At 46.8% G+C, this 64,538-nt stretch overlaps 12 protein-coding genes across 12 annotated transcripts; 6 read left to right on the top strand and 6 right to left on the bottom strand.

The window, feature by feature from the left end:
* Nucleotides 1-359: 359 nt before the first annotated feature.
* prz1_0 (Transcriptional regulator) lies at nucleotides 360-1,725 on the top strand (the record flags this gene model as incomplete). Its single annotated transcript, XM_031153070.1, has 2 exons — nucleotides 360-1,490; nucleotides 1,579-1,725. 2 exons carry the CDS (start codon nucleotides 360-362, stop codon nucleotides 1,723-1,725), a joined length of 1,278 nt encoding a protein of 425 aa, XP_031002385.1.
* A 2,057-nt stretch (nucleotides 1,726-3,782) lies between these two features.
* Nucleotides 3,783-7,762, bottom strand: HSL1 (Serine/threonine-protein kinase; the record flags this gene model as incomplete). Its single annotated transcript, XM_031153069.1, has 6 exons — nucleotides 3,783-4,006; nucleotides 4,056-4,364; nucleotides 4,417-6,085; nucleotides 6,163-6,241; nucleotides 6,326-7,063; nucleotides 7,116-7,762. The coding sequence occupies 6 exons, from the start codon at nucleotides 7,760-7,762 to the stop codon at nucleotides 3,783-3,785; spliced, it is 3,666 nt and encodes a 1,221-aa protein (XP_031002381.1).
* Nucleotides 7,763-9,084: 1,322 nt separating this feature from the next.
* Nucleotides 9,085-12,684, top strand: smc5 (Structural maintenance of chromosomes protein; the record flags this gene model as incomplete). Its single annotated transcript, XM_031153068.1, has 5 exons — nucleotides 9,085-10,410; nucleotides 10,462-11,343; nucleotides 11,398-11,470; nucleotides 11,521-12,262; nucleotides 12,315-12,684. 5 exons carry the CDS (start codon nucleotides 9,085-9,087, stop codon nucleotides 12,682-12,684), a joined length of 3,393 nt encoding a protein of 1,130 aa, XP_031002382.1.
* Nucleotides 12,685-21,440: 8,756 nt separating this feature from the next.
* nadA_1 (NADH-dependent flavin oxidoreductase nadA) lies at nucleotides 21,441-23,004 on the bottom strand (the record flags this gene model as incomplete). Its single annotated transcript, XM_031153067.1, has 3 exons — nucleotides 21,441-22,158; nucleotides 22,310-22,568; nucleotides 22,674-23,004. The coding sequence occupies 3 exons, from the start codon at nucleotides 23,002-23,004 to the stop codon at nucleotides 21,441-21,443; spliced, it is 1,308 nt and encodes a 435-aa protein (XP_031002387.1).
* Nucleotides 23,005-25,288: 2,284 nt separating this feature from the next.
* caf5_2 (Caffeine resistance protein) lies at nucleotides 25,289-27,198 on the bottom strand (the record flags this gene model as incomplete). The annotated part of the gene is made up of 5 exons (XM_031153066.1): nucleotides 25,289-25,339; nucleotides 25,392-25,490; nucleotides 25,543-26,584; nucleotides 26,651-26,823; nucleotides 26,878-27,198. The coding sequence occupies 5 exons, from the start codon at nucleotides 27,196-27,198 to the stop codon at nucleotides 25,289-25,291; spliced, it is 1,686 nt and encodes a 561-aa protein (XP_031002388.1).
* Nucleotides 27,199-28,244: 1,046 nt separating this feature from the next.
* On the bottom strand, nucleotides 28,245-29,651 carry apdF_3 (Aspyridones efflux protein; the record flags this gene model as incomplete). Its single annotated transcript, XM_031153065.1, has 2 exons — nucleotides 28,245-29,412; nucleotides 29,461-29,651. 2 exons carry the CDS (start codon nucleotides 29,649-29,651, stop codon nucleotides 28,245-28,247), a joined length of 1,359 nt encoding a protein of 452 aa, XP_031002383.1.
* A 1,060-nt stretch (nucleotides 29,652-30,711) lies between these two features.
* apf7_3 (Cytochrome P450 monooxygenase) lies at nucleotides 30,712-32,701 on the top strand (the record flags this gene model as incomplete). Its single annotated transcript, XM_031153064.1, has 6 exons — nucleotides 30,712-30,813; nucleotides 30,861-31,011; nucleotides 31,140-31,199; nucleotides 31,249-31,643; nucleotides 31,696-31,969; nucleotides 32,037-32,701. The coding sequence occupies 6 exons, from the start codon at nucleotides 30,712-30,714 to the stop codon at nucleotides 32,699-32,701; spliced, it is 1,647 nt and encodes a 548-aa protein (XP_031002384.1).
* A 3,850-nt stretch (nucleotides 32,702-36,551) lies between these two features.
* Nucleotides 36,552-38,397, bottom strand: azaG (FAD-linked oxidoreductase; the record flags this gene model as incomplete). The annotated part of the gene is made up of 5 exons (XM_031153063.1): nucleotides 36,552-36,828; nucleotides 36,885-37,279; nucleotides 37,334-37,722; nucleotides 37,793-38,009; nucleotides 38,062-38,397. 5 exons carry the CDS (start codon nucleotides 38,395-38,397, stop codon nucleotides 36,552-36,554), a joined length of 1,614 nt encoding a protein of 537 aa, XP_031002391.1.
* A 1,311-nt stretch (nucleotides 38,398-39,708) lies between these two features.
* Nucleotides 39,709-48,151, top strand: sol1_0 (Prosolanapyrone synthase; the record flags this gene model as incomplete). The annotated part of the gene is made up of 10 exons (XM_031153062.1): nucleotides 39,709-39,778; nucleotides 39,832-40,497; nucleotides 40,546-40,801; nucleotides 40,971-41,286; nucleotides 41,333-42,693; nucleotides 42,812-43,226; nucleotides 43,276-43,603; nucleotides 43,649-46,727; nucleotides 46,786-46,954; nucleotides 47,006-48,151. The coding sequence occupies 10 exons, from the start codon at nucleotides 39,709-39,711 to the stop codon at nucleotides 48,149-48,151; spliced, it is 7,806 nt and encodes a 2,601-aa protein (XP_031002392.1).
* Nucleotides 48,152-51,727: 3,576 nt separating this feature from the next.
* Nucleotides 51,728-52,681, bottom strand: DCI1 (Delta(3,5)-Delta(2,4)-dienoyl-CoA isomerase, peroxisomal; the record flags this gene model as incomplete). The annotated part of the gene is made up of 1 exon (XM_031153061.1): nucleotides 51,728-52,681. One exon carries the CDS (start codon nucleotides 52,679-52,681, stop codon nucleotides 51,728-51,730), a length of 954 nt encoding a protein of 317 aa, XP_031002389.1.
* Nucleotides 52,682-59,881: 7,200 nt separating this feature from the next.
* Nucleotides 59,882-61,881, top strand: LHYA1_G008140 (uncharacterized protein; the record flags this gene model as incomplete). Its single annotated transcript, XM_031153060.1, has 3 exons — nucleotides 59,882-60,314; nucleotides 60,443-60,497; nucleotides 60,552-61,881. 3 exons carry the CDS (start codon nucleotides 59,882-59,884, stop codon nucleotides 61,879-61,881), a joined length of 1,818 nt encoding a protein of 605 aa, XP_031002390.1.
* A 1,473-nt stretch (nucleotides 61,882-63,354) lies between these two features.
* Nucleotides 63,355-64,245, top strand: LHYA1_G008139 (uncharacterized protein; the record flags this gene model as incomplete). The annotated part of the gene is made up of 1 exon (XM_031153059.1): nucleotides 63,355-64,245. A coding segment is annotated over one exon (891 nt), but the record flags the coding sequence as incomplete, so codon positions are not given.
* Between the last annotated feature and the right edge of the window lie 293 nt (nucleotides 64,246-64,538).

Raw genomic sequence — 64,538 nt, 5'->3', positions numbered from 1 at the left:
CAACTTCCCGCTTGGTAGCCAACACGATCCAGCCAAAGGTCCCCCCGAACGCACAGGCCATACCCAGACCCATAAGCTACATATATCGACAGGCGCCTCCCCGGCCGCCATCCAGGTGATCGACGCTCCACATTCTTTGCCTAGGTTTGACCTCGACGCCGACTAATAATCGAACTCTTTCGACAGTGCAGAAACATCGTCGACTTTTGCTGTTACGGGGTCTGCCCAACACATATTTCCTTGAAGCTGTCACATATCCAGCTTCGTCCCATCAACCGCGTTTGCCCGACCACTATTCTACCTATTCACACTCGACGCCCTTGTAACAGCCATCGTGGACTTCTTACTCATATCCTATAATGGAGAGCTTGACAGCTCGAAGGTCCGCAGCTTCAAATCTTCCCACGTTCCAACTGCCACCCCCGGACCATCTCGGAATGCACAAATACCCAGCAGCGTATGCGTCGACAAGTTCAAATCAGTCAGCAGCTCCCGTGAGCAATGTTCTAACACCTCCGGCCTCGCTACCGAACGAAAACAGTCCGTTGTCAAGTCTGAATGGCGGGAGTTCAGGTAGTTCAGCTGCTAGTGTTCCTCCATATCAACAGCCCATGGGATACTGGCCAACTCCACAGAACCCTTCATACACCTATAGTTCAGCACCTCCAATGCCAGGATCATATGCGCAGCAGCAGCAACAGCAGCAACAGCAACACAGTTATATGGGAGCGCGCCCTCTGTACTCACCATCCTTGAACTATCCAAATCGGGGTAACAATTCGCCATCAACTGGAGAGGGACTTCCTCCCCCACCCTACGATATCAGTCTTCCCCCGTTTCCTACATCCATGAGTTCCTCGGGTGGACAACAGCAAAATCTCCCTACGCTTGCACCCCAGCACCAACAGTCACAGCACCATCAAATAAGTCATAATACGCTTGTCAGCTCTCAACAGCCATCTTCACAAGCTCCTCACCAAGGGCCTCTTCACGCACCTGAAAACTATGGCGGAAGGCCTCCACCAACGCCAACTTACTACACCCCCTCTTCAACACCACAGCAATCCACGTTCCCTGCCTTTACCCAGCAATCTCCCACACAGCACTCTCCTAATTCATCATCCGCGCCTCCGAATAGAATATCACCAGTGTCCGCGCCACAGGGCTATCACTCCCGGCCATATAGTGGCTATAGTCTCCCTGCGATGGCCGGCCCAATAATGTCTAATGTCCACAGTCCTGGAAATCAGATGGCGCTCGTGGGGGGTATGAACATGCAATACCCACAGCACCAACTCTCTGGGCCGATGTACGGGCACCATCCAGGAGCGCAACAGCAGCAGAACGACCGCCCCTTCAAATGTGATCAATGCCCCCAATCGTTCAACAGGAATCATGATCTGAAGCGCCACAAGCGAATTCACTTGGCAGTCAAGCCATTCCCCTGCGGACACTGTGAGAAGAGTTTTTCACGGAAGGATGCTTTGAAGGTTCGTTCTTTATCCGATTCTAATTTGCAGTAATTGGAGGCAGTTTTTTGTCTTTTTTTTTGAAGCAGGAAGCTGACTGAACGAACAGAGACATATTCTCGTGAAAGGTTGCGGGAAATCAAGCGATGAGACATCGAACGCCAATGGCGGAAGCCAATCACCTATCGACAAATCAGAGATGATGAGCGATACAACTGAGGACAGTAGTCCGAAGATGCCAAAGAAAGAACTCTGATTCTCATTCTCATTTTCATCGAATTAGGTCAGCCCGTCACAGTACACGTAACAGTTAACGTGGAAGGGGCTTTGTTGCATACACTAGGGTTCGGCAACGGCGGCGTGCATTACGGGCTGTAAAAATTCACCCCAGAGTCGGATGTGCTCTACAATAGGCGTTGTGTGTGTTTGTGTTTTCATATATGGGGTGCGGGGGATGGGTCATGCGAAACGAATGGTTTTGATACGCAGTCGTTGGAATTGTTGGAGTTGTATGGCATGGGATGAATGGGATGAGTGAAAAGCCGACTACGATCGTTTGTTAATCTTTGTTTTTTCCGGCAGCATGGATGGGTTTAGTGGTGCGTTACGGTGGTTGGAAGGAGATACCCCTCCGCAGTGGTGTATCTTCTGCGGTTTTGCTGCTGGCTGCTGAGCTTGTTCTCTTGCATTTGCCAGGTTTTCTTGTCTGAGATATCCGATGGTCCAAGTCTGGAGAGAAAGACGGATCGATCTATTGTTGTACTAGTACTATTTAAACTCGATATGAATGATGAGCAAAGACTGGAAGATCAAGAGCCTATAATTGCAAGGGAGTCGCCTCTAGTAAACTTACTACTACCACCTTGACAGTACATTCTTGCCTTCCAATACCTTTCCAACCGTGTCTGAAGGAAACAAAGATGTTGGGATAGGAAATAGTGAGAAAGAGATTTAGAATCTAGAAGTGAAAATAAGCATCAGGAACGAAAAATCCCTGACGCCATCCAGCATAAACCTTCTCCACCAGTTCCGCCGATCTTCCTCTCTTCCACGACCACACAGTACCATGCAACATGAAGCCCCTGACCTGACCTCGTAAGTAGATCAGCATCGTGAAATACTGAACTGGGTACCTACCCTGTCCTGTCCTGCCCTACTATACTGTACCTTGGGAAGATCTAATCTGATCTACTGTACGTGCAGCAAGATCATTATCTACTTACCGTACAGTAACGCAACGCAACATGGCATGGGTATAAAGGCATTTATTTAATCCACGTACTCTACAGTAATATAATATACTATACTATACACAGCCTATAAACACCAAACAAACGCATCTCATAGTATAAGCAACAGCAGTTCATGATACATCCAGTACTCACATGCACAACTCGACTCACTCGCAACCAGATAACCGGGGGTCGTCTAGTCCGTACCGAGAAAAACACCACACGCAAACCTAGCCGAGGCACGCACGGCCACTACAGTACAGTACAGTACAGTACAACAGAAACACACTTATGCACTTATCCTAGAGCTGGGCTGGCTGGGCTGGCTGGGCTGGTGTTTTGTGTTGTGTTGTGTTGTGTTGTGTTCGGGTACGGGCCTCGTGGCGTCCAGGGTTGTGGCACTGGACTATCACTGTATTGGGAGATCTACTGTAGAAGAGGGATAACCGGACCGACTAGGTTTACGAGGGATAATTTAAGTACAGCACCGTACTGTACCGGCCCGTCGGGTGCTGTACGTACAGGTGTTCGGTACCTGATTACTGGGACGGACGTGGCGTGAGTGATGTGGTATTTATAAACCTGGCGAACGGTGCGATGTGATGTGGTTGATGCGATATGGAGTAAGGTGAATGGACTGGGATGTTGATGTGATGATGCCTTGTGGTTTTATTTGTCTGTATTTTCATCGGGATGGATTTGACAAGCCTTACTATACATTACAACCCAATATCATGCCATACCTAAATACGGACGACCTGTTGGAACTCAACAGCTTTAATTCCATTATTTATTGTTCTATAAGCTTAGTAGACTGTGCGCACAGGGCAACACCACCCACCCTATTAATTCCTTTCCCACCCCTAAAACCATATCCTAATCTACAAAATAATCCATCAGGGGTGAGTTTTGTTCCTTTCGCTTCCCGCCCAACCCAAGTGAAGGCCTGTCTATACAGAAACGCTATAGAATGCTGCAAACTCAACTGCTCCGTAGACCAGCCGCACGCCTTGGAGCAAGGGACATCGCAGACACCCTGCAGCTCGGTCTTGTATTATAAATTACTGTACTGAGATCATACTCAAATCGTGCTCAGCGTCTTAATCATCATCCTCTTCTTTCGCTCATCAGTGATGAGCATTCCACGAAGCTTCAACACGTTCTCTAGGGTTTCAACAACCTTGTGGAAACTGCTGGCGGCACCTTGTTCTTGAGTAAAGCGCGCGATGCTGAGGTGTGATCGCTTTCCATGCTCGATGACCGTCATGACCTCTCCGGCAAAAGCAACTTCTTTCATATTGAGATCTGGACATCATTAGTTGCTTGCCCATTGATGGCATCTGGTGTTACTCACGATTCGTAGCTCCCACCTTTCCAAACACAATATTCCTCTCCTTATCAACTTGGACATCTTTGATACCATACCGCCTCCAGTCCCGAAGAACAGTAGCGATTTCACGTCGTGCTCTACGCTTGGAAACGGAAAAGCAGATGAACTTAGACGCTGGCTTCACATGGAAAAGCTTGGCAAGCCAATTCTGCTGTGGTTCAATTTGTCGTGCTCGTGGGTCATCAAAATTTGCATAACGGCTTGGGTATGACTGGCGTGAAGCGTCTACTGTCGAATCCTGGAGACTTGAATCTTCTTCAAAGACATCGTAATCTAAGAATTTAGTTAACTTAATGGCGCGGAGCAAGACACGTCCCAGACTTACTGCCAACTGTCATGTGCGGCTTCGAATTTCGCTTCTTGAAAAGTCTGCGCAAATTGAAACCTTTAGTCTTTGAAGATACCGGAAGGTTCGTGTCGAGATGCGGCGGGTTGGTACTAATGCTAGAATATTGCGACTGCGATGTTTCAGCCCTGGCTGACGTCTTGTAGTCTTCCTCTGAGCCCTTCGAGCTGCGCTTGAACCAATTCGATGTCTTCCTGATAACGGTGCCAGAGCTAGTATCGTAGGTATACTGATCATCAATGTTTGTATCCTGAACAGCTTGTCCAAGGTCTTCTGGGGCATTAAGCTTGAAGTCGGCACGATACTTATGACCTGATTCTAAGTGTCCATTCCTCAAAGCTGACGGACCTGCACTTCCCTTCTTCCGAATTTTGAGGGGTGCAGGGGCTTTGACAGGGCTTCTTTGGGATGGTGAATTGACGACACGGATAGTCTCTCTCTCATAAGAGTATGGTCTAGAGAATCGATCTTCGAGATATGTCTTGCATGCCGCTCTAGGTTCCGGGGCGGATGCTATGCGGCTGTTTTTAACCTGTACCTGTCGATAGTAACCAGGATTAGTCGAAGCAGAGGAGTCCCGTGACGATCCATCTTCGCCACCGATTTCGTGTATTGAAGGCAACAGACGACCCAATGGAAGAAGTTTTTTCTCCACAGGAGGAGCCGATGACGTGCGACGATCGGGGTGATGGTCTTTTAATTCGGATGGCTGTATGAGACGGTCGATATGTGACACCAGTCGGTTCAAATATCCCGTCGAATCCTCTCCAGATGCTTTCCTAAGCTCAGCTTGCTTGCGTGCCTCCAGAAGCTCGGAATTGACAGAATCGGTTCTCGAAGGGGGGGCCGGAAGTGGCCGCGTATCAAGAGAAGAACGCCTTAACTTTCGATTGGCACCTGCTAACGACAATGAATTGGCTTTGACCCTTTGGGGCTTATCTGAAGTTGATACCACAGTGGACCAATTGAAAGCTTCATCGCAGTCTTTGGCTAAGCTGGTACTTAGTTGCCGCATATCCTCGGTCCAGATCTGACTCGAAGGAGCCGATTTTGCTGGGGGGTGATGAACCACTGTCTCAGAAGCTGTGGATTCAGATTTCCGGGATCGAACGTAACGCGAAGAGGCCGAGTTCTCGGCGATCGGACGCAGAGTATCACCCCCGTCATCAGTCACTTCAGTATGATTACTGTGCCTTTCGACTGTTGAAGTTTGCTTCGTGGGCGTAGATGCAATACTCTGACTGGTAACAGATGGTGACGCCTTTCGAAGGCGTGAGAAGCTTACACCACGTCTATTCCCAATAGTCGCTCGTACGCGAGGAGCACTGCTTCGACTTTTAGTAGAACTAGCTAAAGAACTTCGCGATGCATATGGTTTCGGCGGGAATATATTTCGCGGCCTTCCACGTTCCGGTCCACTGGTCACGGAGGTTCGAGGACCAACATGCTGCCGAGGGGTGAATCTCTCCTCATCGTCGGCTTGGTCTGGGTTGCGGTGGATAGTTATAGTTGCACGATCTGCAGGTCGAATTGAGTCAACATGCTGAGGACGAGAAGCTTTGAAAGGATCATAACTTCTCTCGGTATCTGCAGTGTTACTGATAACCGTAAACCGAGAGGACTGGCGCGCATGGATTTTCGATTTTGGCTGATGGAAGTGACACGTAGAGTAGGTCTTCGTTAAGGCCAGGGGCCACCATGGTGGTAGTCACTTGCGGAAGATACCAGATCTGGTGTATAGTTCTCCAACTGAGCATCTCTATATCTCAAAAGAAGACTGTAAAAGAGCTTCTGGGGATTTGGTCTATTAAGAAGTTAGCTTGGACTGTGCAGGAAAAGAGACCCGGCCATAGCTTCTTGGGTGATGTAAGGTGCAAGAAATGCTCACTCTTCACACATAAGTGCATTCATTAGCTGCTGTTCGGATAGTGTGTGCCACAAAGACTTTAGATGGCGGAGTAGCTCCTTGTTTATATCGCTTCTCCGAAGTACGGGGCGCCCGCAGTCCTCTACGTTAGGCGACTGTGGATGGCGACCCCCACCTAGTGTGTCTAGGTAATCGTATTTCCGGAGAAGAGGATGTCTCCATATTTGGCTTAGATTAATCCTGTCTCTGGGGTTGACTTGCAGCATTCTCCATATGAGACTAGCGGCGTCGTCAGTACACTCGGGAGCCCTCTCATATGAACCCTTTCTGATTTTGGAATACAATGGAGTTTTCCAATCTTTGCCAATTGCTTCGACATCGAAAGGCAATCTCCCAGAGAGTGAGGCGTAGAGAATGACCCCCATACTCCATATATCAACCTTCTCGCCACGGTACGTGGAACCGCGAATTAATTCCGGAGCAGCATAATGGGGACTTCCACATGAGGTTAGGAGCTTATGATCAGGACTTTGATGTAATGCAGCCATCCCAAAATCAGCAATCTTGATTTCTCCACCCTTCGTGAGTAAAATGTTCTCTGGTTTAAGATCTCGGTGGCAGATATTGAAAGAGTGGCAATAGCCAACAGCACTGAGGATCTGCCGGAAGTACCTGATCGCTTCCTCTTCCCCAAGCCTACCACTGGAAGTGATGCGTTCGAAGAGCTCTCCATTATCGACGTACTCTAAGACCAAGTAGCTGTTTTCCATTAGCAATAATGCAATTACAGAAGTGTAACATTAAGACTTACATTTCTGTGCGATTTTCCCAAATGTCGTAAAGTCTCATGATGTTCGGATGTTGAATCAGCTTCATGATTGCCACTTCTCTTTCGATTCCAGCCGGCATCCGTCGAAGCCCATCTACAGTATCAGACATGTTTGCCTCTGTTTTGTCCAAATCCTTCAGACTTCCAGCCTGTGACATTTGCGCATTTCTTTTGTGCACAATCTTGATGGCTGCTTCTTGCCCCGTGTACGCATTCCTGGCGTGTCGTACTCGAGCAGTTGCCCCTTTTCCCAAAGTTTTCCCTAGCTTCCAAGGGCCAATGTAAGTCTTGATTCTCTTCCCGTCGGATGCATTCGTTGAAACCGTCGATATTTGGGAATTTCTATTGGAGTCTGTGCCGGGATTATGCTTTGAAATAGCAGACAGGCGTGGGTTCACCGCGTTTAAGGCTGGTGGTCCATCTGGATTTAGGTTTCGTAGGGGATAATAGTCGCCCTGGGATATCGGTGCACCTGGGACTGCGTTGTGTGGGTGTAGAAGCCCATCAACTCTCAGGCTTTCATGGTGCGGCATCGGGGTTGTTTTTGAAGAAGGATTGAATTGTGCCTGTTGAGCATTGTTGACTCTCTGGGTTGCCTCTCCCAAGGGTGCGCGACGGTGATTGCTCATTATGTCAATGTGTGAACGATCGCCCTAGAGTTTAGGGGGACATTTCCGCAGCAGTACGCTTATGAAGCCCTATATTGTAAGAACAGTGCCAGATAGTGTGGTCGTTTGACGCACGCGGTTTGTGTTGGGGCCGCGGAGAGATGAGAAACGCGCTCTAGTAAACTGCTAGGGGCTGGGGGGGTTCTGCGATTCTTAGTTTTCATGGTGGCTTCAGTGGTTTGATATTGAATGAGCGTTACATACCGCGTTGCTCTTCTCCCAATGCGTGAAGATCTGGAATAGCTTTTGGAGATAGAAAAAAAGAGAGAGATTTCCGTAGCCAGAACCTTAAGCTGGGTTGTTTCCACGTAGGAAAGAGCAGCAAGTAGAGAAAGCACCAAGGTAGGCAAGAGAAGAAAACGACAGTATAAAATTAGCACTGCAAGCTGATGTGGAATGCAGGATTATGTGGAGATGACTTGTTGACATTCATTGACTGCAGAGGAATGCACCAAGAGACACCGCCCACGCCAAACAGATATTAAAGTTCATCCCAACTTCTCACTTCTATTTTGACCAACCAACTATTTTGGGATCTCAAAGCCAAAAATCGCAAGCATTGCGACATTCCGTCTATTCTGCTGATCAGATGGGCAAAGAGGCAATAGAGAAGTACAGTGGCCATTTCAATAATTGATAGACCGGTTTCCTGGACAAAGCTCTATGTCAATAGTACTACCAAAGTTCGCAGTCTGCTTTCCATCCAGCGATTATGTGAGAAACTAAGCACTTCCAGGCTGCAGGACGCAAATACGTCTATTCCACGCCCCGAATTCAGTTAAGAGGAAGGCCTTGACGCGTATTTTAGACAAGCTGACGATTGCGAAGAGAAGCACTAGAACTATTCTAGGCGAATTTCAACTAGTGAGATAATGGCTCGAAGTTGTGTGGGTGATTTTGCGATTAAATCACAAATTGGTTAGCATTCTGTACTTGTTCTTGTTCTTACAGTACTTGCGCGTTTGAGGGGTCAATTTTGATTCGGTTTGCCCGGTGTCCAGAATGGGAACATGGGAATCTGAGCAGCGGCGAATACTTGACGATATATGAGATGAGGATGAGTACCACTTTGACCAGACATGAGTGAGTTGCTATAGCCACACATAGAAACAGTGAAGTCGACCTCGTCATCTCAGCCGATGTTTCAGTATCGCAGCAGGTCACGTGATGTAAAGACTAAAGTATGTCCTAGGCTAGGCCTAGGCCCAGCCCAAGGAACGCGTCGAAAGGGACGCGACTTTATTCAACTCACAGGCACCAAATCCGAATTTCGACAAACCGCCATGTCTCTGCCGGCCGACTCTCGTCGACGGCCGAGATCTGCAATAGAAGGCGATGATGATGCCGACATCATCAGAAGATTACAAAGCTCTACGCCATCTTCCTCGGATTCTCCCAAACGCGCCCGCGTCAATGGATATCAAACCGAATCTCAGCCGGATTCGAGCATCCCTCGACAGCGTGGAAGCAACATGTACGACGATGACGATCTTGAAGAGGATAACAATACGAGTGAGGCTGGTGCGAGCGAGTTTCAATCCGGTGCCATCGTCCGGGTCAAACTCACCAACTTTGTCACCTACGAGAGTGCCGAATTCTTTCCCGGACCAAGCCTCAATATGGTCATTGGGCCAAACGGTACTGGAAAGAGTTCTCTAGTCTGCGCCATCTGTTTGGGACTCGGATGGGGACCAATTCATTTGGGCAGGGCGCAACAAATCGGAGAATTCGTCAAGCACAATACCAGCACTGCTCAGGTAGAAATCGAGCTGCAGCGTCGACCAGAGGAGCCCAAGAACCACGTTGTGCGATTGAAAATCATAAAAGACGGAAATATCCGCGAATTTTGGCTGAATGATCGCAAGACGTCAGTGAAAGCTGTACAGACCCTGACAAGAGGCTTCAACATTCAAGTTGACAACTTGTGCCAATTCCTCCCGCAAGACAAAGTATCAGAATTTGCAGCGCTATCGCCTGTTGAGCTCCTGCAGCAGACTCAACGCGCGGCAGCCCCAGAAGAGATGTTGGAACAACATGAATCTCTCAAGCAACTCCGCAAGGAGCAGAAATCGCTCGACAACCAGTTGGAGAGAGACAAAGAGAACCTGAGAACTCGAGAGAGCCGTCAAGAAGGTCTTCGTGTGGAGGTACAACAACTCGAGGAGCGGAACCAAATCCTGGAGAACGTCATGGTGTTGAAAAAGACAATCCCATTCGTGGAATACAGATTTGCTCGTAATCAGCATGTAATCTTCAAGAGGAAGAAGAAAGAAGCACAGAAATGCTTGAGGAGTTTGGAAGCGGAATTGGCACCTACTTTGCAATCGATCGCGCAAAAGGAGAACTATGTAGGCAAGATCACTGCTGCGGTACGGGACCGGAGAAACGCTGTCGATGTTGCTGAAAAGGACGCCTACACCCTCACCAGGACTATCGAGTCCATAGAAGAGGAGATACTAGAGAAGAATTCCAAGATTGATTCCGAGAAGAAGGAAGACAGCAATCGGAGGTCTGATCTCAATAAAGTTCAGAGGAACATCACCGCTTTGAAAGCTCGCCTGAACGATGAACCAGTTGTATTCAACAGTTCAGAATGGAACGAGCTAATTGTGAGTGAAACCCAAACCTGGACCATTTTTGTTGACTAAAGGTTTGGGCAGAGAGCGAAAGAGCACCAGGTAAAAGATATCAAAACCGAGATTGCTGCTATGGATCCAGAAAAGGTGGAAATTCAACAGCAAGGTAGGCTGTTGAGGAAGAATATCGACGATGCTAAGAAAGAATTGGCCGATTTTGATACGCACGAGGGCCAGCAATCCGTACGGCTGAAAAATGCATCCAATGAAACAGCAGCAGCCTGGCAATGGGTTCAAGAAAATCGAGACAAATTCGAGAAAGAGGTTTATGGTCCACCTTTAATTTCGTGCTCCATAAAAGACCCCAAATACACCGATGCTGTCGAGTCAATGCTTAGCAAGGGCGATTACCTATCAATAACAGCACAAACAGTCGCCGACTTCCAAACCTTGAACGAATATCTTTATGGACAAATGGGGTACGCACAATTCCCTATCAAGAGAAGCGATGGCTTGAAAGAGAACACAAGCCTCTCGGCGGAAGAGTTGCAGCGTCTCGGCTTTGATGGCTGGGCATTAGACTTCGTGGATGGGCCACCGGCTGTGCTATCCATGCTCAGTCAAAAATTAAACAAGGCCGCGATAATGGCTCGAGAAATAAGTGACCGAGAACTGGATCTAATTACTGAGGGCAAAAGACTGAACAGTTTCGTTGCTGGATCGCATACCTATAATATTACGAGGAGGGCAGAATTTGGCCCAAGTGCAGTCTCTACGCGAACCAGCACCGTCTTCCCAGCGAGCCATTGGACCGATCAGCCTATTGATACTTCTGGAAAGCTCGAAATTCAATCAAGGATTGATTCTGCTAACGTCGAATTTGAAGCCTTGAAAGTCCGAATGAATGCCATCAAGACTAAACAACGGGACTTCGAGTCGAGGATTTCAGAACTTCTTCCGGGAATTGTGAGTCAATTTTACACCGATTGAAATGATCAATTCACTCTAACTTTCGCATAGAATCAAGTCAAGAAGGAGAAAAATGAACTTCAAAAAGCTCACGGCGAGCAGGCAGCCCTTCCAGCTAAGATTGGTAAAAAATCTAATTCCCATTTCACCTAAACTTTACTAAAATTTCCACAGAACGCGAGGAGGAGGCCTTAAAAGAAAAAGTGGAAGCGTCTACCGAGCGTCGTCGTCGAATCAAAGCTCTGAAAGTCCAGATTGATGCTGATATTATGAAAAAGGCTCAGAAGGCCCTCGACTACAAGGAATGTGTCGCCGCAATCCGAGCTCGACATGGAGAGCTTCTCGAGGCCGAAATAATGCTCATCGAGGCCAAGTCAGATGTTGCTAGTCTTAAAACTCGCAACCAAGATATTGATCAGCGTCTCGCAGAAGAACGTCAAAATGCAGAAGATGCCGAAGCAGAGTCGGCAAGGGTTAAAGCGGTAGCCGAGAGAGCGGTTGCAATCTGCCAGACGCTCTCATCTGATCCTGAAAACGCGCCATATATCGATCGTTTCCGTAACGTATCTGAAAATACAACTGTCGAAGCACTGGAGCATCAAATTGAAGCAGAGGAGTCAAAGCTGGAGTTTACAAATGCTAATAATCCCAATGCAATCAGAGACTTCGAAAAATTTAGCGCTGAGGTTGACAGACTAAAAGCAAAAGTCAGCGACGCGGAGGAAAAGCTTGAAACTATCAGCGAGAAAATCACTGAAGTTAGAGGTGTCTGGGAGCCTGCACTTGATAGCCTCATTGAGCGGATTAGCGAAGCATTCTCATACAACTTTGAGCAAATCGGTTGTGCTGGCGAAGTCGGTGTCCACAAGGACGAAGATTTCGACCTTTGGGCGATTCAGATTATGGTCAAGTTCAGGTAAGACCAAGCATCCAATAAAAGAGCAAGATAACTAATACCTGGTTAACAGAGAAGGCGAAGACCTACAACTCCTTGATCAACACCGACAATCTGGAGGTGAACGATCAGTATCTACCATCTTCTACCTTATGTCCCTCCAAAGGATGGCTCGAGCACCGTTCCGTGTAGTCGACGAGATCAATCAAGGCATGGATCCTCGCAACGAGCGCATGGTTCACGAACGTATGGTTGATATTGCTTGTAAAGAAAATACCAGTCAGTACTTCTTGATCACGCCGAAGCTGCTCACGGGACTTCGGTATGATAAGAGGATGAAGGTGCTTTGCATTTATTCCGGAGAGCATATGCCTGATAATCACAACAAGTTGGACATGTCGAAGATTCTTGGCATGCGGAGAGCGATCGTGGCTGCGGGCTGAGCCGGAGATGAAGTAAATAGGCGGGCAATGGAGTTAGGGGTTTCAATGATATACCGGAATATTGTACAATAATGCGAATTATGACATGGGGTGGCTGGGTTGGTGGGGCGGCATCTGGCTTGGAGTTTCAACCTCCGTATATATCAAGAGCGTGGCTGCGGACTAGATGATCCTGCAGCTTTCTCCGGGACTTTCTTAGCAAATATCTTGTTGTTTGTCCCATCAATCATGCCCATTAAGGTCTCTGATCTGTTTCTTTCAGATACCCCTGCTTGTTGCTACCGGGCAGCATATCTTGGAAATTTGGGTTTTACTATTTGCACATTAGATACTATGGGATGAGAAGAAGATGGTATTGTAAAATAATGTATACTTTTAGCAGTGTCTAAGAATATGGGATGGGGTATATATGCTACTGTAATACAAGAATTCAAATCAGAACCCTTGGTTGACTAAACCCCGTAGACTCCACGCTTGGAAATTACCTAACTCCTCGCTACCGATTCCTTTTATAGACCAGAACCCACATAACTATACTCTTTGGACGCCATGCTGGAGTGCGTTTAAAACATATGAGACTTGAAGCACGAACAGACCCAGACCAATAACCACGGATAGCTATTCGCCGGACTGGGCATCGACATCCTGGGAGTTCTAAACTGTACCAGGAGCCACTAGAGACTGTCGCAGATGTTCATCTTCGGCCACTTGCGGAGGCGTGCATTGCTGGTATGGATTTTGATCCTCCGGTTCAGTGATGTGGAATTGCTCACCGGGCGAACTGAAATCCTCTTGAGACGACGGGACTCGAGACATATTGGTGGCGTCAGAGAAACATGACTCTCGACGCTGGCTTTGCATGCCACTTGCCAATGTCATTATTCCCGCAGCCTCAGCGCCCTGCAATTTTGCTCGTTCCTCGGCTTCCTTCCGAGCAGCTTGGCTGGGCGCTCGGGTTCTCAACTCGCCCGTGACGCACTTCAGGTAATAAGGAACCTCAATGTTGCTTTTTAAGAAGAACAATTTGAGATTCCTTGCCTTGTCCTTTAACTGGACCTGATTCCTGTCCTTGAGAATCTTGTTGATAGTACCATCAGCACCAAAGAGAGCCAGGATTTGACTCCAATGAGGGCCCTTGACTTGATCAAGGCCAGTCATCAGTGTGTTCTCTTCTTCGCTACTCCAAGGTCGCCTTTGGCTTGGGATTCCTGGTCGACGAGTTGTTCCAGGATGTGATTTTGCAACAGCAGCTTGACGCGCTCGCTCATAAAGAACTTGTGTTGGTGCGCTCTGTGTGTGATATGGTATACTATCTTTGTTGTATTGTGTCGGTGCATGATACGGTTGCCGGGAACCTGTGGATACAGTTTAGTAAGTTAGAACAGTAAGGGGCGTAGGGTCAAACGAACCTCCATTCTGCTGTGGCTGGTCGGAAGGAATCTTGCTTCCTTGGGTTGCAAGATTCGATTGGACGGCTTTCCCACTAGAGATCCCTTGCGTAGAACCTATTTGCATGCCAAACTGATCTTGGGTGCTACTCTGGCTTGGTCCACGGATAGGAGAAGCTGGTGCCGTGAGGGAATGCCGCCTCATGTATGGATCGACGATTGGCCCATAAGCGACGTTGAGATGGGTGCTCAGATCCCGCAAGAATTCATCCCATGAGAACCTTTCGGACAAAACCTCTTTGATGTCATTAGTATATTGTCTATCGTACAGTGCCTCAAAATAAGCTTACGTATTGATTCAACGTTACTTGGCTCATTCATAAAATAATCTCTCCGAGTTTTGCACATATTGAGGAAATTCAACTCGCTCTCGGTCAACTGCGTAGAAGACCGTCGGCTAGCTATAGTCTCACGAAGAGCCGGTGGGAAGAGATCTTCGAGGATGTCCTCCTTTGTTCGATCTTGTTCCTCTTGCATTAAAGACGACACATACATCTGGGTCTTGAGATTTAGGTAGAGATCGCATGCCTGTGCACCTAAAGCCTCACCCTCGGGAGTAAATATGTTAATAAAGTGATCGTTCATTTCGTAGAATCCGATATCGTTACTTCCAAAGACGCTTGCAGCGAAAGTTGCAACATTGGTATTTCGAATGGTAGCTCGATGCTTAGGTTCATCGATACCAAGATCATCTGCAGAAAGAAATGGCCCCTGGCCACGTTGGGAGTATATCTTCTTCGTGTCGTCGAACAGAGATCTCAATGCCGCATAGGCTTGTCCAAGCTCTGACTCTGGATCAGTGACTATGCGTATAGTTTCGCGGTAAGGGCCTCGCGCTAATGTCGACAAGATTTGGGTTGACTTTAGACCATCAGTATGACGTTTGTAGAGAATTCGCGGATATATGTGGCCAGGAAATGCTTCTTATGATAAAAGGTCGCTCTTACCAGGCTGTCTAAAACGGGCAGACTCAATATCCTCATAGACAGATAGGGATCAGACGTGAATCCAAGAGTATGTATTGCATCTTCTCTGCATACGGTCTGGATACCAGGCTGGCTTGGCGCGCGCTGCTGGTATCGTTGTGTGATGGAAGCACTGACTCCCCTGAGGATATTATCCAGATCATCATCATGTGCAATCGAATTGCGCATAAGTCCCGGCGACGCTTCGGTTTCGACTCTTTGTCGCTTCTCGATAGAATCATGCGTATCGGATCTTGCACGTTTGTGCGATGCTGGTGTTAAAGGGTGGTACAAGGGCGAATCGAGGTTTGCGGTCGAGGGGATCTCGTACTTGATCGCGACGTCTAGTTGAACATTCAAGTTAGCGCCCATGCGCATATCACCAATTGAAGGGCAATCTGCCTATTCGGCTGAGACGCCCATCATTGTCAAGGTTTCTAACTCACCAGTATTCCCGCTCGCATTTGCGTGTCCATTTGAAGTTCCGTATCCAGCAAAAGACTCCATGATTCGACTGTCTACCGCCTTCAGGCGGATACCGAATAATCTGGGTCCTCAAGACGGTAGGGGCGAGTCCTTGTCAGGGCGATAATACCGGTACTTGGGTTGTAATACAATTGTCGTGGGCGATGGTGAGGCGCTGGTGGGATTGTAACATTTTTGGGATGACAACGTTCTTAAACAGGGAAAGCGTGATAAACCGGGCCCTAGAAAAAAGACCCTATCATGCTTGCTGATACACAGCAGGAAAATCGCACAAATATAAGACGAGAATAAGAGAATATTGATATTGCAACTACATCATACTATAGCACTCTGCGGCAAATGAATCATTGCAACGCGCGAGAACCCATCATCCCATCAGATATTTTTTTCTCAAGACGACGATAGACCATCCACCATGTCACAGAAGTTCTATTGTGAATTTTTCAATGCAACTTCTTCCATTATTTATTGGCATTAGTTCCTGCTGATTGCGGCTTTAAACTACCGAGTAGGTTTATACAAATGGTAGCATATTTTTTTTACCATTCAATGAACTGCTCTGCGGTTCGCCGCATGTAGGAATTTTTCGTACGAAGGAAGTATTTACTAATTTTTAGAGAGCTTGGAATAGGACTAGGAAGATCTGCATCGTTTTTGGTTGAATGACATCTGATCACACTCCTCACATAGATAGGTCGGAATGTTTCTACTGTAGGACTCGAGAGGGGATTTTTGTCTTTGAGCTCCAGCAACATTTAGTGTTTCTAAGAGATACCATGCGAGCCACTTTTCGACCATCGGATTTCCCAGTTCAGTAACATTAGATAAGGTATTGAAAACACACTGTCAGCCCATGATTTTCGAAGGCTCGCAATGCAACGCATGGAGCGGGGAAACACATATGGGAATATATTATCTAAAGGAATACATCACATGACCATAAAAAAACATCCCGCTCATGTTCCTCTCATGTGGAGATTGTCTCTTAAAGTCTAATAGGATAAGGGGGCGAAGAAGGATAAGCGATTATCAATAAATGTATGATAAGACTTACACTGATGTTAAGAATTCGATGATCATGTTCCTAATACCTCAAAACCCGCCCCCGCCCCCCTTTATAGGTAATCTATAAGCGAACGAGAGAGAGCTACTGTGTAGTATAGTACTCCTACCTCTAAACGTATCGCCGCTTTTCCATCACCTTACTTGCAAGCCAATTATTCCCCAGCTTTATCACGTGAAACGCAAACTTCTGCGTAAGGTGTAAAGGTTTTACCTCAAGATACCTAGTAGGGCCAAGACTCTTGGTTCGCCATTCCCCCTTCGGCTTTTGCACCAGACTAGGACTTAACTACAGAGTACTGACCATGTTCTCACTCATCCATCGAAGCTTCTCGCACGGATACTTATTTCTGATGTTGCTGCTATCGAGGCCTCCCTTTTATTTGGCGTACAGTACGCTTTCAAAGACAATCTATCGACTTTACTCCTAAAACTTACGAAGAGGTATGGGAGAAGGGAAGGGAGCCAGGCATTCGCTCGATTAGACTTGTACACCATTCCTCTCATCTCCAGTGGCATGTCGAGGTTACTTTTTAGGGAACACTTCAATCGACTCGGACGAGCACCTTTGCTAAAAAATCCGAACGGCGAAACCATCTAATGAACCTCTGCTCTTGCATTACTTTCGACCTCATAGAGCTATTGAACGACACCGTTACCGAGCTTGTCCTTACGCACCAGCAAGATGCGACAACCACTACTCCGCAAAGCCAAATGCTATATTTCAAGACAACGCCAGATATCAAAAGCGAATATAATCCTGTTATCAATCGACTACGTGTTTGTATACGAGAAGACCCAAACTGTCACTAAACTCTCGCATACCCCTTGACACAAACCTCCACAGACCCACACCATCACCCCAAACTCCCACATATCTCTGACGAATCCCTATCGAACACTCTTAATGAGAATGTCTCGGTGTGCTGCAATCTAGAGCGAAAGGTTCCTTCAGTCAAATGGGCAAGACAAATGTATTGATGGGCTTGTCCAAAGAATCGTACAGCAACCCCACCGCAAGTGCCAGATGCTACTCTAAATTAATAAATGCCTACCGAGACACCCTCGAATTCTATACTCTCCATTCAGCAAGGGAACACAAGATTGGTCGCATAGAATTTTGGAGGGTGGTGTGGAAAAAAGGATTTGTGAGACTAACGTTTCCTCCGGTCCAATGCTTCAATCAACTCTGCCCAGTGCACCAACTGCCATCAGATCCTGTGCTTGCGCTTAAGCAATATTGTTCATAAGATGGGAAGTTGTCCCTAAGATAGAGCTGAGTTGGAGAGACTGCCCCTTGAAGGACCCTGTCTGTAGACAGGTCTATAAGCGCATCTGATCCACTGACGGTCCAGCACCCAAGCTCGACAAGAGGTAGATCCATCCATTTCATAGTTGAGGCTAGATAACGCATCCATTGATTGATCATGGGTACTTTAATGAAGGTCAGTAGTGTCGAGATCTGTGATCTCACTTGAGCTGTCAATGGTGTAAGCAAGGTTACTTGTTGTTAGAGGATCTCTGAATTCGTTTGGACTGTTGAACCTGTAATCAAGGATACTTGCTGTTGCGGGATCTATGAATGCCTCAAGGTCATTGAAGACATGATCATGGTTGCCGCTTGTTGCAAGGTCTATGAGATTCCTTGTCTCATTTCTCGCACCGAGAGAGATGAGATGTGAGGAATTCGAACTCGGCATTGACTCCACGGTGTTGCTAGTTTCACTTAAAGTTGCTTGACCAAATTTGCTGTTGCCCGGTGAGAATTGATGTATCGAGTTTGCTGGGAAGTCGTCATCAGTGCGTGAAACAGACGCTCCTAATCGATCGACGCACGTTCTCTTATTTGCAGGCTCAGAGTTCCCGGGCCGAACACTAGTATGCGGTCTTTTGAGTTGAAGGTAGGGCCTTAATATCTCCATCACCTTGGTGTTGGAAGAGTGTAGAAGTTCCCCGAGGGACCATCCGTACGCTAAAAAGCAGTCCCTAATTGCGTATGAGACCTTGACTTCGTGCGACCTGGTCTGTTCATCCAAATGGGGAAGCCTGCTTCTTTTATATGCAAAGACAGAAGTGATATCACCCAGCGTATCTGCTCAGCCCAAGACCAACCCAACCTTCAACTCAATCGCTCTTCTACATAATGATTTTCACTTGTATCTCATGCGGTAAAGCTAATATGCTTTACATCCAATTTTCATCTCATGAAAAATTTGAACAACATCTTACCGACATGACCCATGAAATAAGTCTAAGAAGACTTATAAAGCGAAAAGGTTGTAAGACGGTAGAGAAGAGCAACACTCAAGGAGAAAGTCCATACGGGCCCGGAGGAAAAGGTCGCGATGCGATAGGCCGTCCGCTTGGCATTCGTAGTCGGTTTAAGACCATCGGATTTAGTCCGTAAGTTTCTCCTTGGATGGAATAAACTTTACAAATATAACTGACAGACCATCAAACATCCAATTTGACACTGTAGGATTCCGGTGGAACAGTGGACCAGAGTCAATGAGGCAAGGGAAGGGGGTCTGGCGTGAGCCATAGCAAAGAAGAGGGAGAACTGATAGATAGTGGAGGAAAACATATTAAAGCGGTATAACGTGATGAATGTAAGACCAAAATCCATGAGTCTAAGCTGATGTTCCTTTGCCACAAAACATACATTCCATTTCTTGTCCCTCCTAACCCACCAAGCGCAACCAAGCACCACCTACCATCATGTGCTACTTCGTCAAACACATATCCATTTGCTCCTACACATGTTACATCATGGGGAACTGGTGCCAAGAAGATGAAGACACCCACAAGCGTTGTTACTTTCCAGGGGCTTTTGAGACCGTGAATAGGTATGCAAAGCAACTGCGGGAACTGAAACTGACCATACAGATTGGAGAAGTGCGGGGATTGTCAAGCATCGCAAGCTCCAAGTTAAATGAGGGATTTATTGGCGGCAAGGCGACCAGGTACTAGGGAGGACGGACGGCTACTTGGCAAAAGGGGTGCATGAATCAGGGTTCACGCAGTAAAGATAAGGGAAAGAATAAAGGAAAACGAGCATTTAGAGGAGGCTCACCTGTTTATATACTATTGTAGTTCGCAATCAAATGAATAAAGGCAAATTCTTCGGGCGTAGGTTTCCTACTAGTGACGCTTAAGAAGATCGACTAATATTATACGTGAACAAAAATAGATGGCGTTTGGGCACTGCAATGACTGCATTATAGAAGCTCGAGACCCCCGCGATACTGACCACATATTGCCCATGTGCGTCCAGAAATTTGATCCAGGTTATAGAAACCCCGAAGCGGATGTAACCTTAAAAGCCGGACCATATTCAACCCGGCAAAGAACCCTCAGGGGATCTTTAGAACTTGCCTGTGGATCTTCTGACGCCATTTAAAAGCATACTTGATTGAGACAAGTCTCGACTAGCCGGACAGCTTGGTAAATTGGTTCCATGTCGCTGGGCCAGGCTTTATTCGACGCCCCCGCTTCACTACCCCGCCCCTGCTGCACTTAATTTATTTTCATTCAAAAATGGATAAATGGTAAGGATAGAGAGCGCGTTCCACGTCTAGTGATATTGGAAATACTTCCACTTTATAGTTCTTACTAATCATCTTCTTAAGCGAGAAGAAAGGGGGATAAGAGCGCAAGTTAAGCGAGAGAACAATTTAACGAATGGTTCTAGTGGCAATGGCTCTATTACTTGCTAAAGTTCTTCCTATAGAACCGCCCGCCCCAGACCCTTTCCACGAATTTTCGAATTCAATACTGGATATGCAGAATGAGGGATGGTTTGGATCATAAAGATGCGTTCACAAGAACGGGATGCGGGGACCTGACGGAGAAGGAGACTAGGGCTGGGCACGAATAATAGAGATTTTTTATTGTAGCTTGGCAGTGGCAATTCATAGCCTCCTTATGGCGATAGGGAAGCCTAGAAGTGGCGCTGTAGCATGGAGGCTACAGCGGCTGCCTAAGGCATGCTAGGGCCTGAAGGCCCTATATATACAGTGTACTTCCCACTATAGAACAGCAGTCAATTTAAGATCTCTCCCCTCTAGAAACAACACTATGTTTAAGTCACCGAGGCTGTGGTCTTCACTTCGTACCTGTATATGGTGATAATACTCAGACATAATAGCTAAATTGACTATAGCAACAGTCCTTCAACGAGACTAATTATCAGGTGGAGACCATGATGTTCCGTGGACGAGTCTGGAGGTCCATGCCCTATACCAAAAAGTCAGGCCTTCGTCCGACAGTTAGGTAATTTCTTAGTCGTGAGAAAATCGACCCCGCTTCCCTCCTACCTTCTCTATAAAATTTGCAGACTTGAAATGTCCAGAAAAGAATAGTGCATAATACTAATATCTGTAGACCGTAGGGCAAAGGCAAGCTAGCGAAATTAACCCCTGAATTAAGCGAAAATGAAAGATTGTACCCACAAAAGCCTTGGACCAGAAGTTCTAGTCGTGGAAGGAGGTTCACTGAAAGCGGACCACGATTAGCCAAGGATACTATTGGACGGCGTGAAAGATTAAGTGAAGTTACCTACGAGGTGTATAGGCTAAGAGAGCGCCTGAACTCACCCCGTGATTAGCCCCGACATGGTCGCAGAATATCAAGAGCTGCTTACATTCTGGGATGTGCTTGAAATGTTGCGGATTTCCGTACGCAGACTTTGAGTATATAAGTACATTAAGCGCAACAATCGAACGAGAAGTTGCGCAAGCCGAGTGACGATGTAAGAATATATAATAAATTAGCAATAACCTAGGACTGAAATTACTTATTGCGCAATGGTTAGGTTCTTCCAACTGCCTCTATTCGACGCCCAAGCTTCATACCATAACTTCAATTCCTCAACCGCTTCTGCAGTCCAATACAGTTTTGGCTCTTGATCTTCCCCGACGAGCCGCATATTTCTGTTACCCGCCATGAGTCCCTGCCAGAAGTCCCCCTGATTCAGCGCAGATCGAATCGCTCCATCCACTTCACCATCCAGCAGGCGTTTGCACAGCTCCCAATCATCACACAGCGCTCTCGCGAGGCCCACCCCATCGACCGTGTCTAGCGCATTGACCATCCCTGCGGCCGTTACAAAGCCCCCTGTAACATACACCTTCGTCTTGCTCAGCTTCGGCGCGATCTTCTCCGCGAACTCGAGGAAGAAGGCCTCGCGCTTCCGCGTCGTCTCGCGCACGTGCGAGAACATGTTGCCCTTCTCGATCGAACCGCCGCTCAGCTCGACGAAGTCAAAGCTGTTTTTTTCGAGCTCGCGACAGAGAACGGCAGCCTCGTCGGTTACTAGGCCGGTGTCTTGGAACTCGGTGCTGTTGATCTTGATACCCAGGATAAAGTCGGGAGGCGTGACGCGGCGGATCTCCCGTCCTATTTCGAGGATGAAGCGCATGCGGTTTTCTAGACTGCCACCGTACACATCGGTTCTGATATTGGTACTTGCATCCAGAAATGATGCCATGAGGAAGCCGTGCGCAGCATGTAATCTAGGTAGCAGAAGTCAGTTATAATTTTCTTGCAAGTACAATAAGCTTCATGGCCATGTTCTAAAACCTAAAAAAGTACTACGAGTGCATAGAAACGGCCCTGTATAATGAAATACACAATATGAGGAGAACTTAGACCGAGACTGCTCACTGTACGCCATCAAAGCCCGCCGCGCTCAGATACGCTGCTGCATGACTAAAAGCGGCAATAATATTGCGAATCTCCTCTTGGGTGGCTGCGTGTGTGACTGTAAGTTCCCAGGGGCCATTTTTAACCTTTGGTTTCGTGATGGCTGATGCCGAGACGGGCGAATCCACAAACATGCTGTATCGACCCGGATGATTGACTTGGGCAACGAAAAGCGCGCCTTTGGCTTTTCCTACGGCTGCCACGGCCTTGAAAGCATCGACTAGGATTTTCCGAGTCAGTATGGTTCGAGTTGGAAAGGATGCCTGTTAGAAAACTTTCCAGCTCCCTTGGGGATACAGAGAGAATTGTCGACGTATTCACTTACAGCGTTCGCCAGAGAAGGGAGCATCATGGGGGATGATAGGATCACCCTTAAACATCAGCTCATTTGTATAGAGAACAATATTGCCCGTAACCATCATGCCCATCCCTCCGCGGCCCCATTTATCGTAGCACCGCTGGTATAGTTGCGTTGGGATCCCGTTATCTGCCATGTTGTTTTCATCAAAGGTGCACAATTGCTCAGTCATGGGTGCTTTCATGAACCGGTTTGATGTAGTGCGCCCTGAGAACTCAAACGTGAGTGGCTCCGCGAGCCGCAGACGATCAGCATGCTCGGATGGCCAGCGGGGCGCTTGAGACGTGAGTTCACCCATAGTTCAGTTTGCAGTATAAGATAATGGAGTAGAAGCACGTTGTAAGGTCAATGATGATCCAAAAAAAGATGTGTTGGGCGCTTTATAGCTCTTCCAGCGTAAGGTTGATTTTGTTTAGCTACCTTAGTGTGTGCTTTATAGCTCTTTTATAGCTCTTCATCCACTAAGAAATCTAAAACGTGAGACCAACTGACATGAACCAATAATATTGTGATATCAAAATGGTCTGATTAGATTCTAGGCTATACAGACAGATATATACAAAAATAGTAAGACAAAAATAGTAAGACAGCGCGGGTTGGGTAAGATGCGCTTCGAGTTGGTACTTTTAAGACCGAGTACGGTTTATAAGTCATAAGTGCATCTCATCCAAAGTTACAGTAAATTACCACAGCTGAAATCATTACATTGATGAATATACAAAAAGCTAGTTCCGTAGAATGTGTAATTATGACTTTTACGTAAGCGAATTGCTCAACATTCCGGGCTTTTACCCATTCTGAAAATATGACCTTGACACTTCGTGACACCGCGCGGTGGGTTAGTGCATCGGTCACATTGTGGGATTCTGTTTGTAAACCTCGTCAAAGAGTACAAACTCCGTTCCGTAACACCGCCTTATACTTGCATGATCTTTTCGAGAGCATGAATGCAATGCATGGCTGACCTGCACATGTCATACTGTATCTTTAACAAGAAGCAGTCAGGTTCTGAGGTGCAGGAATCCTTCGGAGCTTCCGAGGCTGCTGCTCAACTCAGTAGATCATCTGTCAGCTTGTGATCTTATGCAAAGTTTCATAATCTAACAGGAGCGATAATTCTGCCCCGCTGCTTATTTCGGAGACTTTATTAATCAACTACAACCTTGGCAGAACGGTGACGGTGACAATACGAGATTATGTGTCCAAGACTCCCTCGGTATTAGGTACAAGCGGCATACAGCATGGTATCGACTTATGTATATCTTAGCATTATAAAGCAACTCATTGGTCGTCGGATCAAGCATAGGTACATTTCTCAATCTTCATCAGAAGGCATAAATTGTTACAGATCCTAGATTTCTGTTAAACTCGGGCGATAATTCGTTGTCATTCTGAGCAAGATGGTTGCGTGTGGGTTCAATTACTTGGTTCCTGCACTTATTTTCAAGGTCAGTCAGCTCCAAAACGTATCTTGTGTGTTCCCTAACGATTTGCTAAAATGGGTTATAGTTGCGCATCTTTGCTTCTTATACAGTTGTAAGTAGACCCACAACATAAATACCTAAGAAGTTGAAGTACTCATAATCTTAGGGACCCCTCTCTACGGGTGGCAGTTACTCCAATGGCAATGCGGTTGGCGTGCTCACCTCCGTTCCCGGCTACAACCTTACGATCAACGCAACTACGATTCACATGGATGATTTCTTTCTTGGATCAGGCGGCCCTTGGATTCTGAGCCCTCGCGGTCTCCTGAAGACGAACGATGGTGAATACATCAGTGTTGATGGGACGGGTTGGGCTGACAACACCAACCACACGCTCTCCATCTTGAAAAACACGACGCGGGTGCCGACCGAGTGGGGGGAAGTCCAGGCCTTGACAACGTGGGGGTTTAAGGCTACGACGGGTTATTATTCACCTCTGACCACGGCAACTTTCGTGGCCAACATGAGGTGGTGGCCGAGCGACAACGCGAACACGTCTTCGTATATCGATTATCGTATCAGCGAGGTAATAGCAGGGCCAATATGTGCAGATCCGGCGGGTCCATAATCCATGAAGATGAAGATTCGACGGCTATCGGTAGTTCAACTGGGGGATTAGTTGCGAATAGGTCACCGAGGGGGGGGGGGGGGTGTTATACATAGACGGCTAAGGAGGTTGGGAGTTAAAAGCCACAAAAGTCTACTATTTATATACCTTCTCAAATCTCGCAAATGTTAGTTTTCTAAGGCACATGTTCGAATCAAAACAACAAAATCGTATAGAATGCTTACCTAGAAGTACCACTTGAAGACGAGAACTTCGCATTCCATTTTGATTCAAAATGGATGGAAGGAGGGACGTGGTCTAGCTCCGGCGGGAAATTATGAATAAGTATTTATGACTACGGAAATAGACTGCTCAACAATAACATCAGCCCTTTCCCACCCTACGTGCCCAAAGCATAAAAGGCTTTACGCACTATTAACCTTTTTAGATGAAAGTTTCCAATTTCTTCTTCGTGACGAAGAATTCACTGTGTCTGAAAAAATTGCGCTGAGAATTCTTTTTGAGAGTAATTCCCGAGAAAAATGTCAAGCTCAAATATCGTGTCGTGCATTCTTGCTCGCATGCCGGATCTTAACGCCACGCTGGAGAAAATTAGCTTGAACAGGAAATGTGTAGGACTAGTCCAGTACTTACATAGTACAGCAGAAACGGAATGGGAATAAAGCAAATCGAAATCCCTCCCAAGAGAGAGTTGCCCCCACCGATCCCTAGTCCCCGAAACAATTGTCGTGCCTTTCTCGTTAGCTTTATGCAATCTGCAAAACAGCGAGCTCTTATAACCTACAAAAAGTGGAAAGATGGCACCAAATATGGAGCGGAAGAGTCCATTGCCTGCGAAGATGGAAGCTGCATACGTCGGGTATGAGATGGCGAGATAATTCAGACAAGACTGGAAGACGACGACGAGAGGAACCCCAAATAAGGTCGTTGCAATGATTGGAACGATCCAATGTATGCTTGCGCGGGCAGTCCATCCATAGAAAAATAAGCAGATGGGGAGAGAGAGGGACCCGAACCAAACAGGTGGCAAGACCACTTCTGGCTTGAACGTAGGATCCGAGAATTTGGGTATCAATATGTATATGACCCAGAGACAGTAGGCAATCACTGTGATTGTAGTTCCGACGAGGATGCCGAAGAAAGCGAGACCTTGTTCACCTAGGTTGAAATGATAGACACCTCCAAAGACTAGAGGGAAGGATTCAAACCAGATGAACAGTACTCCGTAAATCAACGCTACATAGAGGTCCATAACAAAGACAATCGGCTCGGTAAAGATGAGGGAGAAAGCTCTGCCCAGCACTATCATATCGTCTTTGAGAGTGTGAGTTGCGGCATCTATTTCCGACTGGCTTTTGAAGCGTGGGTCTCCAGTGGCTTGTCGACGTCTGGCTGCTCGTCGGTATAAGATATTGGCAGCGCTGGTTTCCGGATTAAAAAAGAACATAGTGACGAGGACGAACGTCGTGAGCCAGACAATCATCCAGATGCTCCAGCTCCAGCCCTTGACCGGGCTCACAAAGCCGCCCAGTACAGGTCCCAGGCATGGACTAATGATCGCAAACGCACCCCAAATTGGGATTGCGATCGAGGCAGCACCCATATCATACATATCCATCATGGTTGCTCCGCCTGTCGAGAGTGTAGGGCTGCCAAAGACGCCGGTGATGAATCGGAAGACGAGGAACATGGCCATATTGACAGCGTAACCAGTCGGAAGTTGAAATAAGACAAAGAAAAGGAGTGTCCAGAAGTATATTCCGCTACGCCCGAATCGAGGCATCTCAGACATGGGGGACCATAACATTGGACCGATACCGTACCCACTGAAAGCAATAAATTAGCAACCACTATCTCTTAGGCTTCAATTTTGAGGTAAGAGCATTGCATACAGTGTAAAGAGAGAAAGCCCAAGAGTTGCGACTATCTCCGATGAATGAAAGTCCGCCATAGCACTTATCTCTGCCGGGGCGTAGATAGAGCTTGCCATGTAGACGGACCAGTTGAGCAAACATATTTGGGTAGCGACTAGAAGCTTTTGTGTGCGAGACCAATTTTGGGGGTTCTGAGAACTAGATTAGAGTCTTTCAAGAGGTAGAGACAATTGGGGGATGAGTACCTCGCCATCGTCTGGGCCGTACCAGTCTACCAAAAATTCATCTTTACCAGCTTCAGCACTGTGATTGTCTTTCAACTCTTGCGAATCATGATTCTGTGGAGGGGTGGCCGTGTCTGTTACAGTTGTGGTGGCAGCTCCTGAGCTCTTGGATTCCGTTTTCTCCAAATTGGCATTTTCTGGTGTGTCAGAGTCGCCGAGATGTTCCTTTTGGAACTTCTTCCACAGCGAAGGATCGATCTCATCTGGATATCGCAGAAGCTTATTGCCCGAAAGAAAGCGTATAAGGAGACCAGCCTGCGTATCTCGCAAGATGGAAGTCATGGTGATGCGCAAAGACGAAGATATGAAGTTGTAAAACTGACTGCACGGCTACAAACAAGTAAGTGTTATGATAATTGATACCAAGAATCCCTCCGTACACGTATAGACATTTTTAACTTACTTGACAAACAAATCATCTTAGGTCCGAAAGCAATTTGTAATCCCGATGGATGATAAAGCATCTCCTATCGCCGAAACCGCGACTGCATTTGGAAACAGAACAGTAAGCATTCCTTTTCCTCCACCAGCTCATCTTACCTACCTGGGGTATGTATTTAGCCTGAATCTGGGGTCGATGGGTCAATCCTATAGGCTACTCCGTATAATTGCATGCCGTGCGCCACTCACCGACCTCCGTTCGAGTACCGTGCAGGATCTGGTGGATTGTAGCGCCCGCGCCCGCTCCCGCGCTGCACCTACCTACCCGTCCCGTCAGCTACCTACGCACCTACCTACCCGTCCCGTAAGCTGCCTCCGGACGGGGTATACTTCTGACTTGCAGTAGCTTATTAGCCTTATACCTCTTCTATTCTAGCACAGTCACTGATCTCCGTGCACCAGGTGGGACTTGGATTCTCCGCCAAAAACAGTTTGATGCCTTTCGCTTTCCTAATTACCTACTGGGTACCTAGGTACTTCAGTCGCACAAAAAAGTCTACTTCCTTTGTAATATCAGACGGACAAACACTAATGTCAAACAAGTGTTTCATAGACTTGCGGGATGCTAGATAAGGTAAGGTAAGGGAAAAGGTATCCCTTCCCTTGCATACAGTCCAGGCCTCAGGCGATACGAATGAATCCCTGTCGAGCCAAGCAAGCACAAGCACAAGCTACAGTACAAGTTACACAACACAACCCTTGACTCCACCCTTGCCGCTAGAGTCTCGGGCTTATGATTTTCCGAGATACCCTGGCAATATTTTCCACCTCACTCTACGTACGGAGGTACACTCGGTACAGTACCCTACCCTAATTACCTACCTAGGTACTTGTTCCATGTCCAGCTTTGACTCCTTGCTGCAGTCGGCCGCACTCCCCCAAAGCTTTCAAGCACTGCTCCCACTGCTCTGCGCATTCGCCTTTTTGCTATTAAATCTATGAGCTGCGACGAATGGGACTATTAACAACCCGACAGCAACCGCCATAACCGCGCCCGAAAAGATTTGCGCGTGTACGAATTCAGCTTTGGCGATATTCGCCAATGTCCCAGCAATCGGGGCCCCAATAAGCACGCCCACACCTGCCGTGGCCCAACTCATGCCCAATCTCGCCCCAATTACATCCAGACTGGGACTGAGAGTCGGGTGCGCTGTGCTAGCGGCAGGGGCCGTGACCAGGACCCCAGAGAGAAATCCCCAGGCCATAGTCCACACAACCATGCCACCCGTCGAGCTGACGGAGATCCAGCTGAAGAGCAACACAACTCCCACAGCGTCAAAGAATATAAGAATCTGAATGGGTGATAGGCGCGCACCAAGTAAGAAGGGCAGCGTTCGACCAAAGAAGGAGGCCCCATTACTGATGGCGAGAAGATAAAAGGCAAAATCGATGCCTGTGTCAACCTTGGTTCGAGCATACGTTGTGATGTAGAAGAGAGGGATGTAGTAGGCGAGGAACTGAAAGAAAAGTGCAATGGCAAAGCTACCAAAGATTGGTTCGCGAAAAGCGCGAGGGTCCATGACCATTCGCGCTTTGGGGGCTCGAGTTCCTGGTTTGCGGCATAGAATCCACAGTGTGGGAATGGCAACACCCAAGTTGACAAAGGCGATGGCTCGCACAGCCCATCCAAAGCCTATGGTAGGAGCAAGTCGGCGAAACATGATGGGAAAGATGATGCCGCCAATACTCGCACCGGTGGATGCGCAACCAAGTGCAATAGGTCTTCGCGTGGTAAACTTCGATGAGATGATGGCAAAGGCTGGAATGTTAATTGCCCCCGCTCCAAGACCAACGCAGAATCCCTGGGCCAACATGACTTGATAATATTTCGTAGAAATAGAAATCATAAACATGCCGAATACCACCATAAAGTGTCCTACTATCATGACAGGTCGAAGGTAGCCCCGATCTGTCAGTGGCCCAGTGAGAATCCCCGTAATAGTAACAAAGGTTGATTGTACACTGCCAATCCATGATAATGTTGAAGAAGAGTTTCCTGGTAGGAGTTCTGTTCGATACTGTTCCAGGAAAACCCCGTAGGTGCTAGAAAGTCCCCTTGAAACTTTTCAGTAGAGTTCAAATATCTTTACAAGCTTGACTTACCAAGAATTGATGAAGATGAAAAATCCAGCAAGAACGAAGAGCCAAGCCTCCTTTCCTCCATTCGGAGGTTGGATGGGAGCTGTGGCTAAGCCAACGGGGCTTGGAGCCGACGGTGCTGCTGGATTATCCTTTTCCGATGTTTCTTGATCAGTATCTAATCTCGTGGATGATATATTTGAGCTCGAGCCCATCTTTTGCTTTATTAGCTTTGGAAATGCTTTTTGTTTTCCAGAATTGGACTGCATGAAGGACTGACCGTATTTGAGGTATGATCCATCGAAACCATCAATAAGAGCGCAAGTAAGATCTCTGGATGTGGAAAGAGTGAATAACTCTCAGATGTCTTTGTCTTTGAACAAATGGAAATCGGGTTCAAACGGCGTTAAGCCTCGCTCTGAATGCCAATTTTGATCACTACAAGAGCAGTGAGCACCCAGGGTACGCGTATGCTCGACATGACGCCAGAACCACTGCACTCTCCATGATCAGCCACTAAGAAAGTGCATGAAGAGATCAAGAAGTGATCGTGTTCTATCAAATCCAATGCCACTCGTGTAAAATACTAAATTCGATCAAATCTGCACTCGAGGACCCTTGCTGGAGCCTCGGCAATTCGTAACATCGTGATGTAGACCAATAATGTTTTGATAGATTGGAGCATATTGCGAATTGATACGAGTACGCAAGTTGTCCCCAATCGGAGACTCCCCTTTGAGCATGTGACTGCAGCTTCCAGCGTGACCGCAGCATGAAGCATGACTGCATGCATGGCGGGTACGACACGCCTCACCGAATGTAACCGTAAATACTCCGTACCACCCCCATGCTCCTCACTCCGGGGTACAGCGGGACAATAAGCTATACAGGATCTTAGCAGATGAACTGCAACTTTCCACTTCAATCCAGGATATGACTAGGGTAATAGAGGGTTTCTATTAGCTGGAAAGGCCCTGTACCAGGGCTATATAAAAGTGGGACCATATTTAATTGTTAAGCTTAATCAAGGATCAATAAGACCTATTAAGTTTGATATCCGATCCTTAACTCCTGCTGACTGCATGTACCCCTAAAAACTGCTGGACGCCCAAAATGTGAAGAAATGTGGACCACACCATAGTTCTCTAGCGTCCCAAGAAAATACTGATTCACGTGTGGCATGACATTTATGATGATATATGGTAGTATGTTTCGAAAGGCAAGGGAAAGATAGAAACGTTTCGTCCCTCCGAAATTGAAATTAGACACAACTCTATGGCTCAAAATCAATGGTCACGGCTGTTTCAAAACCAGTCAGTTGCTTCTACCGTTGGAGTTACTATAGCTACCACCGGGCTTTTAGGAGTAGCCTTGTTGGTAAGCTAACGCACATCTGTATCAAACATGTATTAATGAATAGAAAGGCAGTATCGATAGTTTTCTATCGCTTATTACTGCATCCCTATAGCAAATACCCAGGTCCCATCATCTCCAGGGTGTCTGGACTCCCGGTTCTTTACCACGCGTGGAAAGGCGACTTTCATCATTATCTCTACTGCCTTCATTATAAATACGGTGAGATCATGATTCAAGTTACACTACTGAAAAGTTACCTCCCGCGCCACCTTATTGCACATTCAGACTTACATTAATTTCCTAAGTCATGATAACACCGCATCTATAACACTGACTAAACCGTACAGGAGAGAAGGTTCGCTATTCACCAAACAAGTTGTCAATCAATAATGTCCAGGCTCTCAACGGTATATGCCTCAATACATTGATTCGAGCTCACTATCTGATGTCAAATAGAGATATATGGTTTCAACAAGAATGTCTCAAAGCCGGAAGAGTTCTACTCGGCCTTCAGGGTCAACCCGCACGCAAGAAATGTTTTCAATACCCCTCACAAGGAGGAGCACCGTAGAAAGCGCCGTATCATGAGCAAGGCCTTCTCCGCCAAAGCTCTTCCCAATTATGCATATTTCATATCTTCCAAAGTGGAAGAATTATCTACCAAACTCAATGGCGGACACGCTTTCGGTGCGGAGAATTCCTGGAGAACCTTCAATATGGCTGACGAGTTCAACTACCTCATGCTTGATATTATGGGCGGTCTTTGCTTTGGCGAGGCCTTTGGATTCATTGCGGGTAAGGGGATCGAGACCATGGCTAATGTTCACAATCGTGCCGTTCGCATCTACATGGTAAAAGCATCCGTCATACATCGATTCTTTGGTAAAGACTAATAACTTGAAGACAGGCCAAGAGCCTCTCCTGAAACGGCTATCGCTTGATCGGATCTTTTTCCCGCACCTTTTCAAGGCGACAAACGCGTTGGGTCAATACACGCGGTTTTATACCCAGAAACGGATCCAGAGCAACGCTGTTGCTTTGAAAAACGATCAACCGGTAGATGAGGAACAATTTGACGATATCCTGGGCCATCTTATCAATGCCAAGGATGATGAGAGCGGGAGTGTTTACAGCGAGAACGAGCTGCTCGGCGAAGCAACCTTACTCATGATGGCCGGTGTGTTTAATTTTCATGCCATTAAGCATGCGCACAATCACATCACCCGCTAATAGATCAATTCTAGGATCCGATACGTCAACGACGGCAATCAATAGCACCCTGTTCTATCTTGCGAACCATCCTCGCATTGTCGAGAAGCTGGAAGGAGAGTTGAAAAGGTGTTTTCCACGCCTCGGGGATATCCACCCCAACACAGCCGAAAATTGCAAATACTTGCGCGCCTGTCTTGACGAAGCAATGCGGCTCTGCCCGTCCGTCCCTTCCAGTATTCCCCGGGTCGTTGGCGAGGGTGGAATCCGCGTGATGGACGAAGACCTCCCGAGTGGGATGTGGGTTTCGGTTCCGCACTTCACCATCTTCCGCAACCCAAAGTACTTCCGCCAGCCGCATGAATACATCCCGGAGCGCTGGATTGCCGACGAGGACACAGGGTATAGTGCCGAGGATGTGAAGGTTGCACAGGCTGCCTTCCAGCCCTTCTCGTTAGGGCCGCGACATTGTATCGCGCGCAATCTGGCCCTTCGTGAGATTACATTTACCCTAGCGCGCATTTTCTACTTGTATGAAGTGCAGCCGGTGAAGAACAGTGGGAGGTGGATGGGATCTCTTCCTGGCATTGATGGGCAGAATAGCCATCTCATTCAGGAACAGTGGGATGTTTTCACTTCGCTCGAGAAGGGACCGATCGTGAAGATCAAAATGAAGGAGGGTGTTGAGTTGCTTCTTTAGAGGGAGATGTATCTATCTCTGAATGGGAGTTAATTCGTTCAACGAAACATAGCGAGGGGGATTCAATTGCCTAACCAGAACCGAACAGTCTTCAACAGCCACATCGTTTAGGGATCTTTGCAATAAAATTTTCGATATTAGGGTTTCATTAAGACTAGTTTGTGGAAGTTTCAGGTCTGGAAGGTTCAATTTCGTTTCTAGTCTAATGCCTAAAATCAATCTTTTTTTGCATTACATATAATAAGAGCTTTATTAGCTATTATATACTTAGCTTTGGCGGGCATGTTGTGCTATAGAGTATAGCTATATGAAAAACTATATCCGCACCCTTTATAAGAGATTCGTATCTTTAGTAGTTTTGTATTTGCTGAGCCTCCAAGTCTGCCGTGTATAGAAACGACCCTAGTCATACAAGGGACTTACAGCGCCACGATTGCGCAATACAAGATAGATAGATTGAGATCTCACGAAACACTCACTATTACTCATCCGCATAGTGTAGCTACGAGTTGCCGTGCAAGGTCATGTATCAAAATGACGCCTTCGAAATAAGCTCGCTAATCGACTCACATTACTGCATATCCCTTCATTGCTTGATGTTTTAGTTGCAGCGATACGCATAGTAGGGTTACATAGAGTCTAATCAAAGCTCGGACTTCCGACGTTGTTTTCTAAGCGGACATAATACCGCTGTAGGATGTTCGGAATGAATGAAAGCCGAGCAGATAAGCAATAAGGATATACCTTTGCTGCTAGAACTTGTTATATCCAGCCTTATACTCGCATAAGCACTAAGAAAAGCATGACTGCAGGGTAGTATTTAGAGTTATATCGTTTAACTGGAATAATTATACGAGGGATCTTAGCGTAAACTAAAGCTACCACTACTTCGTAGTAAGAACTTAGCAGAGCTTATCTTGCTTCACTTAATACGCTTAGGGCGCTGCGTATAACCTAGTTAGGTCCCTCGGCAGTAGATCTCTATAATAAATAATAAAGTATAGATTGTTAGGATAAGGGGCTGCATCCCGACCTTTCTAGTCATGTGATTGGGCATGGCTTAGTCAGCGAAGAGGCATCACCTCTTCGCGTACTCAACACCATACCAAATGCTAAGTATTATTAACCAGAAAACCCAGTATCAAGTCCTACTATGTAGTAGAGAAGTGATCACGTATAGTTTATTAATTTTCTATCTAATTAAACGCTATTTACTAAGTTGTTTTATACTATATAGATTTATCCTAGCACTTATCTATATTTAATTACAATCTTATACAGTGATCGTATTCTTATACTTCTATATTAGACGAATCTTAAGTAATATTCGGACATGTGGGTCTAAAACCCTACATATCTGCCCCCTTCTAGTAATCCTAACCGAGTCGAGAGTGCGGTTTTAGTTATAAGCAACTTTATGGGTGCGGTTTGGGTCATTTGACATTAAATAAATGGATGGCCTGATACGCGTATAGATCCCGTAAAACTAGTCCCTATTCATGCTAAGGGTACCTGCAAGTCCCAGGCGTAGTGATAAATCCCCTTAGAACCCCCATGCTAGTCTGATTTTACCTTCACGTAAAAGCCAGCAGTTAAACATTAATTAACAAGGGGGTTGTCTTATCCCGTGTACATATGCCCGAGATTATATGGTGCTCACGTAAGATGCGCCTCATTGTTCGCAGATATAATTAGAAATAAAGTATAAATCAAGGTTCGACAATTATTCTTTTGTGTAGTCATTCTTCTGCTTTTCTAGCTATTTAAAAACGCGGTACTTGGATACGCAGAAAGGCGCTACTTCCCGGCTGTGTAACTTTGTGTCCAATTTGTGCATTCAAGTTTAGACCTCCAGCCTTGGACTTAATGGAGGAGGAGGATTGGGCTGAAATTTCAGACGCTGAGCTCCGTAAGAGAATTCAGAATCGTCTAGCACAGCGCAGATGCCGTGAGCTGGCCCCTTTTATGATAGCTTTTCATAGCTAATCTGAATCAGGCCGAAAACATCGAGACAGGGCTAAGGACACAACGGAGAACGGCCAGACTGCTCGGCCGGACTTAACTATTCATACTTCTGATCAGAGACCAGCGAAATCCAGTATCCACAACACCAGGTATTCTCAGTCATCGTTTGTCTCTCCGGGGTCAGCAGACTCCAGGGACTCGGGGTCTAACACACTAGCCAGTGGGCTTGACGAGCCGAGAAGACTGGAAGGTGTAACGGATCCACAGTGGGGTGTAGGCGCCGGGTATGGCAACGTTGGGTCAAGTATTGACTCTGACGGGAGGAATGGTGGCACAGAACCGAGATGTTTTAGTTCCCAAATGTCAGCTTTATATGATGGACGTCAACAACCAGAGTTCCAGCAGCAGCACGAGCCCCGAAATATCAGCCAAATCATACATTCTGGAAGTAATAATGAGGATTACCAGGGATGGAGCTCGCCAGGAACCAATTTATGGCAACAACAGCCTTCGATTCCTATGGGAGAACCGACTTCGATTTGGGGCAACCAAAAACAGCATTCGACAGTGCTCGAACATCGCCCTCCCCAACATAACGAATGGGTCACATCTGGTAAGATAGGTGAATACTTGCAACAAGGCAGTGTTCAGAATGGCGCACCAACAGCACGAGACTACGGCCCCAATATGTTACCGTCACCACCTTCATTAGGCTCATACGGTACAGGGCAGCACTTACCCTCTTCTCGCCCCTCAACCCAAAGTGCCAGTGAATCCTGCACTGACACAATGCCTTCTCCGGCTTCAACGTTGTCGCTCGTAACAAGCCAGAGTTCACAGTCTCCACGCACGTCCAAGCAATTTTCTGGCCTAGAGATGCTCCGGGATCATGGCATTAATCTTGCACAACTGACGTCGGAGGCCGATATCCAAAGAAGACCGTCAGTCAATTCAATACCCACAGCAGCAGTACAAAGAATGTCTCAAGGGGCCCAACAGAGGTCGCACTTTGAATGCGAGTGCTCAGGCCAGTATAGTGCCCATCGTCGGCAGAATTCCAGCCAGAATGAAGTTTCTGAAGACGAGAATGAGCCCGAATGTGGCATTGGGCCGGAGGCAAATGTCACCAAGGTGATCGTGATATATATGCAAAATGGCAACTGTAGTTCTAGACGAGGGACTTGATAGACTTAAACTGTTAAATAGGTAAACAAAGAATTGGAGAATTAGAGACGTAACAAATTGTGAGTCAGCGCATCACTGAAATTGTAGTGTCCCTCTTGCACCTCTTCTCACTGTGGCTTTCAACTCAAAAGTGATACGAAGAAGCCATGACAACAGACTGATGAGTCACTTGCAGACAGCTGTTACATACAACTGCCGAGGACGTTACATACAGAGTGACCTAAAAGGCTTCATGTGCATGATGCAGCATTGCATATTATAGGAGGCTTGAAGGTCAGAAATGGTGTTTGGTAAGACAGGCCGGATTAATAGTTTCTTTGGGTTATTAACGTTCTAAAATAATAGAAGCCTGTCTGCTTTGAAAGATGATCTTGAATTCTCATGGATCAGAGGCCTTGCGAGTAGCCCCGAGGAACCATGGCCAGCTTATTCCATAGTGTAAGCCCATGTTAAATGATGAACAAAAAACATGCCATTTAAAAGATGTCAGACTCATTGCCTCATATAGCAGTGGTTGGGCCACGCTACATCAGGATTGAGTAGTATGCAATAATCGAGACGAATAGCCAGTAATTCTATACTTCAAATATTTTCCACTGCATACAATCATTTGTCGTTGTTTCTAATCTCTCCTTGAATATATCCAAACTCAAACTCTAAACCATCAGAAACTCTCCTCGAGTTCCGAGCTATCCAAAATTCATTTAATGTCCAGATCAATGCCTTCAACAAAAGGCTGATATCCATTGAACCACCCCTCAGGATCGAAGACCTTTTTCAAACGTCTAAGTTTCTCCAGCCTCCACGGTTCATAACCGTACAAAGCTTCCGCAGGATCCTTAGAGCCATGTCCGTAATTAACATACTGCTGAAGACGCCCATAGCCCGAAGTACCGATAATAGCGTCTTGCTGTTTCGATAACCATTCGTCTATTACATCTTCGTGGGTCGTGTCTTTGTAAGCGCCCTCAATCATGCTGTCTCAATGTAAGCCTTGAACAGCCTCTCAACCAGAAAGTTTGGGAAACTATACAGAAAATGATCGGAACCCTTGCGCCATGGATAAGCTGTGGTCTCATCCGGTATCTCACGGACACGCTGTTGGGGAAATGTCTCAAACATAACACTGAAAGACGCTTCACCACTATATTTGAGGTTCATGTCTCGCCAGCCATCAAAGAAAGCACGCATAGTGGGAATGTCGTACTTCTTGACATTTGCCCCGTAGAAGTTTTTAATGGGAAACCTGGCCCAGCCCCCCGGTGTACAGAGGACGTTATTCAACCCATTATATGTGGCCCATGGTAATGCATCCCAGGTGGTTGTTTGAAAATCCTTCCAGATAGGTGACAAAGCATCGAAAGGTTTGAGAAATGGTTCTGCCTCCTCTTCGACACCCGAATATACTAGATTAATATTAATTGTCGGCTAGTAAATTGTCAGCACGTGTCTCGTCTCAGGAAATTTGTTTATGCAACTAACATTCCCACTTCTTCCAAGCCGTCGTCCAATAATGAAGATAGCAACCTCTGCAGGCATTGAGCTATAAATGTGGTTAACAGCTTCAAAGATGGACTCCACTTGATCCAATTCAAACTCCCAGTCGACAATGAAGTGCTTTCCATCGTTAAGTTGCGGGTATACCTGGTACGTAGCCTCCAGTGCAATCCCAAACTGGTGTCCCGCTCCGCGAACAGCCCAAAAGAGTTCCGGGTTGCTTGTTTCAGAAGCCACAACTATCGTTCCATTTGCGAGGAGCAGACGAAGGGAAACCATGTTGTCATTCAGGTAGCCATACTTTCCTTGAAGTCTACCGATTCCTGCCCCGAGCGAAATTCCAAGAACGCCGGTACACGGGCACGAACCCACAGCTTGAGTCAGTCAGCAATGATAAGAAATAGTCTTCTAAGCTCTACATCCATGGGATCAGGTCTAACTTACTCACTTCCATCCCTTGTGCAAAGGTTGCGTTCGCAAATTCCCCAGTTGTTATACCGCCACCAACAGTCATTTGTTGAGTTTGTTTGTTGTATTTGACGCTGTTCAAATTACGCATGTCAATGACGATAGAATTCTTCAGACGACGAAGAGATGTAGTCAAAGAATGGCCTCCTGATCGAGCTGCAAATTGAATTCCTCTGGAACGTGCATAGTTCACCTGATGAACATCAATTTAGTGTACAAGATAGCACTGAGATTAAAGAGCTCACAGTTTCAACGACATCCATTTCTTGGGCCACTTGGACGGCAATAATATAAGCTGGCCGCTTATAATTCGTATAACGTGCGTCAAAGGTGGAAAAATCCTCGTCCCCTTCCAATACAATGCGAGCCTCTGGTGATAGTCGCTTTTGAAGTTCATATTTAAGAGACAATTTCAGATAAGTGGTGGTATCCAGATGCTCTCCCTCAGCACCTTCTTTCCAAATAAGCTGGGATGACGGAGAGTATTCCACAGATGCATTTTCTGCGAAAGCAGGGGTAGTCCATGAAGACAGACTCAAGGAGAACAAAAGTTTCCATCTCAAGACATTTTGTATTAACATGATGTGAAGTAATCGATTTGAGATTGCGTAGTAATTCCTCGAAAGTGATGATACTAGGACGCAAGATGTACGGTTTCGCTTTTGGAAAAAGAAAACTTGAAAGCAGCTTAGCATTTCACAAATCTCAAAAGGAATGCCGTAATTTTGTCTCTTTCAATAATTCATCATCTGACTGACTTCTAGTAGTAATCGCTCAAAGCAGCTTAAATCTATAGATGTAGCCTTAATAATTATGCATGACTATGTGCTTCGTATACTACCCCGCCACCTCAATAAAGGTTAATAATCCTTTACGCCCCATAAAACGTAGGAACCTATATAGACTAGTGGTAAAATACCCTTGCAGACCCAATAAAACTAGTCTACTACTTATAGCGAGGGTACTTAAAAGTCTCCACAGGGGTCAAGTAACAAGACTCCTTAGAAATACCCTTGCCAGCCTGATGTTTTCTTCACGTGAAGAATCCACAGTGCTAATGGTGGGGGGAAAGTACATCTTTCCTGGCATGACAATGGCCTATGCAGTCATTCTGCAACGCGGTTGTCAGATCGCAAGTCACAATCTGCCAATGAAACTAGGTTTGCTCCTATCATGCAAATAATCACCGTCTTGGCAGTTTAGGAAGGTTAGAAGTTCAAAATTTCAAACCTAATGAAGAAGATTGTACCGAGTAATCCCGGTTATCACAAACATGACGTTTGCAGGGCACTCTGTACAAGGCTCTTATTTCAAGAATATGAGGAGAAGAGCATGATATGTAGTGCGAATGACTTTACGGAGGTACAGTAGTTGATTATCACAAATCGAAAATAGTGTATATGCCGCTAAGCCTTTTCAGGATATAGATCAATAAAGCGTAACCAAAATAGTATATAATATCTTGAATATAATTCCATATTAGGCTAACTTAATACTTATTCTTTTAAACTTGTAATAATACTTAACCTCTATACTCCGTAGACTTGAAAATTTAGGCACATTAAGACCCGAATTACTTAAAGAGGACGAAGTGCTAAATATTGTCATGCTTATATAATACAATCTAGCATTCGCTTACCGTAACTATAGACGGGAAAGGTGATCATAAGGGATCTCGGTATTAAAGGTCAATTGGACGTGTTTAAAGTTCTGCTATAGATTGCAAGTACTTCTTAATCTAGAAACTGCCGCTTGCACAAAGTTCCTCTTTGATGATTCTGGAATTTTCCTAAACGTAACAAGCAACTCTCTCTAACATCTGCTTGGGTTTACTCGACTTAGCTTATAGCTGCAATCAACTCAACTTGATAGACAACTTGCAGGCGTTCGGAATGGCACCTATCGCAGTTACAGAACCACATGCATCGGAGGCCCTGGACCCCATTGCCATAATTGGCATGGGTAAGATCACCTTTCTCTGGTATCGCGAAGAGCATAATAATAATGGATTTTAGGATGCCGCTGGCCAGGTGATTCGGAGACACCCTCCCAACTATGGGACTTTCTCCAGGCAGAAAGGGACTCTTACAGCAAGTTTCCAAAGGAAAGAATCAATGGAGAAGCCTTCTATCACCCTGATGGAAGTAGGCCCGGTTCATTCAAGACTGAAGGTGGATCTTTCTTGAAGAAAGACGTTCGATTATTCGATGCCAGCTTTTTCGGCATTCATCCCAAGGAAGTTCTCACTATGGATCCAGCCCAAAGAAAACTCCTAGAGGTAGTCTACGAGTCTTTCGAGTCTGCTGGTGTTCCCCTACATAAATTATCTGGCTCAAACACTGGAACTTTCATGGGTAACTTCAACTATGATCACCAGCTTATGCATTACCGAGATGCTGAGAACGCAATGCCGTATTCGGTCACTGGTAGTGGTGTTACTATTCTTAGTAATCGGATCAATTACATCTTCAATCTCAAAGGCCCTTCCATGACGCTCGACACGGCATGTTCGAGTTCTCTCTACGCACTTCATCTCGCTTGTACCGCTATTCAGACCGGAGATTGTACAGCTGCCGTTGTCGGGGGTTCCAACCTGATATTGACCCCAGAATGCCAAATATTCTCATCTGTTCTCGGTGCTGTTTCACCAACCTCGGTTTGTCATACGTTTGACTCCCGCGGTGAGTACTGAATCGATTCATGGAGTGCAGGACTAATAATTTTCATAGCCGACGGGTACGCTCGTGCTGATGGAATTGGAGCTCTGTTTATCAAAAAGCTTTCTCAGGCTGTGGCTGATGGCGATCCTATTCGAGGTGTGATAAGGGGGACTTCTTTTAATGCCAATGGTCGGACCGGTGGCATTACACACCCAAGCCCCGATGGCCAAGAAGCTTGTATTCGACGAGCATATGAACGTGCTGGTGGTCTCGATCCATCGCTCACGGGTTATTTCGAATGTCACGGAACAGGAACACCGGTTGGGTAAGTGGTCGATCAATGGCAGGCAGATAAACCGGCATTGATCATGATTTTCGGTATCTCGAGTAGTGAGGGATATTGAAAGTCTACTTTTACATTGATCAGTGCTACGTTTTTCTAGCTCCATAATGGCACTTGCCTATTTTCTTCAAGCAAAAACTAACTTTAATAGGGATCCAATCGAAGTATCAGCAATCGGAAGAGTGTTCTCTGATGTCAAGACTGGTTCCGATCCGCTATTGATTGGTTCAATCAAGAGTAACATGGGACATAGTGAGCCGTCAAGTGGTATTGCTGGAATTATGAAAGCTGTGCTAGCAATAGAACGAGGTGTCATCCCGCCCACGATCGGCATCGAAAATCTCAATCCAAACGTGGACTTGAAAGACGGGCGACTAAAAATCGTCATGAAGAGCACTCCATGGCCGGATCTTCCCGTTCGAAGAGCAAGTATTAACTCATTTGGCTACGGAGGCTCAAATGCGCATGTGAGTATATCTGATTTCTCAAGTTCATGGAGACTGACTCGTCTAGGCCATCATCGAATCGGTTGAGACACTTCTACCTGGATATAGATCGAGCCACCAGGCCAGTCAGGAGTCTTCGAGTATGGAGGCTCTCGCCAAAGAGAATGGAATTCCACGACTTTCCAGCACCAATGGCCACACCAATGGCCACACCAACGGCCACACCAACGGCCACACCAACGGCATAAGTAATGGGGGTCAAATCAAATTGAACGGAAATGGCCACAGACCGACACAAATTCGAAAAAGCCGATTCCTACTCCCATTTTCAGCACATGATGAAAAGACTCTCCAAGCGAATTATGATGCCTTGGCGAAGACTATTTCCAGTTGGAGCTTGACGGATGTTGCTTACACTCTAAGCGCAAGGCGCACCTTGCTAAATTACCGATCGTTTGTTATCACGGATGTTGACGAATCAGTCCAAGGACTTCCGGACAGGAAACTTAGCGTTACTAAGAAACGTTCTGCCGGCGAGCCTGTTCTTGGCTTTGTGTTCACAGGACAAGGAGCGCAGTGGCCTCAGATGGGACAAGCATTGATGAAAGAATATCCGAGCTTCCTCGCGACGATTCGGAGGCTTGATAAGTGCATTGACGATCTGGACGAAGCTCTAGGCCGAGACTGGAGCATTGAGGACGCTTTGCATCAAAATGCTGAGCAGAGCTTAGTTAACAACGCGGAACTCTCGCAGCCTCTAGTGACAGCAATCCAGATTGGACTTGTGAACCTGCTTTCTAAGTGGAGTGTGACGCCTCAAGCAGTGGTTGGCCATTCCTCTGGGGAGATAGCTGCATGTTATAGTGCTGGGCTCTTGACCGAAGAAGAGGCTATGATCACCGCATACCTGCGAGGGAAGTCAGTTGCCCAAAACACTACGAAAGGGCTAATGATGGCTGTTGGGGGTTCCATCTCCCAAATTCAACCCCTGGTCGATGAATATGACGGCGCAATCACCATTGCATGCCATAACTCCCCTGAAAGTTATACCTTGAGCGGTGATCATCACGCAATGCTTCAACTCAAGGGGGTACTTGATCAGAAGCAGATCTTCTGTCGTGCGCTTTCTACAAGCAATAACGCCTACCACTCACACCACATGCAAGCTTTAGGGCCAGACTACGAGAAGCAGCTCGAGTCTTTAATGCCCAAGAGTACAGCGGTCAAATCTCTGAAGCGGCGTTCACCAAGCCCACTCAATAAAGCCGTCTTCTTTTCATCCGTCCTTGGCAAAGCAGCGCCTTGGTCCTTGCTAGGTTCCAGGTACTGGCGTAAGAATCTGGAGTCTCCCGTTCTGTTCCATCAAGCTGTATCAGAAATGGTAACGCAGGCATCCGTGGATATTCTTATCGAAGTAGGACCACATAGGTGAGCTTTTTATTGTTCGATTGGTTTACATTCCTTCTTCTAGAACAGATATTGCACCTACTGTTTTATGAAATGAACTATGCGACTGTTCGAGGAAATTATACTAATTCAGTCTCAGCGCCCTTCAGGGACCCCTCCGACAGCTTTCCAAGGCGATAGGCAGTGAAACCAAATTTCCAGAATATCTTACGGCGATTGTCAGAGGCAGCGATAACGTGAACGACTTACTCACCCTTGCCGGTAACTTGTTCAATAGAGGATATAACGTTGATCTTGCTCGGGTCAACGCCGCTGAAGGCAGAGCAGAGAATCAGTATGAATTGTGTAAAACCATCACTGATTTACCGCCTTACCAATGGCAGTATCCAAAGGAAATCACACTTTTCGAGAACCGATGGACTAGGGAGTGGCGACTGCGCATGCACCCCCGACATGATATTCTCGGGAGTCGCATACCAGGTGCAAATAAGAACGAGCCAACATGGCGAAACTTGCTATGTGTGAACAATGTCCCATGGCTCAAGGATCATCGGGTAAGTGCAAGGCCCATACTTTCTGGATCACGTTTAACATTTGATGTAGCTCGTAAAAGACATCGTTTTTCCCTCCACAGGTTACCTCTGCTTGGTACTGGAGGCAGCAACTCAAGTTGTTGAATTGGAAGGCTATAATGCCACTGATGTGGAATATTACGATATCCGGGATGTTAGCCTATCCAAGGCTTTGATTGTGCCAGATGATGACCGTGGCATCGAAACTCTGTTTGCCTTACGACCAGCCTCTTTAAATACCGTGTCTCGTCACCGCTGGCTATTTGAATTTGTCCTGACCTCCGTGTCAAGTGAAGAAGGAAATGATACATTCTCCGAGCACTGCCGTGGCCTGGTAGAAATTAGTTTTGAAAAACACAGTAAGTTGACCTAGCATGTTGCAAGTACAATCCTGACACCAAAAGATTTCCCTGCAAGCAGAGTCGTGAAAGAGATTCAGGCTGCTGCCTCGGTCAAGAAGATAATCAACGCTTCTCAATGGTACCAGAATTTCGCACGAGTTGGACTTTGCTATGGACCTATGTTTCAGGGTCTCTCCAACATCTTCGCAGCAGGGGAGAGTAACATGAGCGAAGCGCAAGTTGGCCTGGAGCCGACTGCAAAGACAATGAAAGGCGAATCGAGATATATTATACATCCTGCCACACTTGATGCTAGCATGCAACTCTCCATTCTTGCAGCGCACAAGAGCGTTGCAACAAAGTTCAAACGAGCTTTCATGCCTACCGCATTTGAGAGCATCAAGGTTTGGCCTCAGATCGCAAGCCAAAGCCACACTTGTGCCCAATCTTATGCCAGTGCCACATTGAAGGGCGTTCGAGGACTGTCTGCCGAAATTGTACTGCTAGGTGCCGGGGGAAATCGCATGCTCGAGGCAAACAATATCTTTTTAACAGCATCTGACCAGTCGGCCCCCAGGCTCATTGAGGATCCATCGCCCTACAGTCGTATTGTATGGAAACCCGAGTTTGAACACCTTACAACAACCATCATGGAGCAGATGTATCCACCAGTGCTTCTGAACATGGACGCTGTTATCCCTTCGCTCAACTATCTCGCTTTACACCAACTCATACACTTCAAAGCTACAAGCTCAGAGGTGTTTCAACAAGGTTCAGAGGAGCTCCATTTGCAGAGGCTCCTTGACTGGACGACGCAAAAACTGGAATCTGCAAAAGGTGACGCAAATTCTGACGCGAAAAAAATTACTGAATATACAGACGAATTTCGCGCACAAGAAATTGAACGGCTCTCAAATCTTCTGCTTCCACGGTCTTCGGAGGCTCGACTCATGTGCCATCTCTACAATAATCTTGCAGATATTTATGCAGGAAGAAAGACTGGTATTCAAGTCGCACTTCAAGATAATCTGCTTCTCGACAACTACGAAACAGGCCAAGTCTATCGCGAAGGTAATCGGAGGTTGGCTTCCACGGTAGCACTTTATACCCATTATAACCCTGGTCTCCGAATTCTAGAGGTCGGAGCGGGTACAGGAAGTGCAACCAACGAAATATTGCCTGCACTCAAGGGCGAGACTCCCTGGAGGCAATACCAAGAATATCGCTTTACGGATACTACAACATCTTTTCTCTCGGGCGCCGAAGAAAGATTTGCAAGATTTCATGGGATGACTTTTGGCTCTTTTGATATGGAAAGAAGCGCTGAAAGCCAGGGCTACGAGCAAGATTGGGACGTCGTGATTGCATCCAACGTCATCCATGCCACTTCGGATATCAAAAGCACGTTGCTTAATATCCAGAGCGTCCTTAAGCCTGGTGGTAAGATGATCTTACTCGAATTGACCCAACCTCAGCTCAGTGCTGGTCTGGTCCTCGGAACCTTCAGCGATTTCTGGAAGGCAGAATATGATCCCAGCTATCCACGATACGATGGTCCGTTCTTGACTAAGCCACTTTGGAAAACTGTCTTACCAGCGTCTGGCTTTCAGGGTCTTGACTTTTATTTGGACGACTATCTTGGAGATAATGTCTCTACGACCGTGATTTGTGCCACCACCATAGGAGTAGAGCCACGCATACCAAAGGCGATCAAAGAACCTCTACATGAAGGCACCACGATTATCTACCGTCATGCCCCATCCCCATTCATTGAAGCACTGGCTAGCCATATCAAGATCACGCAAGGCATCGCAGTGGATATCATACCAATTCAAAATATCGAGAATGTTCGCTTTCATCGCTTTATTTTCCTTGTCGAGATCACGGATCCATTCTTCATCGATGTCACGCCTGAGGAATGGAAAGCCCTCCAAACAGCCATCAAAGATTCAACATCTTCCCTGTGGGTTACCAAAGGAGATCTCATGATTGGCAAAGAACCCTTACATGCCATGATCTCCGGTCTTGCTAAGGGCATGAAGACTGAACGAAGTTCCCTCCGGTTCAGTATCCTTGACCTCGATAAAATTCCTGGAGAATCCGACGTCGAAGTATTCAAGCTTATCTCTCAGCTTGAGAACCGAGTAGCAGATTCTTTGAACATCAACAAAGATTCGGAGTATCGATACAAGGATGGCGTTCTGTATATCAGCCGACTGACCGCTGATGATACTCTCAACGAGAAAGGTAAAGCCATTGGGAATAAAGATTTCACCACCGAGCAGATTTCCCTCCATGAGTTGAAAGATACCCCTCTCCAACTCGCAATCGAGAAACCCGGTGTCTTGAGTACGCTCTACTTCAAGCAAGACCCTGAATTCACCACATCACTTCCTCCAGATGCAGTCGAAATTGAGGTCAAGTTTTCTGGGGTCAACAATAAAGATATTGCCGTTCTCACTGGTCGTCACCATTCCGACTCTATTAGCGACGAGTGCTCAGGAATCATCACGAAAATTGGAAGCACCGTTCGCGATTTCAAAATTGGTGATAAGGTGTACTGCCAATCTTTCGCAAAATTTGGGAATTTTGTTCGAGAGAAAGCGGCATTCTGCCAGCGCCTTGAAGACGGGGATACTTTTGAGGGAACCTGCACGCTCCCGATTGCGTTCGGAACCGCTATCTACGGTCTGATGGATCTCGGTCGACTAAGCAGGGGTGAAAGTGTGCTCATTCAATCTGCGACTGGAGGTGTAGGCCTTGCTGCTTGCCAAATAGCACGTATGATTGGTGCCGAGATATTTGCAACCGTCGGCACGGAAGAAAAGAAGCAAGAGCTGTTGAGTATGGGCTACGGGATCGAGGAGGATCACATCCTAAACTCCCGTGATCGTTTCACAGCAAAGAAACTACTCGAGCAGACCGGTGGCAAAGGCATTGATGTTATTTTGTGCAGTTCGCGCGGCGATCTCATGCATGAATACTGGCGATGCATTGCTACCTGCGGTAGATTCGTGGAGATTGGACGAACAGAAGTCCTGGACAATGGGAATTTGAGCTTGGATGTATTCCGACGAAATGCCACGTTCACTTCGTTTGACCTTGAAGTCATGAGTTTGAACAAACCGCAGGTGACTGCAAAGTAAGTAACCTTTTGCTTCTGATGATCTATTTTGATGCTCAAGCTAATATTTGACTAGTCTGATGAAAACCATCCAGCAGTTGAAAGCGGAAGGCCACATCAAAGCTTTACCGCTGCAGACTTTTCATGTTTCGGAGATTGACAAGGCATTTATGACTTTCACTAAGGGTTCTCATATTGGCAAGATCCTAGTCGACTATGACCATGCTGCAGAGCAGGCTCTTACAGTATGTTTTCCATAAGATCGATGTTAAAAAAGTAAACACTAACAAATACAGGTACAACGTAGCCCTTTCACTGCAACATTTGACCCAAGCGCCGCCTACCTGCTTATTGGCTGCCTAGGTGGCCTCGGCCGCAGCTTTTCTGCTTGGGCTGTCTCACGGGGTGCCCGCAATCTCATCTACCTCTCACGTACTGGCGCTGCAAAGGATGAAGCCAAAATATTCCTTGCAGGGCTAGAGTCTAAGGGAGTTAATATCTCCATCGTGAAAGGAGACGTTACGTCTCTCGTTGACGTTAAAGCGGCTGTCAGCAGCAGCAGCTTGCCAATAAAAGGCGTCGTACAAGGTGCCCTTACGCTACAAGATGGCCTCTTCGAGACAATGTCCTTGGAACGATTTAACGCAACGGCACTACCAAGAGTAATCGGAACCTTGAACCTGCATGAGGCACTGAAATCTGAACCACTAGATTTCTTCGAGATCTGGTCTTCGTGGACGGTCATTTTCGGAACGGCTACGCAAAGCAATTACTTGGCCTCTAACTCCTTCTTGGATGCTTTTGCGCGCCATCGTCGAGCACAAGGATTACCGTGTACTAGCTTAGCACTGAGTCAGGTGCTTGGTATCGGTATTGTATCGTACATGCCCGAGTATCAACAAGCAATGATTCGCAACGGCTTCTATGGCAACGATGAGGACGAGTTCTTGCAATATTGCGAAGCTGGTATCTTACCCCCAACTCCTACCGATACTGCGGACCTAGCTTTCCATTATGATGCTCAGTCCGTCGGTCATCTTCTCGTGGGCATCGAGCCAGCGGGCCTGCAAACAGTTGATCAAAAATACCCGCTCTCGGAAATGCTCTGGGCTCGTGACCCCCGTTTCCAGAATCTGATTCAAGCCACCTCGTTTCTGGCATCTGGAGCCCTTGAAAAACGTGCCAAAGGATCCAATGAAGAGGAAGGTTCGACGCTAGATCGCATCCGGATGAAGATCTCCCGATTACTTTACGTTCCACTAGATGAGGTAGACGTGGACAAGGCGATCAATGATTATGGCATTGATAGTATGATTGCAGCGGAGTTGCGGAATTGGTTCTTTTCAAGTTTTGGAAGAGAGGTTAGCTTATTGAAACTGTTGAGTGCGACCATGACAGTTCAGAGGCTGGCCGAGGAGGCGGAGGTGAAAGTAGAAACATAGTGAATTTAGAGAGCATTCTCTTCTGACGTGAATGGCCGATAGAAAGAGATCGGGGCCTCTATAGACGTATAGCTTTTGAATATATTTATGTTGTTGGCTTGAGTCCTCATGGTGTTAGTTGTATCGATATCGCGTCTAACGTGAAACCAAAGTCACGCAGTCATTCTGGTACTGACATAATCGTCAACCCTATCTAAAGACCTAATCGGGGGAGCAGTCTAAGCTCGAGCTGAGAGGTGGTATAGTAGTGAACACGCAGATAGGAGCTCTTCTGCTAGCAATACAATTCAAGTAGCAACTACACCTCTTGCTAATGGGTACTTTAAGCTTGATCTAGCTATGAAAGGCCCGAAGACAACTGAAACTATCAAAAGCATTCTGGTTATTCCTGAAACGATCTGATCTTTGCAATGATTCTACTACGGGTGCACTTCACTTTCGCAAATCTAGAACCCATAATGTATGTACCAGGAGTAATTTCACGTGGCGTGATCGCTTGGAATCCCCATCTCCGCTCCAAGTATTTACTATCTCATCTAAATACAAGCAAGTTCTGGCCTCCAAAGCTCTTGACAAAGGATTCAGGTGTTCAAAGGTGCTTGGGTATAGAATTTCAGCAACGTAAATGAAGGAATGGCTCGGAATCCAGAACGCGGGACAGCCTGCCTTAAGTCGCTTACCGCTCTTTCTGGACACCTATTCATACCGAAAAGAAACAATGTCAGGGGTATATATTTTTATAATCATTTAATGAAAATGAGGCAGCCTTCTAGAAATATATTCATGATATATGAAGTAGCTAGTCAGGCTAATTTTATTATATGATTATAGGTTAAAACATAGATTTAATAGGTTTCATTATCTATATAAAGATAATTCTCAATTTCCTTTAACTAGTTTTTAATAATAAAACTCTATAAACTAAAAGTAGGTAAAGACGCGTGGAAAAATTGCTGTTTTAGGTATAAATAGGTATCCCGGAAGGTGTTTTAGGAACCTACCCGCCGGCTTACTCGGCTGAGATCAAGTTGGGAAAAACAAATGTCACGATTAGTAGCCGTAAAATGGTCCGGTCTGGGGGTCCCTTGGCTAGCTAAATCCTAGTACTTGTCTGTCAGATACATGGGCCATATGCGGTCAGGGTGGTATTCCAATGTTTCAAACCGTATCTACATTCTGCAGTCAACAGTGCTGCGTCCTTGATCCTTGTTAAATCGTGTCATGTCATGCTTAGTCTTTAATGAACATTTTAGATCGGTAAAAACATTGTTATGCTATTATAATTCTTATCGCAGTCTTGTTTTCATCCCGGATGTAATCACTAGTCTTTATCAGAACATATAACTGAAAGCTTGAAGTCTCAAATGTCTTTTTCTAGCTTTGAAAAAAGATATTCTGCGTTCACACCAGAACACATTATACTCCTTGAAAGATAGTTAATTTCCAAGCCGCCGATTTTAAATTGCTCCAGAGACAAATCATCTTCCAGATCGAGGCATTTTGACCTAGTCAACATGCTTCAGTCATTCAAATTGAACACTTTTAGCTTGCCAGTTCTAGGGGCGGCTGCTTTTGTTGCCTATATAGTACTTCAGATCATTGGACAGGTACCTATCTCGCATCCTACCAGAGAATTGAGTAGTTAATCTGGCTAACATGCTTCTAGACTATATATAACCTTCTTTTTCACCCATTGAGGTCAATACCAGGTCCATTTATTGCAAAAATAAGTTCCCAATGGATTGGCCGTCATGATGCCAATGGAGATCGCACCTTGTCAGTTCATGCAGCCCACGTCAAGTACGGACCAGTAGTGCGTATCGCTCCCAACGAGGTGTCCTTTGCACCTGTAGAAGCAATCAAAGAGATATACGGACAGGCTACGCCTTTCATGAAGACTGCATTCTACTCGGGATTTGAGCAAGGGAACATCCTTACTCTGTTTACCAGCCGCGACAAAGTCTTTCACTCTCAGCGTCGCAAGCTCTTGAGTCACGCATTTGCACAGAAAGCCATTCTGGATGCAGAACCGCTATTGGGAGAACAAGTGAAGAAGTTTCTCGGGTGGCTAGAGAAGAAGAAGGGACAGGATATGGATGTCTTTATGTGGTTTCGGAATCTGACCTTGGATCTTACCAGTTCACTATTCATGGGAGCAGAAATTGGGGGTCTTGACGGGGATGTAGCTCATGACTATTTGAGCAACATCGATGACTATTTCAAGATTGCTGGATTAAGGTTACAACATCCATGGTTATTGGAACTCATGAAACTTGTACCTATTCCAAGGTGGCAGTATTTCGTACATGCCCAGGATCGGCTATACGAGTATGGCGTGAGCTCTTTCCAGAAATATATCGAAAAGTACGGGCGCAACTCCAAGAGGAACGATCTGCTGAAGAAAGTACTCCATGGAGATAGCACAGTTCCAAAACTTACAGATCTGGAGGTCCGCACCGAGATGGCAAGTATTCTTGTCGCTGGCATGGACACTACGAGTATCGTGCTCACATATGCTTTTTGGTCTATGGCCAAGAACCCGGACTTTCAAGACAAGATTAGACAGGAGTTGAAAGAAACTGGTGTTACTTTCACAGATGGTATGGCTTCATATCGAGAAATCGAGCGCTTGGAATACTTAGATGCCTTTACACTTGAAATATTGAGAGTCTACACGGCAGGCTGCTCGAGTTTGCCTAGAGAGGTTCCCGCAGGGGGAGCCGTTATTTGTGGAACCAAGGTCCCAGCCGGAGTAAGTCTTCTTCTGTGAACTCTGGTGGGGTTTTTTTCAGCTAAGTTCTTTCCAGGCAACCATCTCTACACAGGCCTATACCCAGCATTTAAATGCCACCATCTTTCCAGAGCCAGACAAAATCATTCCCGAACGCTGGTCAGGTTCCGTACCAAGGGGCAGCCCCCAGATGAGAGAAGCCTATATCCCGTTCTCAAGAGGGACCCGAGTGTGTCCAGGAATCTATTTGGCGACGATGGAACTGAAACTCACATTCGCAAGTATTCTTCATAAGTATCAAGTTGCCTTAGGTGATAGGACTACAGCAGACGTTATGAGTAGGAAGGATCACTTTGTACTATACCCAAAAGGAGGCTTTTGTGATTTGGTTTTCACAGATCTGTGAAGGTCTCATTGGATAGAACAGGAACGAATAGGTAGCAAGGGAAGTAATAAGACTCTTGGATAAAAATATTTCGGCTGCACATTCAAATGATAGAAGTGATTATCAGCCTGCAAATTCAAAAATGCAATACCAAAGAAACATAGTCCGTTTTAATAGCATATAACAAGTGTAGACTATATGCACATATCAGCAAGTTATAAGACCAAGATCTCTCGCCACAAAGCAATGTCTATCTGAGCAGTTTATCAACCTAAAATACAGCTCTTCAACATAGGGAATAGGGGCCTCGAAACTCGTAATCACATCTGACACATGGTTGCAACCAAGATTGTAGTTAATAAGAGACTCTATGAATAATATATTTTCAAAGCCATGGTGAGCGCAGATTATAGTAATCAGTGCACTAAGTTCGTCTTTAAAAGCAGTTCTGGCTCTCTTCTCATGGAGTAATAGCCCCATTCCATAAACCATATATTCCCAAGACACTCTCCCCTAAGCCTAACTCAAATTTCCCTGCTGTCTGATTCCCACTCAATTGCAAAAATTTACGTATATTGGATTGCTCCTCAGGAAACTGCTCGATATCATAAAAAGCCTGAAAATCCAGCTTGGAAGCATCGCTTGGGGGGTTAAGATAGGACAGCACAGATTTCGTTTGATTGATCGATACAAGGGGAAATCTAGCAATTCGTTGTGCCAGTTGCAGTACCCCTTGTGTAAGCTGAGTTGGGTCGTCGTAATATTTGTTGAAAAGACCCAAAGTTTCGCCGGTTGGTCCATCAAACGTTTTGGCGGAAAGGAGATACTCTAGTGCCTTTGCCTTTCCTAGGAGAGAGCCCAAGAATGTCTGTCCACCTCCACCAGCGACAAGCCCAAGAACTTCTTCAAAAGAGCCAGTTCGCGCACCAGGACCTACAAATCGCATGTCCATCTGTGCTATAAGTTCATTGCCAGCACCGAAAGCGCGGCCGTTGATCTCAGCGATGAAGATTGTAGTCGTAATACTTTGAAATAGGTCGGCGAACTTGACGTAGTCGGCGCCCATCTGTTTCTTTGCTGTTGTAATGGGAACTTGAAGAGAAGTCATGTCGATGTGGCCGAGATAAAAATCCGGATTTGAGGAGTCAAAAATAACAATTTTCGGGGTAGAAGACGTGACATTCTGCAAGGGGGTGAGGAATTCGAGGATGTCATCGATGAAAAGTCTATCAACAAAGTTGACAGGTCCATTGTTGATAGTTGCCCGAGTGATATTTTGTGATGGATAAGTGAAGGTCAGAGTGCCGTGGGTTGAGATATCACGACGGCTAATGGGCGAGTAGGAGGCCGTCGCAATGGCATTCACCACTGAAGATGAGAGCAAAGGCGATAAAAGTGTCAGAAAGAAGAGCATTCTCAGGAATAGGACAGAAACGTCGGTATGTTTTAGAAAAGTTGGCAAAGGTTATTACAGGCTGCTTCAAATAGAACGAAGTATTCCATTGGCGCACTTCCGGCTTTAGTAGAGAGTATTTGACTTCTTTACTCTACACCTTGGGCTTCACCATTATGAGGCTAGCTTGACTCCAAGCCATGGGAGATATGCCAATTCCCGAGAAAGCAAACGTGTGAAGAAAGAACGGCTCGCGGAATTTGTTGAAAGTGTTGTCATGAAGGCCGCGTACCCCCGCCATGACTGCGGGGTGGGGCTCTGAAAAGGCGCTGCATCATTTCCATAAAATAGAGGTTAGAAATTGTTTGGGTACATGCTAGGAGAGGAAACAAATCTTCAATTTACGAGGTGTGACTGCGTCATGCAATGCAGTCAGTGTAAGGATAAAGATCTGACATGCTTAGAAATCTGACCACATGCCAGCATGAGGGATTTACCACAGCACCGCGTATTTCACCCAGAGAACATGCTCTCCAGTAAAAGTGTCGAAGCTAAATAGACATTCTGATAATCTAAAAGTACATAGAATATTTTTCTAAATTATTACTCGTTGTGTAGACATGCTTCCTTATCTCCCATACGCTGCGTTTTCATGCGTTTGTCTTCTATCCAGTCTGCTTCCAACTGTTGCGATGGCACTCAACCCTAAAGGATGGCTCGATATCCATGGGCACTTCACGCTTCCCTTTAGCAGTCCAGCAGCGGCCCAAGCACAAGTGGAAGCCTTCCACAGTATAAACTTCCTGGTCTCTGGTCCGTGGACATTCTCTGCAAAGGACACGCTACCATACCTCGACGAAGCCCAGATATCAATGCAAATGCTTTCCTACATCTCAAGGGATCATGCCACACTCCAAACAGCCAACGATTTCGGCGCCAACGTCGTTACCCAATATCCGTCTCGCTTCGGGCTTCTGCTGGCGTTACCTACTGATAACGTCTCGCTAGCCTTGTCAGAGATCAAGCGCGGTGATAGTTTTGCCATACCAAACGACGGATATGCCCTTCCAACCATATACAATGGCGTGTTGCTCAGCGATCCTTCTCTCGATCCGGTATTCGAAGTTTTAAATGCGCGGAAAGCTGTATGTCACGTACATCCAAACGCAGGTGCAAACGGGACGGATGGCCGCCCAAGCCCTTTGATTGATGTTGCTTTTGAAACCGCGCGTGTTGCAGTGGACATGATGTACCGCGGTGTATTTCGGAGATATCCCGATATTATATTTGTCTTCGCACACTGTGGTGGAGCATTACCCGTCCTAGCTGGTCGGCTTGCCCTGCTGGGCGCTGAGAGCTGGGTCCCGAATCCCCTGAATCTAACGAAAGCTGAAATTGAGAAAACTCTAAACAGTCTTTATGTGGATACAGCGGCGACAGCGAAGACTGGTATGGAGGTTGCGGTTAAGGTGGTGGGCATGAGCCATGTGATTTATGGCGATGATTGTAATGTGCAGTGCTCCACAAACGCCACCATGCTGGAGAATCAACAAGATGTTATTAATATCGAAAACGAACTTGTTGGTGAGACGGGTGTTGTGGCGAGTAATGGATGGGCCCTATTCCCGGCTGCTGCGAAAAGAGCAGCGGCTGGGCAGGAGAAACTAAACTCAACTTCTGTATAGTACTTATTACTATAATATATTTACCTCCTATTGTCTCGTCACTGTATGTCCTAGATAGAATGGGCGTCTAAAGTGAGTTGAAGGGGATTGTTGAGTGAGAGGAGGGTTCCGCTTCCCTAACACTATAATCTCGGGGAGATAACGGGTTAGAAGGAGCATGAATATCGTTTGGTCTACCGAAGAATGCAAAATAAACAGATCTGCGTATAAAAAGCGACGTTATGGTTTCGCCTTGTCCGTCTATCTCCACATGAAGGTTAGATATAGGGAGAGATTTGGCATCCCACGTATGAGCCTGGTCATCTGGGAAGCCACATCTACTCCCTGAAGCGTTAGGGTCATCGCTAACAAAGGGGACACACATTTGCTCTACCAAAAGGGGTGTCGCAGTTGCAAAAAGCCCTACGATCTGGTCAATGTGAGACTCGGGGGTATGGTCAGTATACTGGTAGCGGTCTGGTCTGCGCGCATTTGATAAGGCAGTACGTGCGATCTCCCTATCGGAGGATCGTTGCTTCAACGCAGAGATCTGTTCAGAATGAAAACCCGACCGATCAGCAAGAGCAGCGAAGTCGGATAAGACGACCTCTCTGGCTTTGTGGTTCTCGCTTTTGCCAGGCGTTTCTGCCTTCCCATGTTTTTCTTCGATTGTGCAGGCAAGCTAGGGTAGTTCTGCATTGCGTAAAGCCATAGATGTCGATACCCTATATCCCAATCATCCGAGCGCCCAATGAATTGGTTATCCAAGGCCATATGCATGGCGTTTCTGGCAGTTGGCTCAACCAGACGCCTCATGCTACCTGCGCAGGCTTGTAGGTAGTTGAGATCGGCAAAGAAGGTAAAGAGAGATGGGATGAGTCCGGGGGACATTGCGCAACACGTTCCAAATTATATCAAGGTCCTGCGGGCTACAGGCAGCAAATATCTGGCCGCTGACCAGCTGGCCATGGAGCTCCTGAGCGTCTAATTTGGAATATTTAGGGGCCTTAAGCTCCAAGGCCCTTACCGTAGCGCTGTCAACCATTTGCATCGTTTTTCTGTTATGATTGAGGAGCTGCGACCAGACATCTTTAATATGTGTAAGATAGGATAAGACTTCCTATTCGTACTATAAGTAAGCCATATATGCCGGTCGATGGAGACTCACCTCATCGCACCTCATACTAATCATCTTGTTTAGCTTGCTAATCCTCATCCCATCCCATAGCCCAGGTATACCTAAAAGATCATCGAATGCCGCCGTGAGCTCTGGACGACGAAACAGCTCGGTGAGACACCGCGTCTCATGTTTTGATAGACGAGCCCACCACCTCTTTTCGGAGTACACGTCCCGCTCGCGCCCATACTTATGTATTTTACATTAAATCTCGCCAGCAGTTGGCGGCTTCTCGTTTGCATATTCCTCGATCAAGGCAGCTTTAAGCTTATGGTCGGCGTCTACGAATGTTTTCAGTCAGGACTGAGCCGCGTCTCATGGATGCACACACCTGCAAGGTAGAGATCTACCGTCCACCAGCTGTCTCTTGGGGATAGGACTTCTCGTGCTGCTTGAACGCGGTGTCTCCCATGGAGGCAATGAAGTTGGGATCCCGCTGGAAATTCGAGGAATGGTTGCGGATCTCCATTACTCAGCAGGTTAGCCGAGATGTTTGATTTTCCCCGTTGGTCCATTGCTAGACTCGTGACTAGAATTTTAGACCATCAGGGCCACGTTTCCCCACAAAGCTGAACCTTCGGTGATCCGGATAGCAGCGCGCCCTCGGGCGCGGGGAGGCGTCAGCAATAATAAAGTTCCATAGACGCGGATCTAGAGGGTGCGGAGGGGTAAAGGAGAAGTGGCGTCGGAAGAGATTACTCTTCATGGAGATCTGGAGGAACGGAAGTGCTTGGCCGTCGAATAGGAACTTAGGAAGTATTGTAGAGGGAAAGCGGAACACCACCGTGTAGGATTTTGAAGCTTGAGCTGGATCTTGCGGTGGAATTTCTGTCAATCCCAACCCTGCCGCTGCGGGCTAAGATTCTAATATCCGAAAGATGAAAGATGGTAAAGGCTTATCGCCGATGGTCTACTGTACCTCCATATTTCACGACTACCAAGGTACTTGATAGCATTTGTGTTACTGTATGCACATCACCTCCTCGCCAGTCTTTCGCCCGGATTGCCGATGATGCTTTCGCATCCACCTTCCAAAGCCTACCGAGGACGATGGGATTTTCTCTCGCATTTAGATGAAATTCTACTGGTTCGACCGAGTGGAGGTCAAATTGCCGTCGGGTCTGGTGGGTCACGAATAACGAGGGCCAAAGTCAGAGTGCAGCAGGTTATACTTCGGTACGAAGTAGCTAGCTAGTAGGAGGACAGGATTACCTAGGTAAGGTAAGGTACCTACCTAGGTAGTCCAGCCATGGCGCGGACCTGTGGATGGCCATGCTTCAATACCCGGCCGGACGAAATCAATACCGTGCAGCCTTTGGTCCCTTCATCAGGCTTCATATCAACCTGGTACACTTTTAGACCTTACTAGAACTAATTCGAGGCTCTTAGTGTGAATGCATAGCCAGTTTAGTCAAGTGCCGTTGTAAGTGTGGAGTCTGGGTGCTTGTTGAACCCCTCATTTCTAGGACCACCTCCTTGCACGAACCCGCCAGGCTGTGAAATATGCAACGCAGCCATACATCTTTGGTCACTCACCACTCCTAAAAGCCGAGATTGTGTGTCGTACCTTCCGCTTGCAAACAGTACTTCAAGTCAACTTCCCCGCTCCCTCCTCCACCTCTTCCTCCTCCCCACACCTTTCATCTCCCTTCCACTCCATCCATCATCCATCCATCAAAACTCGCAATCCGCGCAACACCAACAAACAATCACGTTCTTCAAGACACATCCACTCCATACTACCATCAAAATGACTTCAGTTCAAGTCCACACGCCCTCCACGGGCAAATATGAGCAACCTACTGGTTTGTAAGTCGCAGCAATTCTCCCCATTACCCCGCACTCCACCTGTTGTGTGGCCGCCGCTGATATCCGCCACACTTCTATAGATTCATCAACAACGAGTTTATCAAAAGTGTCGACGGCAAGACCTTCGAGACCATCAACCCATCGACAGAGGAAGTTATCTGCTCCGTCTCAGAAGCCACAGAAAAGGATGTCGATATTGCGGTAGCTGCTGCACGAAAGGCATACGAGACGGTCTGGCACAAGGTGACCCCAGAGGATCGCGGCAAAATGCTAGTCAACCTCGCAAACCTCATCGAAAAGAATGCCGACCTCCTTGCCGCCGTCGAGTCGCTCGACAACGGAAAGGCTATTGGGATGGCAAAGGCTGACGTTGGTTCGGTTGCTGGCTGTTTGAGATACTATGGTGGCTGGGCCGATAAGATTGAGGGCAAGGTCATCGACACAAATCCCGATACCTTTACATATACTAGACAAGAACCCGTACGTTTTAGAATTCTCAGTTGCGCGAAACTTTCAAGCTAATTGCCTATACAGATTGGTGTTTGCGGTCAGATCATTCCATGGAACTTCCCATTGCTCATGTGGGCATGGAAGATCGGTCCTGCCATTGCCACCGGTAATGTTGTTGTTATCAAGACCGCTGAGCAAACACCTCTCTCTGGTCTCGTTGCTGCTAGCTTCATCAAAGAGGCTGGTTTCCCTCCAGGAGTCATCAACATCATCTCTGGTTTCGGTAAAATTGCCGGTGCTGCTCTATCGTCCCACATGGACGTTGACAAGATTGCTTTCACCGGCTCCACTGTTGTTGGCCGTCAAATCATGAAGGCAGCTGCTGGGTCCAATTTAAAGAAAGTTACTCTCGAGCTCGAGGAAAGTCTCCAAACATCGTCTTTAACGATGCTGATATTGAGAACGCCATCTCGTGGGTCAACTTCGGTATCTTCTTCAACCACGGCCAATGCTGCTGCGCTGGTTCCCGTGTCTACGTTCAGTCAGGTATCTACGACAAATTCGTCGAGCGGTTCAAGGCTCGTGCAGTCGCCAACAAGGTCGGTGACCCATTTGCTGCCGACACTTTCCAGGGCCCACAAGTCTCTCAACTCCAATTTGACCGCATCATGGGTTACATCTCGGAAGGTAAGAAGGAAGGTGCGACGGTCGTTACCGGTGGTGAGCGTCACGGTGACAAGGGATACTTCATTCAACCCACTATCTTCTCCAATGTCACAGAAGACATGAAGATCATGCAAGAGGAAATCTTCGGACCTGTCTGCTCCATCGCGAAGTTCGAGACCGAGGAGGAAATCATTGCCACTGGCAACAACTCCACCTATGGGCTTGCCGCCGCTGTCCACACCACCAACCTCAACACTGCCCTCCGCGTCGCAAACAATATCAAGGCCGGTACCGTCTGGGTCAACAGCTACAACATGCTGCACCACCAAATTCCTTTTGGAGGCTTCAAGGAATCTGGTATCGGACGAGAGTTAGGAGAAGCTGCTCTATCAAATTATACTCAATGCAAGAGTGTCTCCATCCGTCTTGGAGACGCGCTGTTTGGTTGAAAGAAATAATTGAGGTATAATGGAATCGATTATCGGCGATATGAATTTACTATGTACATAACTACCCATAGCATTTGCTTCTGCCAGAATTAAAAAAAAAAAACATGTAAATCAACAATGACATTTGGGGTACAAATTGAGATGATCCTTGTGGCGTGTATCAATCATCCGCAGTACTCGAGTACAAAAAAGAATCAAGCTACACAGGATTTGGCAGGGTAGGATATCGAAACAAGCGGCTTTTCCTAGGGCATCTTCACGATTGACATTGTTTCCTCGAAATGTTCCATCATCATAGCTAGGTAAGATTACCTAGGTACTTAGGGACTTGTCTTGTTCATGTTTTCCCGCACCTTACTTCAGCCCCACGTCACGGCCACGCCCAACCTCCCCAGCCACCCACGATTCAAGAAGCTCGCCGCGGGGTCATTACAGTATGATCTCTGCAAACGGACGGACGGGGGGGGGGGGGGCTTGGCGGCGTAATCGATAGTCGATAGGCGATAAGACGATAAGAGCTGTGATACTGTACAGTACAGTAGTAGCAGCGCAGCATCACAAGGACGACTGCAGGGCTTGGCGGTACATCCCACCATGGTTCCTGTGTCTGTGGCGCTCAAAGGGACTTGTCTGGTCCAATGGCCATCGCTTTTCATGTGACTACGTGCAGATGTCTATGACGGGCAAAGTTTAGCCTCCCCTCCTCCATGTAGAGGGGCTGCAAGCACTTTAGCTATCGTACCGTATCTAGGTAGGTAGGGTACTGTACCTAGGGTCTCGGTCGCGCAAGCTGAGTGAGAAATGATTCTACACCATCGGAGCTGGCTATTATTACTGCCTCTCTCTCCCTTCTTATCTTCTCCTTCTTCTCTCTTCTCTCTTCTTTCTCTCTGTCTCTCTATCCCTCTATTCTGTCGCGTCTACACTCTCAAAGCTCTACCTCCCTTCTCTCACCCCACTTGCCAAGTTGGCGATGAGGCTATCTCACATCTAACTAAACGCAACCATGGCCTCCCTCCTCCTCACCGCCTACCTCTCACTGTCAGCCGCAGCTCTTGTAAAAGGGAACGATGAAATAACCTGGGGATCAGTCATCTTCACCTACCATGGAGAGAAAATCCCCGCGCTGCACGATGGTCCTTACAACCTGACCCCGCTCGGCGCAAACCAGCTTCTCCAAGCTGGACAGACGATCCGCGATCGGTACATCAGTAGCCCTTCAAATAGTAGCATCACCGGCAGCTACCCAATTGATGGGCTGCAAGAGAATGAGATTGATAATGGTCAGATGTCTGTCCTGTCCACAACCGATGAGTATATCACTGCAAGTGCACTGGCTTTTATGCAGGGCCTGTATCCACCCAGAAGTACGGCAACTGAGGTTGTGGATGAGGAGAGCATTATGGGGAATGGAACGCTAGAGCAGTTTCCGCTAAATGGTAAGTCAACTTCATCAAGCGAAACTCCCTAGCCAGGGGGGTATTATCCTTCTTCCAAATCATACCCCACACTCTACTCTAAATGTCTTTTCAAAGAAGCACAACTAACTCCAGATCTTGGTATTTAGGCTATCAGTATCCCAATATTGCGAGCCTGAGCTTGTTGGATTTCAATTACATTTGGTGAGCAACTCCTAGTCTCTCGTTGCATTACTATTGTAGCAGGTCAAATTTCAGGCCTAAGGACCGGAAGAAAACTGTTCTAATGCGTGCTTATAGGCTAGCTGGCAATATCAACTGCACGAACTATTCGAATGAGCAGTACAATATGCTTGTATCATCTGATTCGGTTTCCAGAACTGTAGCAAATGAAGATTTCTATGGAGAACTCGCGCAATCCGTTTTTAGTGGCCTTCAATCCGACAGCGTCAACTATGACAATGCGTGGGACCTTTATGAGTATGCCCTTTACCAGAACTATCACAATCAGACGGTCTATAATTCTCTCGCCCCTTCCGATCTTGATAGGCTTTATAGCCTAGCCTCGGAGCAACAGTGGTCATACAATACGCCAACCAGCGGATCGTATATCAGCTCAATTGCCGGTCAAACGATGGCCTCAAAGGTCATCCAGCAGCTCGCCACTAATATTGCATCAGACGGAGTATCCGACAAATTGACCCTCATGTTTGGCTCCTACGAACCATTCCTCTCCTTCTTCGCGCTCTCAGGCCTCAGTACAGGTCCTGCAGCCGAAGCATTCAACTCTCTCCCACAACACGGTTCCGTCATGGCCTTTGAACTCTTCTCCAATCCCACAGGACTGAACACTTCCGAATCTTTTCCTACCCTAGATGAGCTCTTCGTGCGATTCTTCTTCCGCAATGGTACAAATAGTACAGACACCGAGCACTCGCTGACGCAGTATTCTCTTTTTGGCCGAGGAAACGAGGAAAACGACATGAGCTGGACGGACTTCGTGGACGGCATGTCGGATATCGCTCTCTATAAAATCGAGGATTGGTGTACGTCTTGCGGCGCTGTCAATATGTTCTGCGAGGCTATCGAAACGAATACCTCGGAATCCACCGACCAGGAAACCACCAGCAGTACCGCCCACAAGAACAGTCTCTCGCCAGCCATTGCTGGTGTTGTGGGAGCCGCTGTCACTCTTGCCGTGGGCATCATTGCCGGGATTGTTCTGTGCTTGTTTGGCTTCCGTGTCGATTACCGCGAGCGAAAACCGAATACCAACGCTGGGGACCTAGGTGTCGTGCGGAGAAGCGGCAGTGGGATCGGGGGCTTCAAGGGCGCGGAAAAACTTGCTAGTGACACTGATTTAAGATTGAAGGGGGGAGCGGGAGCGGGCGCAAGTGTCATCAGACACGAGCGAGTGGGAAGCTGGGAGCTGAATGAGGCTGCGAAGACCGGTGGAGGTGGGAAGCATTCTAGCCTCGACAAGGAGATTGGGGGTGTGAGAGCGGCGAACTACAGACGTCCGAGCGAGGATAGTATTGGGCATGAGAATCCATTTGGAGATCCCGTGAAGCCTTTGGACCAGGTGTAGGTCGGAGTTGATGAAGGATAATGCTGTGCTTGTTGTTTGTTCCTTGGAGGAAGGCGTTGGGTTTGTTTGGAGGATTTCATGATACATACAGGATGATACCCTTCTTTGTCTCTCACTATACCCCGTTTGTGTTTCTGTATTGGGCTTGCGTCGTTCGTGTTAGACGGAGGCGTTTTGGGTATGAAATACATTTGCGGCATGCATTGCAGACGGAATTCGTTGCATCTAACCCGTATGGTTATTCATTCGATTGACGGTACGACGATCTCCCAAGTTTATATTTGAACAATGGCAGTTCGATCTCGATCTCTCTTTTGATCACTTCACGAGAAATTCAAACTTCAATTTGATGGCTGGGTTTGACTGGAAAGAAATCTTAAATGTTCCCTCTTGAGTCAGCATTTATGCCGCTTGCTTTCTTGCTGCAAATCTTTCAAAATAAAATGCTTGCATCTCTCACTTGGGAGTCGAGAACCTTCTTTGACCGCATGCGGAGCAGAGCAGAGCATCCATAGTTCAAGTCTAATTTCGAATGCAGATATAGTTCCTATACTTTACAATAGCATTTCAAAATATATGTGGAATGATGTCGTGGAAGGTCGATGTAATAACATCCTTTTCGAGGCTGCTTGTGTAAAGCTCTACTCTACGAGTAGGGGCGCAATTTGATCCAAGCGTTTCCGCCAATCGCATCGCATCCTACTGCCATTGCCAGCCATCTACGGCAACTTTGCAATACAAGGCAAGCGTAGACACTAGCCGTGGCCCGAGGTATCAGCTGCTTTCATAAATTGTTGAGTCGCCGTACGTGCGTCGGTCAAACATTCGGAATGTTCACTAATCATCCTCAGCCCATTTTTGATCTAACATTGTACGAGTACTCGGCTTGAAGCTTCTTTGCGTCCACGAAACGGCCGTTACAAGAAGAGTCCGCTCTCAACGGTTTATGAGTTGTGTATGCTGCGCTACTCCTGATGCTCGTCTTCTCTTTTTTAAGTCTAGTCGCGCGCGGTTTTTACGATGTAAATATGTACAGGTGTATCGTGCACCAGTTACAGAGCGAGGATTCGAGGATTATGGGCTTTTTAACTTGGAAGTCGCACTTTATGATAGATGTTATTTGGTGGGTTTGAGGATCTATACTAGGGTAAAGACCTAGGCTCGGAGAATTCTATCTATTTACGTACACTAAGTAGTGGGCTTTTGGTGGGACTGTCAGTCAGGCTTACAAAAAGGCGAGGATTTGGTCTTCAAGGCGTTAATGAAAAGGAGGGAAGTCCCTTCAAGAATGACTGGATTGCTCTTTTCAAGTATTTGGTTTTTGATTAGGAGAGCTCGTGAGTGAGTGAGTGACTTCTCAAAAGAGTGTTTCGATTGTCTTCAACAGTTCCCAAGCTGAGACTAGTCGGTTACCTTGCTTGAGATACAGTACATTTCTACACCATATATTTCAAAGACAAAATCACATCAATCATGCCTTTAAGAACAGACTCAACAGCCAATCCCACCCCTCCGCCCCCCACCAAACCCCTTTCATCATTTACCCGCCTCTCCAAAGCCGTCCGTCTCTACGAGCCTCCGAGTCCCAGCTCTTCTTCCAGTACTGCCCCTGCCTCTCCCACAGCACCAACAACCATCCTCTTCTGCTCCTGGATGAACGCCTCCTCCAAACACGTCCAGTACTACGCCACCTGGTACAGCACACGCTTCCCGCACGCCCGCATTATTCTCGTCAGCATCACCACCGCGCAGTTCATGCTCGACAGCGAGGCCAAACGCCGCTCAGACGTCAGCCCCGCCGTCACAGCCCTCCTAGCACGACCCCAGACTAACGAGCGGTTGCTCGTGCACGCCGTGAGCAATGGGGGTATGAAGCGCTTGTATGGAATCGCGGCCGTGTATCGTGCGGCGACGGGAAATGCACTCCCGGCAAAAGCAGTGGTTTCGGATTCAGCGCCGGGGATCCCCCAGTTTCGTAGGGATATGTATGCGCTTGGGATGGGGGCGAAGAAGTTTAGCTGGCTGGTTTGGCTGCCGTATATGCTGGTTGTTTTGGTGAGCACGGCGTGTGTTTATGTGCTGGTGAATTGGCTGCCGGTGTGGGTTATGAGGGAGTTGGTGTGGGGGCCTACGGAGGGGCTTAATAGTACGGAGTTGGTGGATAGGGAGACTGTGAGGGGGTTTGTGTATAGTAAGGAGGATTTGGCGATTGATTGGAGGCATGTGGAGGCGTTTGCTGGGGTGGCGGAGGAGAGGGGGTGGAGGGTGGAGAGGATGTTGGTTGAGGATGCTCATCATGCACAGTTGTTTAGGGGGAAGGGTGGGGAGAAGGATTATTGGGGGGTTTATAGAGAGGGTTTGGGGGTATGGGTGTTGGGACTGAGTGAAGCAGTAGTTTAAGGTCGGAAGAATTCAGTTTTCGCCCACGGTCGAGGCCTTTGTGTAGAGGGACCAGCATATCTCACTTGTCGTTCAACATTGAGTATGCCAAAAAGTACCTCAAAAGCAAAGGTGGAGATTATGAGTTCTGCATAGGTAAGATTTGACTCGCTCAACAGATACTAGCTCTGTAAATATAACTATTTCGAACAATACCAAATGACTCGCGATCGATACCTGAAGTACAGCACATCTTGAAATCTATAACGAATGCCTCC

Source organism: Lachnellula hyalina, assembly GCF_007821495.1.
Source record: "Lachnellula hyalina strain CBS 185.66 chromosome Unknown contig00171, whole genome shotgun sequence".
Lineage (NCBI taxonomy): Eukaryota > Fungi > Ascomycota > Leotiomycetes > Helotiales > Lachnaceae > Lachnellula > Lachnellula hyalina.
This window is presented reverse-complemented; position numbering and strand designations above follow the sequence as displayed.